Genomic DNA, 72,089 nt, shown 5'->3' with positions numbered 1-72,089 from the left:
TCTGTTGGACCCTAAAAATATATATATTTATATTTGATGTTTTTTAATTCAAAAATTTTTACCCGCGCGAAAAAATTTTATCGCGATTTTAATCAACCTTTAATGACGCACGATTAACACTTAATTGTTTTTTTATAGGATTTATATAAGTAAACAAACTGTATATGTATGCATATGGGTTTTTTTTGTTTCTTAAATCATAGTCTCTGGGCAAGACTAAGTTCTGAGGTGGCAACCCTAGGTAAAATGGATAAAAATTCACATCTTTTTTCTATAGCTTTTTGTCGTAACATTATACATTGCGATTTAGTTGACTTCGTGGAGGTAATTAAAGCCAGAGCTTTCTCGAGAGAATACATATTGTGTTGTACCCAAGGTCGATTATATGCTTTCTTTTCAATCTCGTCGCTGGTTTAGGAGATTGCATAATACATTTTACTACGTTAGCTGCGTCTCTTTTTCCAGATAATCTTGATTTTACCTCGACATCATAAGTAATTTTATTCGAGTTTCGATCATCAATGATTCCTTGAACTTTTCTCATTTTTCCCTCGGCCCAGTTTTCGAAAATCTTTTCTTTTCTGTGAATTCATATTTTCTCGGCAACTTTATTTAATGTAATTATTAATTTTATTGTCGAGCCACCGCTAGAGGACTATATTAATTTTTTTGCATTGTACGGCGGACGAGTAGCCTACAATAAAAGGTTGACTCCGCCGTTGGACTCGTTATTGCCTCAAACAGCGTGTGAAAAGACAAAATGGACTTTGACTCATCTTTGTATGTATAGTCTAAAAAATATATATTGACAAGACTATATCTTGTTTATAAAATCGTACTGCCCGATTTTCTTACCAGCGTAGAGGTATGAAGGAGTACATGTCGAAAGTTGATATTTGGCACAGAGTATCAAATCATTTGCGCGTGAAAAAATTCAGACTCGTAGGTAGTCGGGGGACCGAGAATCGAGTCAAAATAAAATACAAAATGGCGACCCTCTTCTACAAACAGGCAAAACAGCCACCTCACCCCAACGAAGTCGGGTAGGGGAGAGTACCACCCGCGGTCATTGTAAGAAGCGAACTCTGAGCTTAGGACAGAATACGTAGTTTCTTCAATGTTAAATAAAATTTGTAATCTAATTTTGTAAATTTGGGAGCGCTTCAAATATGACGTTAAAACGGTTTTATGTCGTTACGAGTGCTTTTTTTAACATTATCTAGTATAGTAAAATCGTGTAACCGATAAAAATTTGACGTTATATTAGGGTCGTCGTTACATCCGATGACGTTATAATCGGGTTAAATTGTATATTGTTCGTGCAAAATAAAAAATAATTTCGGACGATAAAATAGCCACGATTTTTTTTCAAAAACGGGAAATTTTCCTTACGCATCGACAAAAATTCAACCCGGGCCGACACGCGACGGAAAGAAATTTTGACATAGATTAATTTCGCCGAAAATGCTTGGACGACCTCGTGGTCGTGGCCGGCGAAGTCTGAACGATCGCGCTCGAAACCAGCGATACCGAAGAAGATTGGAGAATGAAAAGGAGACCCGCTTGAACGTCAAAGTGATTCCGTCTCCTAGACATAGTCTTGTCCCAAATATGACTTTGCGCCTCTGTCAGAGGATGGCTTTATAGGAGGGCTAAAATATAAATGGAGAGGATTGCGAGTAAGATAACACAGGGTGTCGGTCGTACTCAAGGATGACACATAATTATATATATATGAATAACATATTTAATTATCTAAAACTATAGAAACGAGTACAAATCGAAAGGCTACAAAAAGGAAATACTTCAAAATATTCTATATCGCGACAAGGAATATACGGTCGTCGATCAGTCGTCTAAGTTCTAGCTCTATAAAACATAATATTCTTTTAAATTCAACGAGCCTAAATTAATCTATAACCGAGAGAGAGAGAGACAAGAAAGAGAGAGAAAGGTCAAAATTTGCCAATATGTTTACCTCTTTGTCCCCGATCTCGTTGGGCGTTGGTAAGAACTGTCCCTGGATCGGCTGACTCTACTCGTAGTCTCCCTTCACCTCGGATCTGGCTCATCGAGAGACGGACGGGGATTATGGCGGGAAGGCAAGGGATACGATGGACGGAGTGGTGGTATAGATCTGGTGTCCCCTAATGTCCGCGGGTGATGATATGAGCTGATGTCCACCTGATACTATCAGCTGTGGACGTCCTCCCGGAGGTGCACGTGCGACCCCTTTTTATTCTCGTCCTGAGGGGGGAAAAGGTTCGGGGAACATTCTGACGCCATTCCATGTAAATTCGCCCGGTTAGGAAAGGTTTCGATTTCTGACAAGAGCTCGAATTCTCACATTTATATTACTTTTATATCGTTTCTTATTGTAATATAAGAGTAAATATAGGTCCTTTCCGTGTCAACATCGAGGGCGAACGAATATAGCCTATGTGGAAATGTTCTCGAATATTTGACTAAATTCAATAAGAGAAGAAATAGTCAAATGTCTTATTTACATTTTATTTTAGAAATCATTCTCTATTGAACACGATAGACATTTTATCTTTATAAACGTCTTTGTATTCATTCGAAAATTTCGAATATATACAAGACATTTAATCAGTTAACGTTTGGATAACTTTAATCCATGAAATGTTGTTTTAATATATTTTGTAAATATTTTTTTTCGGATAAACGTTGTATGGAGTAAAAATCAATTATTCTGAGTAGTGATGAAATGTTCTCGTAATAAGCACAGAGAAATAATGACAGATATAATAATTCTTCTGCCAATTACATTTTTAGCAAAAATTTAATCTACATTAACGTACCCTTATGTTCAGAACAATGATGCATTTTATATTATACTAGCTGCAAGGACCCGCTTCGCTGGGTTTTTATTTGTGGGCAAAAAGTAACGATAGTGAAGATTAAGATAATTACATTATAGCCAATCTTACCCGTTTTCACAGAATGCAAGAATTAGGTCCCCCGTTTCTGATTAGAGATCTGGTCCCGATTCTATTTCTAAACGTCTCCTGTTCACATCCAGTCAAACGAACAAATTTCAACGTTTCTGGAACGTTTACAATCGTTCTATAATCGAACCAATATTCGAATTTTATGTTCGAATTTAATTCGAACAAATTCGAACATAACATTCAAAATAAAAAACCACTTTTAACCACTTTCAGCCTCATATCTCCCGCACCCTTATAGCTATCGAGACGCAACCCCCCTGGTGCACGAATGGAGACTTGGGGCTACTACCCCATACAAACACCATTCACGTGCGATGTGTAGTTTATGCGGAAAAGTGAAATATAGGGACCTACATGTCCATTTATATATATATATAGAATAGATATAGATATAGATATAGATAAATTTATATATAGATGATTAAATGGTAGTTATCTCTACTAATGCGTGAAACGTGTATTTGCTTAACCACACACGTTATTTCTTATATATATATATATATTACGTTCCCTCTTGCTTACATCTGTCGTATGCGTAAACAGTTATTTATATTTCTGCATACGTTATGTCTGAAAGCAACGCTTAATACGTAAATATCGAAGGTATAAACAATATTTAAATCTTTTCGAAATTAAATGTTTAATTCTTTGAATATTCAATTGGTCGTTATTGTTGTTTAGTTGAATTAAATAGAAGTACCATTCCATTTTATAGAACTAATCGTTTCGATTCTGCTTTGACACGCAGTTTCTTCAGTCGATTGTCTCAGTTCCAGAAGAGTGGAGAAGATAGAGTAAAGACTTTCGACTATCTACAAAACATAGTTAACAGTATTATAAAAAATCATAGAGGTATTAATACATTATTTAATTATATCGGAAATAAAACCCTATTATTTTATAAGCATATAATACAGTTAATATATAAACCATATTTTCATCGAATAATCTTTCTTGATAATTGAACTATTAGCGATAAATCAACGATTCGATGGTTAATTTCATCGGCATACACAGACGATAGTCTAATTAAAACGTTAATAATAAATACAATTAAAAAAACGAAATAATTGAGACTTCCATAAGATTAACATATAAAAATTTTTGTATGCTACAAAATTAATTCAAAAAATTAACTGGAATTAATTATTCGAAAGTAAAATTAAGAAACTTATAATTTTGGCTCATAGGTCTCCCCAAAATTTTGAGAATCCCATCAGTAGGATAGTAAGATATAACTAAACATTTTAGGGAATAAATTTCAGTACAAATGTTAATTGATACAGATCGTTATGTTACAGGGAAATTGAGAATCTTCGCAAAATGACAGAATCATCCACCGAAACGTTTTCCAGGTGAGAGTTTACGATTTTTCTATATTTTGAAAAATTTAGCAAAATTTAGTAATACCTATTTTACTTTCCCGGCTGTCATGTATATATAACAAGAGGAAGTGCCAAATTTGTGCCTCGGAGTTTTTCGCAAATCTTCACGTTTTGAGACTTCCTGAACCCCCAAAAAAAGTAAAAAAAGGCATAAAAATTTCGTGTGTGTGTGATGGCGTCTATTTCGCGTAATGTCTCAGGATGGAGTAAAGATTAATTAACGAAATTTGGTGTGGTGGCTTGTATATGAGGGGCATTGGCGCTACTAAATGTTGGTGATTAAAGGTCGAGGGGTGGGAAGATAAAGGGGTCGTGTGTATCGCCTGTAGGGTCAGACTTAAAGACGACTTTACTCGTTATTAACATTTATACTTTTTTTTCTTTTTATAAAACTCATCCGTTTCCTCAAAATTATGTGTTTTACCATTTTATAGTACTGTAATTAAAAATTTTTATAACAAAATCTGATAACAGATAACGTAAAAAATATCATAATAGCCGGGAAAGTTAATCAACCTAGTTGCGGATTTTTTTAAAATGTCGTTACTTACTCTTATTGGAAGATCTGGTTTGACGACAAAAAATTCGCCGACACTAATACCGAGTGACATTCCATTGAATCGCTTCATGAAATCTATAATCTGACAACAGAAGAAATAAGTAATTTAAAAAATAATAACTAAATATAATGCAATACGCGGGATCTAAACGAAATTTAAATGAATATAATAATAATAACCGATAATTACTTTCAGTTTGTACGTTAAGCTAAGATTTGCATCTGAGAATTTTCGGATCGATACAAAGTTGCTGTAAATCTGCAAATTAAAACCATTTGCGTGTCATAACATTTATTTTCTGTATAAATAAATAAATATGAAAGTTTTGTCTATAAACAAAGAGTCGTAGAAGTAAAATAATGCTACAAAAGTTATCAGTTACAAGCCTATATTTATTTTAATACTACTCACCGAAGAAGTTATCTTTGAAATAATTAACGAACCAACAATACAAACTGAAATGTAAAAGGAAAATCCACTATAGTGAAGTATTACTTTAGATAAAGACTTCTTTGTTAAATCGTGAAATATACAAACGTAAAGGTTCAAACAACACAGATGAGTGAGAGAAAAGTAGCAAATGGCGATAAGATCACTCCAAATTTGATTGAATTGTTGAAAAATTTCCCACAGTTCTGTATGGATTTCCATAATTTCATTCAGTTTCTTCTCAAGATTTTGTCCGTTCCTTTGAATCATATTTAAATTCTTCTGCAAAACTACAAACCTCTTATATGTCAACATAATCATTGTGGCCGTAATTGCAATTAAATAACACTTCAAGCCTAACTCGATAGAACACCACGAAAAGAAGAATATGTCGCATGCGAAGGAAGCAAACAAACTCTTACCATTTTTTAGTTGTCTGGGAAAATATTCGAAATTTAAAGTCAAACCAGGAACAAGTATTCCAGTAAAATATTGAATAAGACAAAACAGAGAAGCTAATTGTGTTTGCAGAAAAAGCTTTTCTTCTCCTTCATATCCACTTTTGTCCATTGTCCAAACGAATTTTCTTTTTTTCAAGATACTGAAGATAGAAGCAATAAACACTACAGCGAATAGTCGATTTGCTGTTTGAAAATATTTATCGCTTCCGAATCTTTTGGCTAAAGTCCCGCATAACAAGTCATCATCGAACGATATCACAATACCGTGAATCACCATGGACCATAACAAAAGTTCTATAATATTTGAATGAACCTTAAACCACGAATTTTTCTTTCCGCCATGACAGTTACACGGTAACAACGGTTCAGTTCCACATACTTTTCCTACTGAGATTAAAGGATCGAGATTGCAATGAAGTTGGAATTTCGAAGTATCGATCTGAATGTTACTTTCTGTTTTCATTGTATTGATTCGTTAGGAAAATAGATTTTAGCAATTGCTTTGGTAATATAATTGTTTCAAAGAGTTTTAAGTACTGTACATTCTTTTTCGACGTCAGATATAACTGCGAATTGCTTCTAATACTGGCGTTTTGTCAACCATTATATATATATATTTTTGTCACGTAACTTAGTACGCAGCGTGCCTAATCAAATGATTGTATTTGTATCGATTAAATGCTCTAAGTGTTTGCAATGTCTTGGCTTTTGTTTGCCTGTCTTATATATTTTATACAATTTTATCGGAAGTCACAAATTTTTAGAAGAAATAAACCGCTGCTACAGTAGAAGTAATATATCGAATATTTTTTTTAAATATGTCTTTGTTTGTTCGTGAAAGTAAATACGTTTATAACAACTAAATTTGCCTAGTGGTTAGAATTTCTTGGAAGCATTCAGATATGTCTCAGAAAAATATCGTCTAGTTGTTGTAATTGTGTAATATAATTTATTATCTTGTTGGCTCTATTCTTGGCTTTAAACAGCAACCTAATAATTATACGGCATATTGAAAATATTTTGTTTTCACACCGTGCACTTTAAACGTTTCGTTAGTTTCGATTGACTATTTTCATGCCAATGGCAATGAAAGAGCGTTTTCAATCACACTCATCTCTGTTACACCAGGCTCAAAATACAGGCGACCGAACAGTGAGGTTTGACCTTTTTCAAAATGAGAAACACCATTTATAGAACAAAACAACTTAATTCGTTCATCCGTCTCACTAATCTCAAACTGATGAAAATGTAAAACACCTGAAGATGAAAACGGGAAATGATACAGAAATAAGATGAAAAGAATTTGATTCACTCGATGATTAAATAACTGAATACTTTTGTGCTAATTTATGTCCTATCGGTTGCTATAGTGTATATGATATGCGAGAAACAAGAAATTAGAAAAACTCTGTATATCGTGGCTGTTATTTACGATAGTTACGCTGATCTTATCCAGTAAGTTTCTTGATCGAGTTTCAATTAACCAGAGATTTCGCATCAGCTACAGTAAAAATTAAAGAATGTGGTTAGTTCTGCATTGACTACAGCGCTAATGCATTAATGTTTTCTAATTACGAATTATACAATAACATGTTAACGGTATATTGCAGAATTTCATATGGATTTTACATATTTTTATTTCAGTAAAAGATTGTCCGTAAAATCTCGAAAAATACAGTTTTACACTATATTTACTTTGTTTCTGATTCTTCGTCTAAGTATTTACAATATCGCTTTTTGTATGGCTAATGCCACACACAATGTCGTATAGAACCTTTATCCAGTTTATGAGCCACTGTACCATTTACACTAAATTTACTCTTCGCTCTTACTTTGTCTTCAATATTTACGATACGACTTGCCACTTTTACCTTGAAGCTTTGTGCACTTTTCGAGCCACTATATCTTGGGGTTCTTTTCGGCATATTCGTTTCCTCGAAAAGCCTGAAACCGATTTAAAAAATATATGTGCTTCTGTTAAACCCGATATTGCAGCTCGGAAAGTACAGTACTGTACGTCGTGCTTTAGAATGGATACAAGGTTGTACATATTGTGGCTCATAGTTGAGACAAATTTATTGAAAATTTCATTTGTAATAGATTTTTCGTACACACCTACATAACTTACTCCATGCTTAATTACCATGGTCAGAGTCAGAGAAAATTCGAATCTGTGCAGAAATTAACTTATACACTCAGATTTTACAAATATGTGAGCCGTTCACAGCCCGGCACACGTATTTGTAAAATCTAAGTGACTCGTACAACTTGGAATTCATATAAAACGGAATAATCAACAGTGTTATAGGGGGTCGACTGTATAAAATTATAACTAAGAAGATAATTATGTTGGGTAACGAAAATTTAAATTTAATTTTTTGTATTTATTTTAACTTGACTTTTCTTTTTAATTAATTAAACAGCATAAAACTTTTAAAAATTTAAGATTCTTTCTAAATGTTAAATAATTGTAGAAAGCGTTTTACCTCGCGAAGGATATTTTAAAAGTAAATAACTGAACGAAATAACTTTTGTGTAATCTCCAACGGTTAGCAAAATAAATATTCAATAAATGTGAAATTATTCTGATAATGGCATTTACTAAATAAACTGTATTTTATTCGTACAGAAATATGAAATAAATCGGAATTACTATGTAGAAAAGAATTCTAAATTCCATTCGTGAAATAATACTCTTGCAGGAATTTCAAACGAATGATGACTAAAATGTTTGAACTTAGAAACTGTAAGTACGTCTCAATGTAGAAAATAATTCTCGAAATTATTTCTTTTCTTAACAATTTATATAAATATGTTTACAATTTCTCCAAATTGCAGCCCAATAAAGCAAAAGAAATGAAGATTGAACTTGTAGACGAATAAATAAAATCGTTTCTAAGTGTAAGGAACACCGCAGATGATTTAGTTGTTTCTTATTTTTAGTTAATTCGTTTAAATTAAGGTTTGTTTGGAGAATCATAATCAAGAAATGTTGGTTATTTACGTGATAAAACTCACAATTGAATTCTTTATTGTTGTAATTCTTGTAGTTTTAAATAATGTACAGTACATAACAACACTGAGTAATGTAATGGCAGTAAAGCATTTAGAGAAACGGACTAATTTATTAAGATTTCTGCAGAATATTTGAGTCACAAGCCTTTGGTTTGTTAAAAATTCAAAAAATAAAAAATAAATTACATATTGTCAATGACATATTTTAGAAATGCAAAACTGTGATATATTCTAAGCAATTAAAGGAAGCTTTCCATACTGCGTGATTTTTATTCCTACCGCTGTTCGGGGAGTCCAGAGTGCCTCCGATGTACGACCTTTTATACGACACAAACATATGCATGAATATTGAAAGAACCGTATTGAATGTCGGTGGCTGTTGGCGGCAACTCTGGCAGCAAAATCCTTTATGAAGGACGTATCCACAGATGTTCAATTAGTATCTGCGTATTAAACATTAATAGCAAATCAAAAAATTATAGCGTCAGTCATCTCGACCGTAATCATTATTTACCTTTAATAGGCAAAGAACAACGCAAATGATTTTAGGCGATTTGAGTTAATTGGGAATCGATACTAGCTAGGCAGAGTTAATCTTACGACTTATACAATATTACCTACTTACGTACACCGTACGTAAGTAGGTATTATTGTACCTAAACATATCATGCCACAATCTTGATATAACTGCTTGTAGACTTTCGCCGGATGATAATCTAATCCGGCGAAAGTCTACAAGCAAAACTTTTTTCGAAATAATTCGTCACCAGAGGGATAAGACCAAATCTACATTTAACAGCGCATTTATTAAGTGGATATAAAGGACTGAAATTCCCTAACTGGAAAGGATGCAAGTTTAAGACGTCTCTAAGACCGCCAGTTCCAATTCTTTACTTTTTAATGTTTTAATTGGGTTTTTTTGTGTGTTTTTAAAGGAATGTTTTAGCCAGATGACCTAGTAGCCTACAAAGAAAGGTCCGGTCGTCGATGGTGTTCTGGAACACATAATTAGAAGAAATGGTGGTTTCAAAAAGAAAATTGTGAGCAGACTATGTCTTTTTTGAATAAAAAAAAAAAAAAAAAAAACTTGATATAACTGTTTATGTCATGGCTATTGTCAGTGTACGAGTTGTGACCATTTTATAGCGTTTTAATCATATACTCATAAAATACATTAAACCACTTTATTTATTTGAAACAATTAACTACAATAGAAAAGTTTAGAACAATTCATTAAAAATACTCCAAATAAAACTAATCTAATGCATTTCTTTATTTATCGTAAGAATGACTACATTTACGAGAATTTACGTTGATTTATATAAAAGGTATTTGAAGCGTGATACGATTCTGCTGAAAGCGTCAATTGACCTGTATTAAGTGCTACATTTATGTGATTTACAATTAGGCCTATACGATACGCATTTATAGTATTGTGAAATACAAAACACCATTATATATTATACGTAAGTGTACAGTTATATGTTAAATACAATGAAAGAGAATTAACCATGTCTAATTCATTTATAAATAAACCAGCGACAGTTGCTCAACTTTCTCGGCTACATTTAAAATTCTGACGGCACTATCTGTTATCTTATTTCATTTAAAAACTTTTTACATTTTTAACTATTATAAAATGTCAAAAAGCTTAATTTTGAGAGTAGGGATGAATTTTATAAAAAAAATTGTAAATGCTAATACAAGTAAAATCGTCATTAAGTCCGACACTACCGAAAATGCATTTGGTCCCCATTAACTCCCCACTCCCTGGACCTTTAACTACTAAAATTTAATGGTATCAATCACACTAATAAACAATTCTCCCTGCAAAATTTTAGAAATGTTCGATAAAAATGACAAAAGTTATTAAGCTTCAAACAGAGTGAACAAAACCGTGCTCCACACACGCATACATATACACATACACACCGACATCCATACATACAGAACCCACGAATATTTTTGCAATTCTCGACGTTTCGAGGCTTTCCGAGTCCAAAAATGTAAAAATCTTGGGCGGTCATTTTTTGACCGATCGCCATATTTTTTTCTATGCTGAGAATTAAAAAGATACTAGTTAAAATATTCTAATAATATTTTACAGTTAAAGTGCCATGTATATTACTGTGAATAACATCAGTCGACAAAAGAAGAATTGTGCGGGTAGAGAAATATTAATAAATAAACATTGAAGAAAGTTAAAATTACACAGACAGTTTCGATTCGATATTTAACGTTAATTATGATTTCTATATAATTGCCATTTGCTGACTAAAATAATGTGTTAGTAGTTGCATTTGATTGCGTTTTCATTACGCAATTTGTCTCTTTATTCAGGTTCCCGAGTTCCAGTAAAGCAGAAAACACAGAATATAGCGTCTTTCCCACCTGAAATTAAAGAAACAATAATAAAAATATTTTTATTGTAAATTAAAATTTTAATAAAATGTTTCGCGGCATAAAAAAGTGCAAAAAGTAAAGGCGCTGACTTTAATGGGAAAGTCTTCTTTAATGAAGAAAAATCCTCCGATAGAAATTCCGAGAGGCAATTTTCCGAATCTTTTCATAAAGTTGAGAACCTGAAAAATCGTTCGAGTTGAAAAATACGAGTTAATTAAGTAGAATTAATAAATAAACTACCTTTAGCTTGTCCAGTAAATTTAGATTTGCTGACGAAAATCTTTCTGCCGATATGAAATTGTCGTACATCTATGTAATTGGTTATATAATACACGAAGATTAATTTTAATAAATAACTACAGTAGAGCGTCGTTTATCCGAATCAATTGGGGACTGGGGTCGTTCGGATAACTTATTTTTTGGATAACCCATTATGTACGAACAAATACATTAACCTATCCCGTTTTGAAATTTTTCTCCGTCGCGTGTCGCTTCGCGTTGAATTTTCGTCGATGTTAAGCCTAACGTAAACTTTTTAAAATAATAATCGTGGCTATTGTATCGTTAAAAATTATTTATTTATTTTGTACAAAATAAATATATTGAAAAATATAAAAACAATAAAAAATTATACTTCAGAAGTTAATTTAGTATCAAAAACGTAAAATATTTGAGTAGCCCAAGACATAGCCAAAGATTACAGCGCCACAGCACTGGCAAAAATTTTAATTTGGCGACTGGAATTCTTTCGGATAACCGACGTTTCGGATAAACGACGCTCTACTGTACATCTAACTACATTATCGTATACAGTCGTGTGCTTTAACCAATGTTTTATAATTTCTTAATTTTATCGCGCAACAAAGGTAGTGAATAATACGACAGACACGCGTGTAACTTGGAAAAATCTATAAACTTTTTAAATATAATTAGCGAGTAAAATAGACAAAATGAGTAGACATGATACTTCCATTAAACATTGCACGAGTGTTATATTGTCCGTATTGCGCATATATTATTTGTAACCATCAAAATATTAGCTGTAAAAATTTGTTAAATTACAAGTAAATAGGGAGAATAAAGAAGCGAAGGAATTTATTCACATAAAATTTAATTTTTCTGTAACATTTTATATAAATACTTTCTCAGTTAGGTATTCACTTCTGCACGCAAAAAAATTCGTGGAAGTTTTATCGTGCAGTGTTTTTTCTTTCTTTTTCATCTACCCTTAATACTTATTCTTTACTAAGGAGCCATTTTAATTAAAAAAATGTCGTCGGTTTTCTTATTTTCTTGACAGTAAATTCACCCAATGCAATTCTTTATATTGGGGTTGGTTGAGGAAAATGCATAATTCTTCTTTTATTATTTTTCAAATTCTTCGCATTTACTCTTTTCGTTATTACTATCTTTTAGAAATGAATAACAGAAAAAGAAATGAACAATTAATTTTAAAAAATACATTCTGCTGGTATTTAAAAAAGCTATTCCATTAAAATAAGCGCTTGTTAAATAAACATCAATTTACATTGTTGTTTGTTTAATACGTGCTTATGTTTAACGATGCATTTATTAAACAAACAGCAATTTGTATTTGCTGTTTGCTCAAGCCATTTTTATCTCAAGATTACTTGGAAACACGAATACTTATATAACTACAACAAAACATGTCTTACATATAACATTTATCATTGAATAATTTACATTAAGACAAAATTATTTTCTATTAAAATACAAGTTAAAATATTGTTATAAATGTGGCTAAAGACAAAAAATAACTTGTCATTCATTTACTTACCGAACGTGCTAATTTGGAGACAACAAACGAACCAGCAATGCATATAACGATAAAAATAGCAAAGCTGGTGGCATATACCATCTTTCTGTATGCCGAATTCGAGTGTTTCGAGTCGTCTCCCTCAATAAACACAAACATATATAGATACAAGCAAGTTAAATAGGTCAAAAGAAAGTACACTATGGCAAATAAATCGCTCCAAAGTCGATTAATTTGCTGAAAAATTTCCCATAATTTAGTATGGTTTTGTAAGATGGTATCTAAATTTCTTTTTATATTTGGTGTGCTTTTCTTCATTAAGTCTAATTGTTCTTGCAAATACCGAAAACATTTAAAAATTCTCAAGAAGTATGATGTTACGATGCATATGACGAAATTTGCCGTACCGTAACTGTACACATGCCACAATAAATAAAACAATGTACAAAATAAGCAGACAGCAAAAGATTCAGATTTCTCTTTGATGAATGGATAATATTTCGTATCTAAGAAAAATCTAGATGACAGAGTTGTATAAAAGAAAAGCGCAAAACATGTCAAGTACATCTTCTCCATTTTCAGGGAAATGACTTCTTCACCATAATATTGACAATGAACTTCCGTTAGGTCCAGTTTTCTTCTTCTGCAAGAACTGAAAAGAACAGCGAAGAAAGTCGCCATTGTTAATCTTAAAGCCGATTGAAAATAGAAATTTTTGCCTGGATTTTTCATCATTTCACCACACAAAGCGTCTCTATTAAAAGTAATAATAATACTATGAATTAGCATGATCCATAGCATCAGTTCTACTCCCTTAGAGTATATACGAAACCAACGAGTGGTCTCGCGATGGCGACAACTACACGGGGTTATGGGCTGCGTACCAAAAACCCTTCCAACAGAAATTAAAGGATCGATTAAGCAAACACTGATTCTCGAAAGATCATTTCTCTCGTTGACAAGGGACACGAGTGTTTCTCTTTCCATCGTAATCGATAACTTTTTAATTTCAAAGAAATAACTCCAACTGTATACTATATCGTTGGCTTCACTTATCAGAAGAATTTAATCATCTGTAAACTATACGTAAATAACGTATTATTTAAGTATAGTAGCAAACTTGATATAAGAGAAAATTTAACCTTTAGCTAATTTTGCTGTGAGATCCTCTAGATCTCTCTTTGGAATAGTGTATTTTTACGTGCGGTTTGAGTGCATTAACTTTTAAATTATTGCGTGAGTGTTTACCAATTTAGGTAAAAACTATTCATAAATTCCAATAACACTTTTACAAGAAAGCATTATTGGAATTTATGAAGAATTTTTATTAATTTTTACCTAAATCACTCAATAATTTCAGAAAAATATTTCTGTACTGTACTGTACTGTACATAATATTAAAAGAAAATAATATATTGTTTTTAATATTATGTACAGTATAGTACAGAAATATTTCTCCGAAATTTCTTGCTTCAATTCTATTATTCTATTAAAGACCGCAATATCTTTTCAATACATATTTCACATTCGATACAAAATTTGAGGTATTAAAGCTTTAACAGTTTCAGAATGGTTTAATGAACACTTACATTATAATAAAGAGGTGTGTGATAGAGAGAAACCTCTTGTATGTGCAGGGCAGTGCCGTGCTATGATGCAGAGATGCGGCCGCATCAGGCGGCACTGTGAGGGGGTGGCAAAAAAATCATATAAGGAGCTGCATTTCCAAGACTTGCATCATACTTAGAAAATCTACCGCACGGCCCTGTGTATGTGGCTTTCAGAATTGCGTTTGTCTCATACTTCTAACAGTCGATTTTGATTAAACTTTGCCATTTTTCATTAATCGCTATGACGAATCCTAAAATGTAATAAAAAATGGGGACCCGTGACTTCGTTTTCGAAATACGATGGATCAAAATGACAATATCCGTGTCTATGGAAAGATTGAGCGTGCCCAAGGGAAATAAGAGGGAAAAAATAATATAAAAAACAGCATTGCGCACATCTAACTCTAAATGGGCGCGAAAACGAAGAAAACACAATGAAAAACGATGGGCGCAGATTGCTTTGTTTTTAGATCGCATCTCCATGCCCAGCCAATAAAAGATCTCTGCCGCTGTTGGGCGAGGGAAAGATTCGCTTGTCGGCAACTGTTAGGTGTTTGGATCGTTTTATTAATTGTGAGGTAATTTAATATTGCTGTTATTAATTGTTTTTCTTTTTTTCTAGTCTTCTGTCTTTCGTAACTTGTGTAATCTGCAATATATACAGGTACAGTACTGTACAGTACATACCAAAATAAGGAGTTACTTTTTGACATTCTTTCAACAATAATTTAACGGCGTTTTGTTTCTTAAATTTATTAAAAATTATTTGTTTCACTTTTTAAAGTAATGTTAACGTTTATTTAATTAATGTATCGTAAATTCATACCAGTAGAAAGATTTTAGTTTGCAAATTTAACTTTACGGAACAAACTAAAGGTAACTCCACTTTTATTTATTAATTAATTCATTTGTAGTTTTTATTTTTCTAAGAAAGATTTTTCCAGATTGTCTACTTTATGAAGAGATTTGAAAAATAACCTTTTGGAGTTTCCATCGAAGGATTTTTCTTTATTAATTAAACAAGACTTTCCTATAAAAGTCAGCATATTTAATGTTGTAAATATTTAATTAGTGTCATAATTTATGAAAATATTTTAAAATTAATTCTCTCTGTTTTTGGATAGTAAAATTATCTGCAATCTCGAACAATTCTTTGTCTTAACCGACGTACAACGTTTGTGTAAAAGACATAATTGTGCTCATGGAACAATGCTCCTTCTATTTTCTATCACCATAGATAGAGTGTTGAAATAATACGAATAAAAAGCTGATTAAGCTCGGAGATATTCGTAAACAATTAACAATCACGATATTATTTAGAAGTCTATCGTATGAATAAATTAATATTTAGAAATGCAATAGCACCTATCATATAATTGATTTGTAAATAAGATTATGTTGTGTTTTTTACATCTTAAATCCGTATAGCATTTTTTTTAAAAGTACGCTTACGTATGCATATTTTCCACGTAAATGTATGAAAATACTCCAAATTTTTGTACTTTTTAAATTTTATTATATGTAACAAATAAATGGATGAGTACATTATAAAATACATTGGATACGTTATAAATTCTGAATCGCATTCAAGAGCACTGTTCGGTCTGTAAGCGTTGCGTTCGTAACCGCTCGTTTTAAAACGCTTTAAGTATATTTAAAATGTGTACAGTATTGAAATAAAGTACAGGTAATGTATTTTAATTAACACAATATATTTCAAAGGTGTACAGGGAGGTTTCTTAAACGTAAACGGAATTTCCCATTTATTTTAGATTAGAAATTAAATTATCTACTGCATAATTTTCAATGATTATCTTCATTATTCAAAAAGACTAATCTATTTTATCGTGGCAAATGAGAAAAATATAAATAAAGATAATATTAATAAATATATTTTTAAAAAAATATCAAACAATTTCACTATTTAAAGTCTTTTATTTTTTATAAACCAATATTTATTGTCAAATATTTAAAATTATTTTTAAATTTCGGGTCCAGTTTCCTCGCTTTCTTCTCGTTTGTCTTCACGATTATCCGTTCGTTTACTCGGAGAATCAAAAATAAGTGTTATTTTCAGTTGCAGATCGTTCTGGGATTGTTGTTCGGAATCATCGGAAGAATCGTGACGATGATCGTTACCCCCTTTCCTTTCTCCTAGCGCATTAAACAATATAGAAATTCCAATTGTCATCAATGTACACGAAACAATTTGTCTCTCCACTTCGTAACCTTCGGATATTTCAATGTACGGACTCAATAATGTTTCCACTTTGTAGATTAACCCTACACCTATTATTATAATAAACAATGCTGTTACGATGGACAAGGTTCTCTTCTGACATTTACACGATTCTTTCCTCGTCTTCGAACTCATCTTTTCTAGCTTAATTATCATTATTTTCCCAAATATTTGCACGTTTCTTAATCTAAAAAATAAAAATAATACATGTTATTTACTAATTTCGGAATTATTAAGCATTTTTAGAGTATAAATCTTTAACCATTCGTTGTAACTTATTCTAGTCACGAGGAAGAACAAATAACAGGCGATTTACTGTACTTATGGTTAATATTATACTATAACAATACATGGTTTTATTAATATAACAATCCGTACACATTATAATGATATTTACAGTATATTTTCAGTATACAGTAATATAGTAATGTGCTATATCATCTTCAGACTGATTATAGACCTTCGTGAGTAAATTGAAAGAATACAAAAGGTACAAAGTGTAATGTCTGCAATATGTTGGGGTCTCGTATGTTTCATTAATTCAAATATTTCCGATAATCCGGCACCATTCTACAGTATTTCCGAAAATGCCGGATTAACGAACATCTATTTTAATCTTAATTAAAAAATAAAAAGTTCCAAATTTCAGTAAAAAATGGTAAAGAATGACAGAAAGTAAGTGAAATTCTTTCTGTTGTTATTCTCTTCTACCTCTAACTTAAATTTTACAAATACTTAAATAATATTGTTTCTAGTATTAACTAATCCATATTCTCATTTACATTGAATAGAAAGAATTATAATAAAATAATATATAATATGAAATGTATCTGTAAATACCCATTAATAAAATAAAATTTCACTTTTCGAATTAAATTTAATAATCAAAATCGTATTATTATTATACAAAATATATAAAAATTGATCTTAATTTTACAATTATTTCATACAAAATATTTGTTGTACGTACAGTACTTACAGTAAGTGGCTTACCTCAATGCTTACTGGTAATTCTATGGCAAATATTTTTTTTTTGTTTAGTCACGCGAATCATCATTAAAATGTTAATGCAAAGCAATGATGATTTGGATGAATCATTTATTTACAATTGTATAAAACTGTGGAACTAATGGAATTCGCAGTACGCGTGCTTATCGTTTATTGTAAGTTTAGGCCGAGACTCCACTAGCGTAAAAACGGACGTAAAATCCTCGCCGTTTAATCGCGTGACACGATATTTTACGCCCGAGAGGGTCGTAAAACCGGCGTAAAAGCGAGTCGAGCGGTGTTCGACTTTCGACGCGAATACGGCCGTACAACGGTACCATCCAGTGACATCTAGATGATTGTGACGGTGCAAAAATGGCGGAAAACGAGCTTTTGCATACGTTTCTTCGTTTTTACGCCCGTTTTTACGCTAGTGGAGTCTCGGCCTACTGCCATTTACCACGTGACTCTACCTAGTCACCCCAAGCTGCCCCAGTTTTCAGTCACTGTACTGTGTTTATTTGGGTTTTATTTCACACATTATATAAATATATAAAAAAAGTAATATTTATGAAAATGTGTAATTATTTATATTAAGCTTTAATGCGGGCCTTTCATTATGTTAGATCTGGTTACGCTTCTGACAAGCGGAGGGCCAGACGTTCGGATCTCCGATTCCAACGAAACTTACCGAACACGTAGACCTAAAGTTCCTTGTCCAAACAATGCGATCCATTTCTGTCGTTTCCGAAAAACGGGCCTCAGAAAATTCGGTGTTTAGCTTTTAAGTCTTTGGAGGTTCCATTTCTTTTCTTAACGGCCATAGCCGAGTGAATAAGATGATGAGTCCTACGGTTAACAACAATACAGATTCAATCATTTTGGATTTTATTATTTTTTTTATGCGTAACAAAATTATTTTATTATTTTGCCGTATCATTAGCATTATTAATACTATTGTTATTCCTCACGTTTAAAGCTTATAAAACAACAAATTTTTTAAAAAGTCGCGTCATTTCCTGTTTAGCGAAAACGAAGTGTTTGATGTCTCTTCTGTTTTTAAATAAAATATTTATTTCTTCATATTTATTTTCACTTATTTTCGTTCCTGATTACGTATTATGTCGACACAAGCGAATAAGCTTCATACGTTACGTCTCGTGGACAGAAAAGACGAGGCTGATATGAAAAAGGGCAGCATAGTTGCGGAATTTTTGTTTTATTGTTAATTAATGTTAAGAATCATTTCCTCGTGCGCTCGTGTCTGTTACACTTCGAATATAATAATACCACCAGATCTGAGAATAAAACTTAGGGTTCTAGGACAGGACCTATCGTCTTCTTCACTCGGCTATGGCCGTTAAAAAGATAAATAAAAACTTCCAAAGACTTATAAGCTCAACAATGAATTTTCAGAAACCCGTTTTTCGGAAACGCTCGAGAAGTAGATTCTATTGTTTGGATAAAGCACTACCTGCTAGGGACTACACCAGACATGGTCAACGTACGGCCCGCGATCAATCTTTCAATATTAGCTACTGAAGTCCGAACAGCCCGATGAAAAATTCTGATGCCTAAAAAAAAAGGTCAACAACCCACTGCGCGTTTAGAGTTAACTCTCCATTACAAATCTCGTAAGTACAACGTAGAATGTTGATAAAGAATGTTAATGTGAAAAATGTATCTGTAATCTCTAGTACAATTCAGTCTCTACGGGGTGACCCGCAATGAGATCTCTCACCACCTCAAAATCTTCCTAGGGCAGCCTCTGGCTCGGCCCGTGGAAAAAGTTTTCTTTCCAATTCGGCCCGGGGGCAAAAACTGTTGGCCACCCCTAGGCTACACGCTGGTCAAATCGGAGACCCAAACGTCTCATCTTCTCCTTGCGAGTGATGTACTAAAGGATTCTACCCAGAATTCACCTCCATATTCTAACGTGTTCTGTGTGGCCGAGCAAATGTTTTTCACGTATTCTATATAAATCGACTTAATTACGGTAAGTATATCTACAATGCGAAGTCTGCACGGCCTTCATCGCTTCGTATTCAATCTCATTCGTCTTGTTGAGTTATGAAAAATCAATTTTATAAATATCTTCGGGATCCTAAATATGTCTTCGTAATCATCTTTATTGGAAACAATGCCGAATGTTCTAAAGAGCGGAGTATCGTGTTTAGCCCGCAGATAGCCCGAACACATTTAATCAGTATAATAGAATGGTGACATCAATAACAAAGACGATATCGTTACAACAGAGATGGCGATGGCGAGAGACACATCCACGCCAATTTCATACTTAATTCTCCTTTTGTTAAATGAATACAGTATTCTGGTTTCTACTGTACAAAAACACTGCGCAGTTTATTTTGATTCGCGTTTCTTTTGGAAAACAGCGGCAACAGTAACAATAAATCAAGTATTTTGCCAGACAATACGCTTTGATACATTGAATTTTACAGGATTATTCGTATTCTTCAAGAAATATACATTTTGTATTATTATTGTTGTTATTGTTCCATTATACGAAAATATTTCAAATGAAGCAAACCGAAATTAGTGATTAAATCTGAAAAGTTTCGAGAATTACAAACAATATATTAGGTATATGGAACACATCAAAGTATATTTAACTCGTTAATTCGGATCTTTTGTAAGCAAAAATTAAATAATTTACCTGAATCTCATCACATTTAAATATTTTGTTTTTATGTTGAGTAATATCGCAGACAGACTCGTCTAACTCTCTGTGATATTTGTTGTAAGTAAATAATGTTAGTTAGTTAGCTATTAATTAATAATACACTTTTAAATATTAAAATTGATTTATTTTTTCCTGTAAATAAAATAATTTTTTAAAAAGAAATTTACATTAGAAAGGTAGAATTTAACTAGATTAATTAGTGTAATTCGATACTAATTTTTCTTTCCAAATTAATATAGAATTTGATGATAAATATATGTTTGAATTACACTACTACTTTTAAAAGAGATTTATATACATTTTCCAGATAGCTATACAAATTGTATATTATTAAACGTACAAATGTATCTGTAAAAAATACGGTAAGTACAATAAACAAATACACGAAACTTCTTTTCAATTTATTGTAATTATCATATTTCCAGAAATACAGTAGTAAAGTATAGAAGTATCCACTTCCAACATTGTATAGAGTACAATTTAATGTATTTTTCAATGGACCCCTCTAATGTCAATGACTAAGTGAAGTGAATTCTTTTCACTTTCAATTGATGAATAAGCATCGCTTTTGATTAGAGATGAGGTAATTGCAATTGATTCTGTATTATTTACGGCATCGGTTTTCGTTTTATTGTGATTCGGTGAATGGGCATAATAAATTTTAAATCCAATTGAGGATGCTGATTGGCTATTATTAAAAGCACGAGCCTTTCTTTTATTGAGTTTCAATGGCTGCCTATCATCTTTAAAGGTAAGTACTCTAGTTGCAGTCGATTTTCTATTGTTAGGAGTGTGATAAGAATATATTTTCCGTAGATCTATAATACAAAAAACTATCAAAATTAAGCCTATAATTATGTTTGTTACGGATGATGCTATCGCTTGTAGAATTAGATCATCGCTGTAAAGTGTTATCAAAATGGTAATAATTCTTGCGAATAAAAACAAAAATGCGAAAATCAATGATTTCATCTCTTTCACCTTGCTTATTATTGATTCTAATGCTTGGATTTTTCTTAATCTGAAAGAAAAAAGAACAAATCAAAAGTTATTTTTCTTAATTTACTAATTGGAAAAATAGAATACAGAAACAGATTGTGAGTGAGAGTGTATGAAATTAATCACGAATGTTGAAGAAGCGAGAGGTATGCATAGGCGGAACGGTTGTCAAGTATGGATGGGGTTTAGTAGTCCCACTTTGAAAGAGCGGATGAAAATTCCTGGTGTGCAGCGGCGGATCTACATAGGGACTAATAGGGCTTAAGCCCTAGGCCCCTAAATGTCAAGGGTTCACAAAAATTGAATTATTATCATACATTTTTAATACTTTTCATTAACGACTAGTGCCTACCAGTGGCCAAGCGGTCTTCGTACCCATAACATTTGGATCTCGGTCGTGGGTTCGCGCCGCTCGGACGGGCTGGCCATGTGAAGTTTTTCGGATTTTCTCTACTTCTGTAACGCCTAAATAGGGCCAGTTTCCCTTAAAAAGACCTCAATAAGCCCAGTTTCCCTTAAAAAGATCTCAATAAGCCCTAGGCCCCGAAAAACCTAGATCCGCTCCTGCTGGTATGCTATGCCCTGCCTGTATGATGTTCTTCAGAGGAGTGAAGTTTGCAGTGACGTGCATAGAAAATCTATTTTTTCTTGGCCACCCCTTTAGGGAATGGTGTGACGGTGTAGTAGTAGTAAAAAAGTCGATTAACAGTATTTTGCCTATTTTCGCACGTTTTAGATCGATTAATGTGACTTATCTGCACAGAAATCAGAAATTCCACGATTGGTCAACAGATTCGTTACCGGTATATACTATTTTTTATATTAAAAGAAAAGAAACGAATAAAAATTAACATTATTTTTTATACTTGAAGCTGGATTAATTTTCGCGTGGCATCGTTTATTGTAGGCTTTATAATCGGCCACGCTTACATCCATTGTAGATAGGCCTGACTCTTAGATGGATCGATTTACGTAGTGCTTATTGTGCCATCACGTGTGCAGATAAGTGGTAAAATATGTGTTTATTCATTTATTGAATTTAATCATATATATTTTTGGAATTGGAAGAGAGTGTGAACGAGCCGGGTCTTACTCCCCTTTGTATAACGAGTGAAAGCAGAACGTGTCACCCGAGAACTAAGCTAATTTACAAGTAGAATTTGTAAATACGAAATTGTTTAACCTAATTTTTATTATTTTAAAAAAGAAAAGAAGAAAAATTAATAATAAAAATTCGAAAGCGCAACAGTAATTCTTTCACTATTGTCGTTTCAACAGTTTCTTCTCGTTCTTGTTTTCTAGTAACATAACATATTTATGTACTTTTAAAATTATAAGTTGCGTATAAATAGAATAAAACCCGACTAAAGGGAACCCGAATAAAACGGAAACTTTCCTAAACACAAAAAATTGTTCGGAACGGAGCGATTTCCAATGTTAAGAAAATCTGTCAAGCCACCAAAAAGTATTCTGTACTGTGCAATTCCAGCTTATACAGGTTTCACTGTACACAGAAATAGAAAATAACAATAAAACCCTAATATAGATAATATTTATGTGTTTATTTGAAAAAAAAAAATTAGTATAAGATTACAAGAACAGCACAAATCTAATTAAACTAAGTACCGTTTTTTACATTAAATTCCTTTAAAAAAAAACAGAATATCCAAATAAAAAATCGTAAATTTACCTTAATATTTAGAAATACATCACGAATAACTTATATTGTCTGATTACAATAAAGTCTTTCTGACCAGTCTAACAGAAGAAAAGTCTGTAAAATGACTCGACACAAAGTAAAATCATTTTTAAAAAAATATTACGATGATTCAGAGAAATTGTTTACATTTTTTGTTCGATCAAAGTTCTAAATTAACGAGTTTTTTAGGACACACGAATTTTTATTGTTTATAAGTGTTTATAAGTAAGAACAATACAAAAAGCTTCATATATTTGTTTCATTCACATTAAAATGTAACTTCTGTGTCAGAAAGAAACTGAAATAATAAAATGCTTGATGGTAATTAAATAAAAACTTGTATTTTAATAACAGTAATTCGATTATAAGAAGCAGTAATCTAGATTGTAAAATGAGATGACTGATAAACAGGGCAATACGCAGTCACAAATTACAGCTTAATAAGCCTTAAGGCTTCGCCCTACCGAGGCACAGGCTTCGCTCTTAAATATATTATTATCTGGTAAAAGGAAAGATTTTTTTATGACTTTTTTGTGCAGTTTGTCTTTTTGAAAGGACACACAAATCTAAAGTCAGGCCTCGGTGTTAGGCTTATACAAGAAATTTTTACATTATACAGAAATATTTATACATACGATACGTGTTTATTAACTCTTTTAAAACAGATATATTTTCTTTTACAAAAGACAGAATTAATAATATCGAGTATATTTTGTATATTCCTTAATAAGAATTTAATACACCGACTTCGTCAGCGAGATTGAGTATTTTTCCACCAGATGGCATTAAGTGCATTTAAGGTTATCGGGCACGTAATGCCATCTGGTGAACGGTGCAATTTCCATTCTTACGAATCGAGATTATTACTATAAAATCGTGATTCGTGCACCTGCTTAAATTAATAGCTTTTTTCATTAAATTACTAAGAGTATTCCGGTTTTTAACGTACAGAAATTATATTATACAGAACAAATGATTTCTTTTAGTCATATAAATTACAACTTAATAGATGATGCTGTAATACTGTATTTAATCCGCCATTTTGTTTCTTACGTCAAGATGCGATTTCTTTACTCGTTTTATTTTAATATATTAAAATATCGCTTTTTAAAACATATAGAGGTTTAAAAGACGAAAAGTAAATTGTAAATATTAATAAGTTATTTATTTGGGTTATAGTAAATAAACTCATTAAAACGGTAATTAATTGCTTAAAGATATTGTTTAGATCTTTTCAAACAATATCACGCGAAGGACACCAGTTTGCATATTCTAAAGCTGATGACTTACGAAGGGAAATTTTCAATCCGAAGTCAAGGAAAACTACCCTCCTTATTAACTAACCTAGAATATGTGATAATGTATCAAAAACTTTGTAAGCACTGGATATAGGCCTACTTGTTTACTGTATTTCTAGGAGTGTCTTGGCAATCGAACTTAATACTCTTCACAATATCAGTCATTCCGGTCGACTGTCTGTGCAAACGGGTCGGAATATCGTAAAATTTGAAAAAAAAACAACAGCAGTGACGCATCTAAGTATCATCGACCGGATTTATGGGCAAAAAATTTCTTGCACATACGTCTTTATAGCAAGTTTTTTAGTTGAAAAACGTATGCTCCCTTGTAATTCCCCTCGAATACGTCGGTTATTCGAAGAGCGACATCGGGTATGCTCCTTTGTGAGGAACATACGTAAAATAATTACAGATCTTTTTAAATTAGGTGATTGTTTATATAAAAATTCCCCTTCTTTCGTTTTATTTAGTTTTTTTTTATCTATTTGTTTTCCTTTTTTCGTAGAGAGTCGGGGAATTCTCGGTTAGTCACGTTTATCCGCTTATGAATTGTTTTGAATTTATTCACCAATATTGTTTATCGTGTTAATTTTAAATAAGTTTTCTCTTTATTTACTTATTTTTTTTTTTAAATTGAAATTATAAATTTTTGTAACATAATTAATTCTTCTACTTAACGAATATATTTTTATATATTTTTTCCCTGCATAAAAACAGATAAAGAAAAAGAATTAAACAAATAAAAATAAATTATCTTTTTAAATTTTTTAATAGAAAAAAAAAGTATTTAAATTAATGACACAATAAAAATAATTACAGTTGAAAACTTCAAATATTCAGTCGGGTAGATTACGACGTAACAATTAAGAACACACCTGTTTAATGTTGGAATTTATAAAAAAAATTAAATGAAATTTTAATTTGTTTCGAAGAATTTTGAGTGTAGAAATTACATTTATTTGTGAAAAGTTTGGGAAAAAATCAACACTACAATACAGTCGACCCCCCTATAACACTGTTGATTATTCCGTTTTATATGAATTCCATGTTGTACGAGTCACTTAGATTTTACAAATACGGCACACGTATTTGTAAAATCTAAGTGACTCGTACAACATGGAATTCATATAAAACGGAATTATCAACAATTTTATAGGAGGTTGACTGTATTTAATTTTCCTAAAATGAACTTTCAAACATTTTTTTGGAGAGGGAATTATCAATATAAAACAACACATTCTTAAGAAACCTTGTTTAATCTACTTTATTAAATTAATTTTTTAATTATTATTCCATCAGAATTTTTTTGAAATAAAAAACACGTGATTTATACAAGAATTAGCATTAAAATATATTTATGTATTTTTTCGGAATATCCTGAAGTATTGAGCAATCATTTCGAAGATAAATTGCATACAATTATAGATAAAACTTATTAATTGAAAAAATTTATAAAATATTAATACATTTAAATTATGCTAACGAATTCAGCGTAAAGCCTACATAAATAATGCCAATTATTTATACTTAAAAAGGCGTCACTTAATTGAAAAAATCAAGAACACGAGCCCAATTAGCAATTAAATTTTTTTTCAGAGCTTAATTGTAATTAAGAATTTAAGACAATTAATTTAATTTAACGATTTTCGGTGCTATATTAAACTATTAACAAGTAAATGGTGACTGCCAAATGTATATTTTAATTTATAGTTTAGGTGTTATAAATCGGTTATGACTCCTTTATATAAGCATAGATTTTATTGTTACTATAGTAGTAGACCGCTATCGTTAGGTATTTCTGTTTACTCATTAATATCTACCATCTGTTACACTCGTGACGTACCACCTGTGCGATTTTAGTTATGGGATGTGCATCCCACAAATCAAAATCGGTGAGTTATTTTCCCTTTCTTATGCAGAATTATACTTTTAAATTACCAATACATCTTTCCTGATTATGTTACTATATTAACTTCCCTTTAATTATGGTGTTTACGCGTGTAAGTTAGTAACGTTACGTGTTGGCGTAGATTAGCATAAAGGTAGGCTGTAAAGTTCTCGCTACCAACTTTGGTTACGTTTACGTAAGATCGATCTGCGTAGTTGTAGATAGTTCTTATGTAGAACTGTATTATTTTGTGTTATAAGCTACTGTGTTTTAATTACAGATTATAAAATGTGCTCCCACACGTTTGTCAAAATTGGTTTAACATTCGTGTTAATGGGGGTGGTCATATTCTTGATGTCGTCCCTATGGTTATCGTTTATCGGGAAGATAACGGGATTAGTTCTATTCTGTTCTGGCATATTGTTTATGCTTTTTGGATGCGTAAATCACACTTTAAAAAGTAACGAGGAAGAAGAAAGCCATCAACTTCCACAACGTGCCACGTTTGATAACACAAATGGGATATCGATATGCAAACCGGCCTGGACTATAGAGCAAAATTCCCCTAATTTTACTACAAACGAAGCATCGACATCGTCCATAGTTTTGGCGCCAGAAAGTAACATGTTATATTCGTCCGTGTGGAGTAATACACCATCGACAGCTTACTTAAATCAGCCACCCCCTACGTACGAAGAGGCCACTAACCGAGCTTACATGCCGTGAAATTTGAGTTTTTATGGCTCTATATAAAAAAAAAAAAAACGTCTGTGTGTTTATACGTAGCATTAAATTAAAAGATTTTATTTTATGTATATAGTAGTGTTCCGAAAACGTAACAAAATAAAAGCTTTTTGAGTTGTTTAAACAATTTTTCACACTTTTTTTATATTTATTTATTTGTACATAATTTATTTATATAAAGACGTACACATATACAATAGCAAAACGTATATTCGAACATAAAATCCCTGAGGTGTCTGATCTAATTGGGTCAAACTTTTGAGCAATGACTCGGGTCATTGAAGTTTCACAATGGTCCTGGGGTAGTTGTATGTACAAACCTTTGCATAAAATACACCAGATTAATATTAAAAGAATTTTTGCATATAAAATTTGATCATTTTTATACTTTTTTAAAGAAAAAGGGTCAATACAAAGTAAGGAAATATCGGATGTATAAACAATATTTGATCTAATTCGTGATAACAAAGCAAATTTTAATTGCTTGACCTGATTGTTTTCATTCGAATAAAAGAAAAATTGAGTAATTCGATTTAAAGAATGATGACTATTTAGCACCAGAAACACGTTTTAGTTCCGTTTAATATACAGTCAAACCTGTGAACGACGGCCAACGAGGGGGACACATAAAAAGTAGCCCCTGCTCTGACGTGACCGTTGTTTACAAGTTATTATTATGATTGTTATTGTTATTCTAATAAAAGTGCATACAAAATCACGTAAAAAATGGCCGCTGTTTACAGGTGGACGTTATCGGAGGTTCGACTGTATATAAAAACTGCTAGGAACTTGATTAACAGGCAGATTGAATAGTTTCGTAAAGCATAAAAATAAACCGTACAAAAATTTACAAATTGTTAATTAATTAAACACACTTAAAACTATAATTCGTACATACAAAAAGGTAATTTTGCGTAATAAATATTCCTCGAAACAAACGTTTTACACGAATTAAAGCTAGAAAACGTACAGGACATTGAAAAAGTGTTCGTGACACACAACACGTTCCACTTCAAAACTTTATTGCACCATAAATTAAAGCAGGACGATATTTATCTTAAAATCAAACTATATCAATCCACCTTTATCCAGAATAAAAGAATATAAAATTAATTATATAAAAAATGGTTGACTAATCACGACGAAATTCCAACTGCTTCGTAGTAAGAAGGGGGAGGTTCATCTATAGAAAGTCTGTGTCCATCTTCTGACGTCGATGGCGATGATAAAGCCAGTTTAGATTGCTCGAAGGGCATTTCAATGTTACACTGATTCATACGTGATAAATCTTCGTTAGAGGGAGAATTTGATATATCAACGTTTGCGGGATTGTCGGAGGCAGCAGCTTCTTCGTCCTTCTCTTTACTTTTCTTTCTATCGCTGAATACACTGAATATACAGCCTATAAATATAACTAGAATGCCCAAGATGATAATGATGTATCCCAAAGCTGCCATAGTATTTTCAATATCGCCCATACGGGGCGAAAATATAGCTATTAAAGTCCCAATCAATATCAGAAATAATCCCAGAAACTCGATGATACTGAATGATATTTTGGAACTTTTCTCGTTCTCCTTCACATTTTTTTCGTTCTCCATTCTGTAAAATAAAGAAAAATATATGTAGAAATGCGGCAAATTCTTCTACGATAATAAAATAAGTGTTAAATTGTATACATAATGCTTTAAATCCGTAAATAATCTGATACTTTGTAATGTAATCTTCCTATAGGAAGTATATCATTAGAATGTAACCCAAATATTGCATCATGTGAATGAAATATATTTCAAAAGTGGAAACGTTCTGATTAAATCATAGTTGACCAGCTTCTTAAGTGACACAAAGAGGACAAAAATAAAAATCGCTCAGGAAATATTACAGTAAACATAAAAAATATCTAGCATAACAGATTACTCATCACTCGAAATCAAGAAAAAAGTATTCTCATTAAATGTATGACAATAATAGCAAATTCTTTAAATAGATTTCATAATATTTTTAATATAAAAAAAACCTAATAAAAGTTAGCACCATTCGAAGTAATTATGAGGTTATCCACTTCATCAACATCCGTCCAAAAAAGGTAAAAATGTGGAGAAAATAATCTGGATAGCGATTTTGTAATGGCTTTCTTCTAACCAAGGTCGTGTTTATTCCTTTTTTTATTTTCTTGTAATCTAATTCTTTCGTTCTTGACCCGAACCGCGATATAAATTTTTCAAAAATGTATTCATCTCGGGTTTCTAAAGCACTGATGTACAAATACAAAAGCTTTATAGAAAAGGAAATTGTGTCTGTCTGTTAGAGAATTCCTTTTTCGAACACGAGATAGTTCCTGCCTTTGTTAAGGAACAATAACTCGTAAGCAACCATAAATTTCTTCTCTAGGACTCATCTATTATAGAAGACAGAAGGATCTTAGAGAAAAAAATAGTGACTATTTAATTATGGAGTTTACAGAAAACAGCTTAAGGAGATTCACGGAGAAGAACAGCTAAATTATTTCCATTTATAGAGGAACTAGTTTAACAATTCTCTTTATTTAAATATGTAAGAGCTACTATAATACGCTTCTTGTCTAGCCTTGGTATATACTTTTGAGCGCTATGTTGGCCTCTTTATTCTTAGACTTATTACCCCGTCACTGGACACAAGATCAACCTTAGAAACTCGGGATGATCTTGTGTCTAGTGACGGTGTAATAACTCTATGAATAAAGAGGCCAACAAAGTGCTCAAAAGTATATGTAAGAGCTATAAAGAAATGTTTTATGATTGTAGTCAAGCGTAGAGAATAAAACTCTATACTTACTTGTTAGTTTAAGAACACACTTTAGTAAAACATAGAAAATTTGCCCGCTTAAAGACCGTATATTTACTCGAATAAACACGAATCAAGAAGAAAACTCGCCGTTTCCTTCAGCATCACAGTAACGTACAGGAAGTAATAGAGAAGAAATTAGCGTTAAAACGTAGAAGTTTTTGTTGGAGAATCTCTACATTTTCTGTCTTTGGCTTCCCGAAACTCGTTTCTTTCAGGAAGCCATTATAAGACAGTCACCGAGAACAAGATCCTGCTTCATTCGAGCACTTGAAATGAATCCATTTGCTGTTTTTATACGTAAAACTCGAACAGTAACACGAATTGATTACTGTAACATAATTCCTCGCAATACAATAATCGAAAACTGAGTATAATTTGTTAAATTACTATAGATTCTACAATAACATCAATCGGTATGGAACGACGACCTAGGTCACGGTCATCTTCTTAAACCTTGTACCCTCTTTCATTATATAGGTAAGAGAACAATAATTCTATTCTTCTGAAAATTTTAATGCAAATCGCAGGAAGAAAACGCCGTACAACTTGAAACATCCATCATTTCTGGCCAGCCAAATGAAAAAAAAATGGCTACTCCACACGCAAACGTCTTCTATTTTGGTAAATCTATTGTTATAAAAAGCGCTTAAACAAATCAAAAATATATAAATTATAATAATTCCCTCCTTTATATAACATATATAGACGTGTTTGTCTATATAAATGCCCGTAATAATAGCCGTCTGTACGGTATGTACACTCGTCATTACAATGAGTCAACACGTTTGCATTCTTGAATAACTGATTTAAATAACGAAAAATATAGCTTTAGGCCATATTATTTGTAAACATTTTTTTAAAATTTTAGCAGTCTCATCGTATCCCTTATGAAATTATTTATTGTTTGTCTGTATTACTAGCACAAAAAAACAGTTATGTAAGTGTATTGTTTTCGTACGAGTAATAAATAAACAAAAGTATTATATAAGAATTTTCATAAAGACAACATTTCACGCCATTTTTCATAAAAACACTGCACTTATACGCACGAACAATTCATATAACTAAGGTCCTCACGAAGGATGGAAGATATATATTCTATCGTTACTGTATAATACGCTAATTTACAGTTTTTTTATGGTGAGATTCGTAGCTATTGTTTTATAGAATGGACCGTATTTTTCGATAAAACAATAGCTTTGGTATGTGTAACGTTCTACATAACTTCAAAGGAAAAGTTATAATAGACTATTTCGGGCGGTTTGATATTGTAAAATTGAATTATGTCTTGTCGAGACTGTAAGCAACGCTGCAAGTATGTATATAAAATACTATATTGATTTTCATAAAAATGCATGAAAATTGTTTCATCCCTTTAGTAAAAAAGCTTAATTACTCTTATTACAATTATCAGCTGCAGATACCGCCTTAAAACGTAAATATATTCTATCAGTACAAAGTACACGTACTGTACCTGTGATTCTTTCGTATACACTGTACATATGTTTGATTTACGATTCGTCTATCCTGTTAGATATACATGTCACTTAAACAATAAGGCCGAAATAAATTATAAGACATTCGAAAGCAATTTCAAAAACATACGAAACAAAGTAAATACGTGACGACATACGAGCGTACACAAATATAGAAATTGTCTCAACCGTACTTAAATATTGTTACGTCATTATTATATTATTTTCGTGTAAAATATTAACAAAATGCGCGCGGATCTTTACTTCTTTATTACTTAAACACCTTTATTGGACTACAATTTTCAAATTGCAGACCTACTATCGTCCGTCTGTACGTTCGTCCGTCCTTAATTTCGAGAACGGAGTTGGATAGATAAAAAAAATCGAGACCAGATATGAAAGTGGTTGGAGGCTCCGATTAGCTACGTACGAACTTCCGGTTTAAATCGGAAGTGGCGTGAATTTTAAAATAGAAATATGATTCGAAATTGCAGCCTTGCATTGTGACGCCACAATAAGTAATTACTCGTTTATTACAATTAAATAAAAATAAAAAAATTATTACTTAATTTCATAAGAGTAATGTCGGTTTAATGCGGTTTTATATCACAAAAGTTGTAATTTTTACTATTTTTTTTAGTATTTAGATTACAGTTTATCACATTTGCAATAAGAAACTCAATACTTTTACTGTTTGTATAAAAGAAAAGCTTGCGACAGACACATTTGTGAAAGGTACAGTACTTTGAATGCGAGTCTCTTGTTGAGACTGCCAGCGAGTAAGAAACTTATATTTTATCACCGTGGCTTACGCTAACAATGTATAAGTTTAGTAACATTTTAAACGCATACTGGTCCAAAAGTCAATTAACCGTATCTCGCGTGTTTCTGGGGAAGTTGTAAACACAAATCGTAAGCAGGATTTAGAACACATGTGGAGATAAATCGTAAACAGACAACAAAGTGCCGAATAATCGACTTCACAAAAGTATGTACGTAAACGATAAAAAAATATATTACAGTGGTTAACTGACTTTTTGACCTCCCTGAGCCACAACAAGAAATTTCTAACTTCAACGTAAGCAAAAATAATATTCGTCCATCGAAACTACACATAAAAATAAACTAAACACAGAAGCCGCGAGACTATAGAAATTTATGTGAGAAAATATTGAAATTTATGTTTTAAAAAGTACTAATCAATTGTACTTACAGCAAATTTATCACCCAATGTAGTCGCTGTTAGATACTTGGGAAGCAAATAAGAATTCATCGCAAACTATGACCTATTTTTGTTTTAATTAGGTCTTTAAAATATTAAAGAACGTATAATTAAATACAATTAGAAAAAAAACGAATTAGAAAATGACAGCTGAAACTGACGGTAACTCGTTAACGAACGTTCTATAACGCTTGTGTTAATAACAGATAAATTCTAGAGAAATTCTAGATAAAGTAGAAAAAATCTTATTTGTTATACGTAACAATAGATAAATTACCTTTAATTGTTAAAGCATATCCATGATATTTTGTCAACAAACACGAACACAATGATCTTTCGACGAAACAAAAATAAACGTTTTTCATCCTTCACTCACCTCACAACCATGTGACCGTTTTGTCACGTGATACTTAAAGATCTGGCGCAAGGATATCCACTTATGACGTCACCAGACTATCCTGAGGATAAATTATTATTATAATATATATATATATATATGTATGTATTTTTATCTATAGATGTCAAGTTACTATAATTAAGATCGTTTTATAGCTTATGATTTACAAGACTAAAAAAATAAGGATTTAAATTTTATTGTTTGCAGATAATAAAAGATATAACGTTTTATTTTTTAACTTAATTAACCTTACACGTGAAAACGACAGAAAAGTAACCGTGTTGAGTAATTTTCAATGGCTCATATTTAAAAAAAACGGTGTTTTATAATATGCTAATTAGGAAAAAGTATTTTTTTTCCTTTAATTTTTTAGCAATTTATATGATTGTTAGCAGTAGAATACTTCCAAAGAGTAATTTTTATCATTATTTTAGCATTTATAATGAAAAAAAAACATAAGCCAAGTTACGTACAATTCTATAATAGTTGGGTATTAAAAATAATTTAAATAAATTTTAAAATTTATAAATTATTCGCTTTCATCACTTCCAGCCAATCCAGAAAGAGAAAATGAAAATTTAAAAATCTCGACAACCAATAAAATTCCACCGCTTTTTTTTAAAAGTAATCAATTAATTTAACGGTTATTAAATTTAAAAGCGAACAAAGGCCTTAACCGCTATTTAACAATTGAACGAAGAATTAAATTATAATTTATCTATCCAATCCAAAAACATGTTAAGTATCAATTAAACTACGTCATTATTAAGTATAATAAATTAACGAGACAGTTATGGCCCTAAAATTTTTGTTCATTAATCCCTAAAGATTTGTACGAACAATTTTCGTCCATTCACTAGTCTCAACGAGTAACACGTGAATTATGCACCCCTTTATCCACCTCCATTATCAAGAATTTACCCTTGAAGATCCTCTCATTTTGTCCTTTACATCCTGAAAGGAAAGTTCTTTGAAGGTAAGTTATATAACTGCTTCAAATGAATATAATTATTTTGTTAAAATTATAATAATAATAATTAATTAATTAATTAAAATATATAAAGTTTGATCTTCTAATTAAATTATTTAATTATAATTAGCAACGTTTCCTGCTAATAACATTAGCTATTCTTAGATGCAGCATAGAAGATAATCGATTAATAATAGTAAGAGGTACGTATTGAATGGTAATTCATATGAAACAAATAAAAATTTTATAATCTTCTAAATGAATAAAGATAAAATTTAGGGAAGAAAAGGAAATTTTAGAAGACAAAAAACGTGTTTTATAGAGGATAAGCGGGTATAGTATCTGGTAGATTTATACGGGATTTTTACAGAATTATACATTGTATGCAGGAAATTGTATTAATTTCTCAATTAAGTAATCTGTTTGAGACAGTTTTGGTGCCCAGGGGTGCGAGGTATGAGATGAGGGTACCGTTGAATAAGGGGTGCCCTCATACCTGGCTCCCTTCATTCAATGTTAATTACAAAACAACTCGAAGGACTCATTTTGGAGTCCCAAGGTCAGCGTTCGGTGCACGTGCCCACCCNTTACAGCAAATTTATCACCCAATGTAGTCGCTGTTAGATACTTGGGAAGCAAATAAGAATTCATCGCAAACTATGACCTATTTTTGTTTTAATTAGGTCTTTAAAATATTAAAGAACGTATAATTAAATACAATTAGAAAAAAAACGAATTAGAAAATGACAGCTGAAACTGACGGTAACTCGTTAACGAACGTTCTATAACGCTTGTGTTAATAACAGATAAATTCTAGAGAAATTCTAGATAAAGTAGAAAAAATCTTATTTGTTATACGTAACAATAGATAAATTACCTTTAATTGTTAAAGCATATCCATGATATTTTGTCAACAAACACGAACACAATGATCTTTCGACGAAACAAAAATAAACGTTTTTCATCCTTCACTCACCTCACAACCATGTGACCGTTTTGTCACGTGATACTTAAAGATCTGGCGCAAGGATATCCACTTATGACGTCACCAGACTATCCTGAGGATAAATTATTATTATAATATATATATATATATATATATGTATGTATTTTTATCTATAGATGTCAAGTTACTATAATTAAGATCGTTTTATAGCTTATGATTTACAAGACTAAAAAAATAAGGATTTAAATTTTATTGTTTGCAGATAATAAAAGATATAACGTTTTATTTTTTAACTTAATTAACCTTACACGTGAAAACGACAGAAAAGTAACCGTGTTGAGTAATTTTCAATGGCTCATATTTAAAAAAAACGGTGTTTTATAATATGCTAATTAGGAAAAAGTATTTTTTTTCCTTTAATTTTTTAGCAATTTATATGATTGTTAGCAGTAGAATACTTCCAAAGAGTAATTTTTATCATTATTTTAGCATTTATAATGAAAAAAAAACATAAGCCAAGTTACGTACAATTCTATAATAGTTGGGTATTAAAAATAATTTAAATAAATTTTAAAATTTATAAATTATTCGCTTTCATCACTTCCAGCCAATCCAGAAAGAGAAAATGAAAATTTAAAAATCTCGACAACCAATAAAATTCCACCGCTTTTTTTTAAAAGTAATCAATTAATTTAACGGTTATTAAATTTAAAAGCGAACAAAGGCCTTAACCGCTATTTAACAATTGAACGAAGAATTAAATTATAATTTATCTATCCAATCCAAAAACATGTTAAGTATCAATTAAACTACGTCATTATTAAGTATAATAAATTAACGAGACAGTTATGGCCCTAAAATTTTTGTTCATTAATCCCTAAAGATTTGTACGAACAATTTTCGTCCATTCACTAGTCTCAACGAGTAACACGTGAATTATGCACCCCTTTATCCACCTCCATTATCAAGAATTTACCCTTGAAGATCCTCTCATTTTGTCCTTTACATCCTGAAAGGAAAGTTCTTTGAAGGTAAGTTATATAACTGCTTCAAATGAATATAATTATTTTGTTAAAATTATAATAATAATAATTAATTAATTAATTAAAATATATAAAGTTTGATCTTCTAATTAAATTATTTAATTATAATTAGCAACGTTTCCTGCTAATAACATTAGCTATTCTTAGATGCAGCATAGAAGATAATCGATTAATAATAGTAAGAGGTACGTATTGAATGGTAATTCATATGAAACAAATAAAAATTTTATAATCTTCTAAATGAATAAAGATAAAATTTAGGGAAGAAAAGGAAATTTTAGAAGACAAAAAACGTGTTTTATAGAGGATAAGCGGGTATAGTATCTGGTAGATTTATACGGGATTTTTACAGAATTATACATTGTATGCAGGAAATTGTATTAATTTCTCAATTAAGTAATCTGTTTGAGACAGTTTTGGTGCCCAGGGGTGCGAGGTATGAGATGAGGGTACCGTTGAATAAGGGGTGCCCTCATACCTGGCTCCCTTCATTCAATGTTAATTACAAAACAATTCGAAGGACTCATTTTGGAGTCCCAAGGTCAGCGTCCGGTGCACGTGCCCACCCTCGCCTCTCTTAGTTAAGCCTCTGATTTGAGAAGTTACAATAGGATTTACCAAAATCCTTTGTTGTAACAATGACGTAAGTCACTAAAAGTTGCGAGCCTCTATCTTTAATGAAATTTAACTGCATGCCACGAGCATATTTATTAAATTTAATTAATTTTTTCAGTAAATAATCCACACCTCACTAACATTTTTAGTATTTGATTACAAAGGATAACCTAGAACATCCCTCACATTGATCGTTATTAATTTAACACAATATTATTCGAAGGGCATTTTTCTAATAAATTTACGAAATTCAATACTCTATTGTCAAATTTTTCATATAATTTAATTCTTATAACTGATTCTAATATCTGAAACACTGTTTCAGGGCTTCACAACAGATATGAACGAATACACTACTTCGATACCGAAAACAGGACAGACAATTCTGTCATCGATGTGGAAATCCTTTGTCGTCCTTGGTTTAGGATTAATCCTAGTCCTGCTGGCTATATTAATAGCGGCCATAACACACAAGTGGGAGAAAAACAGAGTTCTAGCCGTCTACGTTATTGGAAGTGTTGGATTGTATATCGTGATATCAGTTGTTGTATACCTGCTAATAAAACTCTGCCAGAGAAGAGAGACTGATAACTCTGTTGTTATTACTCACCGTGGTACAAATAATACCTTCGAAATGACATCACTACCGGTGTCCACCCCGCTTTATGCATCCGGAATTCCTCCAAGACTTCTTAATATACCACCTCCGCCTTATTCTCCAGAAAATTATAATTTTAGTCCCAGGTATTTTACTACCGATGATTTACCGCCGAGGTACTGATAAAATGTGGAAAAACAGAGGAATAATGTAAAATATTGTATATATCAGAACTATAGTTATACGGACTTTGGGCTTATTGTAAATTACGGAATAATTTATCGCTTTTATTAAAATAAATATTGTATAATATGCCTTTACATGCATAATTATGGCGGCTGAACCACTGTATCATAAAACTCTATACTGTAAGTGATGACTATGTAATAAATTGTTAACTTTACCCATTGCTTAATTGTTATTTTAATGAATATATCATCTAAGCTAATGATAAGGGGTGATAATATGCTAATGAAAATTTACAGCTCGTAATGATTTCAAAATTAGGTGCAACATCATGTTTAATTATACAGGTAAAATATAATTACACAGGCTTATAATTAAGTAAATTTTGTTTACCCTAATACACCCATTTAATGCATAAAATGGATGCATTTAAACACAGCGCAACAGATAATTTTAGTATTTTATTTTATTTTTTTAATGCAGGTTTATCCAGTAGATCTACTAATCTACTTTGATATAAGCAATAAATCAAAATTTTCGACATTCTACCGGGATTTTTTATACTGTTTTATAAAGTTTTCATTACGAAATTGTAAAATTTCATCAGAAATTTGAATCCTGCCTGATATATTAGCTAATACAAATGGGTGTTTGGTAAGTTATGAAATTTGCTGCCGTCAGAAACTGTTAAGCACACCAATCCAACAGTAAAATACACAACGGCAGTGAACTCTGTAAAGAACACAAGCAACTTCCACGCGTATTATTAGTAATAAGTATCAGCTTTATGTAAAGAACACATCAAACACTAAAGAGGAACTATCAAATCAAACCCTCACCTTATGAAGTTCTTTGGTATGCCCACTCGTGTAAGGTCACATATAGTCCTTATGTGTTATGTGATCCTGGTAAGTTCGTCATTATGATGACTGTATTGTGTAAACAATTTCTGTGCTACATTGCATCCAATAAAACAGTTTTACCGAACTAAATTAATTGTATTTTACAGCTATCGAGTTGCATTTCTAATTTTTTAAATATCGTTTTCACCGGGCTCGAGTTACATTTCCATTAAAATACATTATAAAAGCATTAATTAAACAGTATAAATATTCATTTTACAAGTAAGAAAATTAATTTATGCATCTCTTTTATCATATTATTTTATAATTTAAACACTAGAACCGGGCGAAATAAGTTTAATTAAGAAATAATAACCGCTACCAATTTCTTTAACTCTCAATTAAGATTGCAAACTTTATTCTGTAATGACAATTAAGAAAGAAAATATTTAAGTGTAAAAATAAATACTTACCAGTTTAATTATTGTGAATTTTATTTTAAAACGCTTCTCTTCGAGCAAAAGCCGTAAAATATTTTTAATAAGTTTGACGTTGTCAAAGTGTATCACTGGCTGCCAAGTATTCGTGTGTGAAACTGATACCTTATAGTGCCCTCTGATGGCCAAATAGGAAACTATGCGATGTCCTATTATCCTAAACGAAGTCCATCAAAAATGAACTATATCAATCATTAATGTGTTAAAGATACCGTAACTTTGTTATATTGAACTGACCTTCGTTCCATATGAATAAGTACTATCAAATTTCATTTCCAGAATAACTTTCGGGTCATTGACCCTTTCAAACCGGTGGTAGCGAGCGAGGTTAAAGGTCAAAAAAAGAATACAATATAGTATTGGATACACTAGATGTATCAGGTAAGATGAATCTTACATCTTTCTCGCCCATTTCTAAACGTAGGTAAATGATCACAAAGATTAAAGCTGGCAGTGATGATTTACATAAAGTTTATCACGTGTGTAATAAATATTTCAAAGGTAAACAATGTAGAATTAACGGAACTGTTTATCTACCCTTGTTCCTTATAAAATGTTTAATTATCGTGTAAAGGTATAGAAAGTAGCGAGGTTTCTAAGTAATTTCAACGTGTAGCCTAGTGTTTTCTACGGTGACGAATATATGGCGAAGTTTAAAAATCCGGCCAAATTTATAGGAAAAATGAAAGTAAGTATTGTTTGTAATCCCTATTTTTTTAAAAATCTTGCTGCCAAATTATTTACTGGTGCGTCACTGTTTAGCGTAACTTTCACGTTAATGTAGTTGTAACGCTGTTGAGAAATTAAGAAAAATTCGTGCTTAAATTGATTTTTAATTATATTCAACTCGTGTTTATAATATCAAGTCGATAAAATAAACATTAAACTTTATCGTGATCAGTAAAATAGTAATGTAACGTTTATTTATTTATAAAATATTACGGTGTGAAAGCACCTGTAGTAGTGTATCTACACGATTGCCCCATAGTGACCTAAACTAGGAAATGTTTTAAGTTACGACTCGCGCACTCGTAAACCCCAAACCAGCACAAAACTTCCGTTATGTGGAATTATCACTTAACAAACACTTAAAAATGTGTAAAATTAGTTTTTCTCGGATTTAAACATCTTTTTATTATCTAAATCATCGAAATTATCGCAAAATTTCTTATCGGATTTAACGTGCTTGAGATTAAATGTAATTCCTGGTGTGATAAATATACGAGGAAAAGTTCAAAATTTTGTGATAAAGATTGAAAAGGTATAAAAAAAAATATATATATACTGTATATTATATCCGGTCTAGTCCAAGGCGGAAGACTTTCATAAAGTGGTGAGTCACAGAGGTGAAAGCTCAAGGCCAAACCAACTTGTTTTTTACTAACGGACGGTTACTTTTTTCCTGTTTTTTTTCGAATTCACTGTCAATTGGAATTTTTTTTTACACAATTAATGCGTAAATAAACTATATTTTCTCTTCCTAATTCAATTGTTTTAATCTTTTAGTAATACGACGGTCTTGATTCATCCTATTTTAATTACTTGTCTATTAACTGACTGAGAATTCCCTTAAACACTGAGTTACTATAGATTTTATCTAATAGTTCGAATTGTGTTTTAATTACTTAATTTTGTTTTTAAATAAGCTAGCATCGTTGCTGCTCGACTTTGTTTTCGTCACTAATAATTGCTACCATTACTTTTCTGATTCTACAGATCGGTACGGGAGCTATTAAAAAGGTGAGGGCCGTATCTCCCGAATCAACGGTACGATTTTTCTGAAAATTTCTAGAAATATTTCTTTCTAACACACAATCCTCTATGCAAAATTTTAGAAATTTTCGACAGAAAGCACAGGAGTTATTAAGTTTCAAACTGAGTGAATAAACTCGTGCCCCCATATACATATCCACGTATACAGAAAGAAACCCAACTTTTATGCATTTCTCGACATTTCAAGTTCTCCCTAGACCAAAAATGTAAAAATTTTGGCCGATTGTCGTACTTTCCCTCTGTACAACAGCCGGAAAAGTAAAATGGAGTATTTGAATCGTTTCTTTCACCTTCAGCTTCACTTTGGTGCAAAGATTTGAATCAGAGGCGCTTTATCCTATGGGGAAATTGCCTTGGATCTCCACCAAAAGGAGCCCAAACCAATTTTTTTTTATAAGAAAACGTTCCCCCAAAACATTCCCCCGAATTAAAATGTCTGAAGTAAATACTGTGCACGAGGTTCACCATTCAAATATTCCTGTGCCATACAAAGCTTTACGCGCCAATGATTTGAATAAAGCTGGAAATAAAATAAAAAATCTGAACAAAAAACATTCCTATATTTACGAGTGTTTGAATTACAAATATATTAATTACACTTTAAATTCATTTTAAAAAATAATAAAATTTTATAAGTAATATTGACTTATAAAGTCGGAATTTAATACTTTATGATGTTTAAGTTTTTTTTTTTTTTTTTATTACCAGTTTAAAAATCCGGTTTGACAAATAAATATATTGTTGCGTAATATAATGCAGGCTGATGCAGTAAATATATTTGACATTCTTTATATTTCTCATTTTTTTTAAATGAGAGGTTTAACAACAGAAAAAGGTAAGATTCTGAACAGTGTCCTTTACCTCTAGTGTTTAATTTGCGTTTAAAACTTTGCGTGTAATTCTGCATCATCAATAGGTTTGCTAGATAAAATTCGCGTTATAGGAGTCTTTTAGGAATGCACTAATAAATTATATTTTAAAATAGTCTTTAGAATATATAATTCTACGGTTCGAAAATCTTGCTATTATAGGAATAATTTTCAATATATTCCTTGTTTGTTTATTATTTTTATATACGATTCATCTACCGGGAGGCTTTCTAAGGAAAACTGGGTGTTACAAACGTAACGAAAACTAGGAAAATTCCACGTAGCCAGTCTGTTGGCGAGGTGTGAACCCGTGACAAACTACTACCGGTGTTAGTTGTTGGCCGTGGGTTCGCACTTCGCACTGGTGGGCTAAAATATTCCTTGTAGTATTGTCTCACAGGGTCGTCGACTGCTCGTGTGGGGGCCCTTTTATTTTCTATGAATCAACGACATTTAAAACTGCGTGTGGAGTTATCTATTAGGATATTTTATTAAAAAGACTTTTATGTAACTAATTACTATAAAATGGCAAAAAAAAACTTAATTTTGAGGAGGAGTGAGTTTTATTAAAAATTTGTTAAGTGCTAATAACGAGTAAAGTCTTCATTAAGTTCAAAATTTGCAAGATTTATTTACATAAACTGTGCATATATTTAAGAAATAGATAAAAATTAAATTAATTTTTGATTTGTTTCGGTTATTTTTAATATTGCTTCGTCAGTCTTATTAAAAGGAAAATTTTACAAAGTCACTTTGAAATGAAAAATTTAATAAGTAAAGTTTATTTTCACAATATAAACATGAGGTGCAAAAATTAAAATTATCAGAACAGAAATGCTTCGCCCCCTACAACTCTGGGTGTTCCGGGATCGAATCCGGGCGAGCAACTCCCCGAAAACTTTTTACCTCCCGAATACGTCGGGCCCCGTTCCTCATCATCCTATTGTGGGCCCCACGGGTATTCTATTCTAATAAAAGACAAGAGGGGCTATCTGCAATTTAGTGCAAACTTTACCCCTTTATCACCCAATGTAGTCGCTGTTAGATACTTGGGAAGCAAATAAGAATTCATCGCAAACTATGACCTATTTTTGTTTTAATTAGGTCTTTAAAATNGTGCAAAAATTAAAATTATCAGAACAGAAATGCTTCGCCCCCTACAACTCTGGGTGTTCCGGGATCGAATCCGGGCGAGCAACTCCCCGAAAACTTTTTACCTCCCGAATACGTCGGGCCCCGTTCCTCATCATCCTATTGTGGGCCCCACGGGTATTGAAAAATGGTCCCTCTTAGTGGCCACAACGCAGAAAGAGTTTTAAAAATGTTTGTTTGCTTTGTTAACTTGGGCGATCTGCCTGGGGGAATGCTTTCCGGTAGGTCTTTTTAAGGGTAATTAGCCCCTATTTAGACGTTAAAGACGTGGAGAAAACCTGGAAAACTCCACGTCCTGACCCACGACGGAACTCTCGGTGTTCGGGGAACGAAACCGCTTGTCCACTGGTGGGTCGTTTTAAAAATGAAAATTGCAAAAATATTGGTGAGGTACGGACATAAGACGAGGGAAATCTATCATAGAGGATGCCTCCCTAGGGAGGCATCCTCTATGATAGATTTCCCTCCCTAGGGAGGAACTACGGAGAACTGATTCCCTATTCAAGCGTTACAAACATGATGACAATCCGAAAATTTGCACGTGACCAACCCGTAGATCAGGGACGAACCCACGACTAGTGTTCGGTAGATTTATTTACTCGATCACTGGTGGAAAAATTGGAAAAAGTCAACCTTACATCAAATGCAAGCATTAAAGAGTTCTTAGAAGTTTTAACAGTGGAAAGTTACAGAAAATAAATCTAGGAATGTAATTAGTCAGGAATTACCCTACTAATAGGGATATTCCCTAAAATTTTGAAACAATTCTTTAGAATTATTTTTGAGTCGTTGGCAATAAGTTATCGTCTTTCCTTTATAATTAAGTTATTTTTATATCGTTAAGATCAATTGACAATAGATAATGGAATCAGATAAAAATTATTTTAATGCTTTCGTGAGATAAAAAATAAAATAATTTTTCATATTTTCTAGAAATGTAAACATGAATCAAGCCACGGATACTAAAGTGTGTTGGAACGGTTTCGAAAAGAAGTGGTGCATTAAAAGATGTTTACTGATAACTGTCGGGATTTTAGCAACTAGTTTGGGATTCTATTTTTATATGATAAACTTCCAAGGTCCCGATAGCGACTTAGCTCAGAGATCATTGTTCTTTTTTATATTTATATGCGGAGTATCGTTATTGGGTGTGGAATCATCACACTGTGCCATTACCATATATCAAAAAATCAGACACAAAGAAGACTCGTGTTCGACTCTTCCTGTAGTCATTCCTCTGCAGCAAACACCTTGGATGCAACCTTCCACTCTGTCATCCATCGTTCCTACTGGTTTCTCCAATCGAGAATGTATGTCAGAATTGACTCTATCACCTCCCACTTACGTTGCTCAACCCGACAGATCGTCGACACCACCTCCCAGTTACGAATCCGTTGTTGCTGCTTCTAGAATTGTAAATAATGTACAAGATGTGAGGACGGACCGGAATTTCGATGGCTGAGTGCGTTATATTTATCGACAACGGAAGGGAATTCGTGTTTAATTTACGTGAAATATATTAAAATACGCCTTACTTTTAAGAAGACACAAATAAAAAGTAATAATTAATTAGAGTTATGTATTTGTGCAGAGCATAAATAACCAAGCACAATTGTCACAATATGGATTTGTTTATTTTATGTGTAGTTTACGTATTAATCGAAAGTAAAATCTGTATTAGGACAGTTGATAGAGACACGCGTTTTATGGTTTATACATTACTTAATCTGTAAATGCGTTATTGCCAGGGGTTGAACGTACGAGTAGTGGAACTTGCATAGACATATACTGAAGTTGAACACATATCATCATCTGATTTTGTGGTGGTATTGTATGTAATTGAATGAAGTATGTGTTCAGTTGAAACCATTGGCTTTATCTTAATTATAATAATTAAATATTCAATCAAGTGTAAAAGTTTTCACAAATGAATGAAAACAATATCTAAAAATCCAGTTGCTTAACTTTCCCGTCAACGACATTTAAAACTGCGTGTGGAGTTATCTATTAGGATATTTTATTAAAAAGACTTTTATGTAACTAATTACTATAAAATGGCAAAAAAAACTTAATTTTGAGGAGGAGTGAGTTTTATTAAAAATTTGTTAAGTGCTAATAACGAGTAAAGTCTTCATTAAGTTCAATCCCATTCCAGATACGATACACGACCTCTCTCTTCCCACCCCTTCGATCTTTAACCATCAAAATTTACTAGCATCAATTCCCTAGTACACAATCCTCCGTGTAAAATTTCAGATAGTTTCGATGAAAGAAACAGGTATTCTTAAGCTTCAAAGTGGGTGAACAAAATCGTGTCACACACACACGCTAACATCCAAACATACAGAAAAAACCCCCGACGTTTCGAGGTCCTTTTAGCCCAAAAATGCAAAAAACCTTGGGGAAGATTCAGTTTTTGACCAATTGCCTTTGTTATATTAAATACAGCAAGGAAAGTAAGAATTACGAAACTGAAATCATTTTTTAAAATTAAATATATATACGGAATGATGTTACAATATTTTCACGAACTCGTAAGGAAGAAAATGCAATATACAAGATATTGATCATATGTGATTATGTTTATGTTACATTATCAATTATTAGAACTTTGAATGTATATATAAAATAAACAGCAATTATTTAAATATACTTCTATCAATTATCAAAGTAAATTCAACAGATATATAGATATATGCGGGCAGTTTGATAAGTGGTAACTTTATGTACTTATATTTGAAAATAAATATAATTTATCTAAATAAGGCGATAATATTAAAGAAAGCGAGATAGATATTTGTTTGCGTGTTGTTATATTTGTAGTTGCGCTCAATGAAGCTTATAAAGCGTAATTAAATTTCTCAATAAAAGTATTTCGTTGAGAAGAGTGGCATCGAGTTATATACGTATAGTAAAACTGTGTAAACGGGAATCGCGCTGTACCCAATATTTCTTTGTTTAAAACAGGTTTTTTAACAGAAGAATTTTTTTTCTGTTTAGACAGGTTTTACTGTAATAGAATGTCTGTCCACCAAATTTATAAAGGCTACTACGAAGCCCGGACACCTCACTCTTCGATTTCGTCTCCTCGAAATTTCGTGATAAACATAACAATGGTGTAATGTTCGTCCTTACTACTTTCCTCCGGGCATATCTGCTAGTTAGAAAACAAAATTTAAATTCAAACGGTCTGCTCTTTGTGGTTATATCTAACACGTTATCTATGCCAGAATTTTTCATTCCTGGGTGCGCAAGAAAAACATCTGCAATGGCTGCCAAATAAAATTATATATCAATAATTCTTTTTAATTTAAAGATTAGTGCCACGGTATTTTAAACTGCAAATTAATAATTAAAATCTGTGATTGTGGAGCAACACCTTTCGACACTCCAATTACTGTATTTCAATTTATGGGCGTTTAGAAGCACGGGCGTCCGCAGAAAATTTTCCAAGAGGAGCAAAGTTGGAGAAAAATAATTACAACAATAAATTTTTATTCAATTATTTCATTTTGGGGGTTTCACAAGTAAATAATAAAATACATAATATATTGAAGTTTAATATGGTCGAGGGTGTAAGGTTATAGTGTAAGGTAAGGTTATCTCGATCACTTCTACGATTATAATTTGTGGAATTTTTTACTCGATCTCATAAAGGGGCAAATGCCCGGTTTTTCTCCAAAGTGGAGAAAGCTAAGAACTGATCTATAATAATATATAATAATAATAATTCAGTGATCATAGTATGACATGAGATTTCTAGGTAAAAAGTAGCTAAGTAAGTAAGTGACACAGTTCTTTTTTTTATAAAACGAACTATATCATTGGCTTGTTACCTATATGCACCCCTAAATTTCATATAATTCGAAAATAAAAATAATCACTATAAATTTACAAGGATCCACTTGGCCGAGGCATCACATTTACAAAGGCCCCAAAATCATTCGTTGCAGAGAATTTATTTCATTGCCTTTCCTGCGTTGTGTTATTATTTTTTAAAAATAATACCATTTTTAACGCCGCTTTGTTTTTACAAATTGGGGCCTTAAAAAAATAAGTGGCCCGCTCTCTCTTGGCTCCTGGGACTCACTTTTTTCATGAGATATTTTACAATTTACTCTCTACTTCATAACGTTTAGCTATTAAATATATTGTGCTATATATATATATTTTTTAAATATTATATTTAAACTTAATTAAAACTAAAAAACAAAGTTTTAGAGTGTCAGATTAACAAAAAATTTGTTCTGAAATTGTATATCAAGGATTTATCTTGTTATAAATACTATAATAATCAATAACAACCTGTAAAAAAGTAATTATTAGTCAGAAATTATATATTTTCTTTAATAAAGGCCACCTTTATAATGCGGCCATTCTTGTGGGAACATTTCTTTTTGAAATGCATTGACAAACCTCCACACAACAGCTATACCTAAGTAACGTCTATTTTTTTATGGCTGGTGCCCGTTGTATCATATAAACTGTATATAAAATTACATTTTAATAAGTAAAATCGTCTTTAAAATGATAGAATTAAGTTAAACGATTTATATGAAGATAGGACGTCCTTTTAGAAATTTAGACGATAAATAGTTTAAAAAGTACTAGGAGCTTAACGTTGATTGGTTAACGATATGGTTGTCTGAATGGTGATTGGACGAGTATTAAAAATAATATATTCACTAATAATATATCTTGTACACAGTACGAAATATTATTTACACGTAAGAGGAGAAAGTTCTAAAAATAAATAACGACTAGCATTACGAGATAAGTACAGTACAGTAAATGAACATCACAGAGAACGACATGCTCTATTTAGTGTTTCTCAACCAGTAGGTCGCAATCCCCCGAAAAACTGGAAATATATTCTTAAAGAATGGAAGATTATAACAATAACAATAACTCATTTTTAATGACATAATGTCTACACTTTTTTCTTGTACGATACAGTTCTTTCACGAGAGACCCAATAGGAACACTACAAAATAAAAAGAAAAAAATGCTATAATCTGCGCAAATAATATACCTGTTATTTGGGAATTTGATTAGCTTTAAATAAGTATTCTTCAAGCGTCTGTCTATCACGCTCTGTTTAAAAGGAACAGAAGGATACACGTAGAGCTTTTATGTAACTAAACTCTTATACACAATCAACCTAAAAATAATCATTGAAACTATTGTTAATGAATTATTTTACTCGATACTAGAAGGATATAGTTTGATGGTGTAAAACTGCTAAAATTATAATTAATTATTTAAAAATTAGCATTGTTTTTTTCTTAATAAAACTAAGTGTTATCCACACTCGACCTATGAATCACGTATTAGTTTTCATTTAGAGTTTGAAATTTTGCAACTAAATGCAATTTCCGTTTGTTATCAAACCAATAGCGTGTAATTGTTTATCACGTTGAGGGAGTCAGACAAGAGGAAGGTCATTTAAACGCTTCAAACAAATCAAGTAAGTGCATATATTATTATATTATAGTACGATCCCATTATAATCTATATAATTTAGGCTTTTACGTAGGATATTCTAATTTTACAATACAATAATCTCTAGTAGCTATTTGTAAAACGAAACTTGGATTGATGCCCATTTGTAGCAGGCTACAACAAACGATTCGCTCTAAAATACATACAAATTTCTTTAAAAAATTAATTCTAAACTTCAAATTCTATCGAAAAATTCACTAGATTTTAAATTAAAATTTAATTTTAAAGCAAAAAAAAAATTTTTTTTAACGTTGCGTAAGTTGCTTGCCTGCAATCTTTGTGCGCTGCATACAATCTTATCGAAGAGGACATAGGTGTTTTTGATATAAAAATGATAAATTAATGTTTTTTATTCTTTAACTCACCAAAATGTATAGATTTATTGTGTAATTACCAGCTGATTTGGCGGAAACTTGACTCGTGATGCCTCTAGTAGGAAGCATTAACATTACAGTTGGAGGTTGCAATGCTTCAAGGACATGCACGTAGACAGCAATGTAAACCATAAATTTACATTAAAAAAATTAATAAAATGCATATGACTGTTTCAAGAAGTGTTTATTTCAAGAATATTTACCAAACTTGCGATATAAAATACGTTAATTCGAAAGGAATTTATCATTTATTACATAAAGAGTAAATTCGACGTAGTCCTTGACCAGAAAAATTCCCTAAAATGATTAACCCCACGTTAATCAATTAACCTATAGATTTGTATGCGTAATCGTTAAGGGAATGGCGTTAAATTCTGACACTAACTTGGTTAAAATTCATTTAGCAAAGAGTCATTTGGAGTAAGAAATATAATAAATTAGTGTAAGATTGATTAATAAGAGGATAATTATTAAATTAACGCTTTAAAATTGTTTTTTTTATCAATATAATGAATCGGGATATCAGTTGGGAAGAAATTAAAGATCTATTTTTTGTTTTAATCGTTAACAAATCGTAATTTTTTTCTGATTTGAAGCTTGTCGACGTGATAACACTTGCTGATAACATGCAGAAATGTCCCAAAATCAGAATAAATGTCTGATTTTATACATCATTAACAGGTAAATTAGCATATTTTGTCAGCAAAGGATTTTATATAAGTGATTTTAATGCCTAAAAATCGCTTAAAATAAATAAATTTGTGCTATAATTAAGATAATTAAGATTATCTTTATTTGTGATTAGAAATTATCATTAAAATAGCTAAATGGCTTAAATTATCAGTTAAAGTACCTAATTTGGTATTCTGTAAATGTGACAGCGAACAAATGTACAAAGTACTATAATTTATATAGTTACCTTGTACCAAAAAACATCAGGGTCTTTAAAATGTAAATGTAAAGACACACGCACAAAGCCTTCAAAGTTAAAATACAATAGATCCTCGCTTTACGACGGCTGGTTTTAGAACCTCTGCTTATACTACTAGCATAATTTGTCTGTTATACATGTTTAAAACGCAATATTTAAGAGTCATATTTACTGTCCAGCTTACTTTGACATTATATAAATCAAACCTTTCGCTTTCTTAAATGTGATCTCAATTTACAACAACAAAATTATGTGAAATATTAGATTCGCTTTACGACGATTTTCCAGAAATCTGTTAAGTCATAGAGTTCTACCATTCATAGTTATGGATTAATTAAGAAATTTAATTAATGTTATGGAAATATTTTACAAATATTGAACCCAATTTATTTAATATCGTTGCATTCTTTCAATATTGACTCATACCAGTCACGAATTTACCTTTAGTTATGTAAAAAAACTTGTATAAAATGCGGGTGTAAAAATGTGTTATACAGGTTTAGCCGTGGATCAAAACGGTATGTACTCTCTAAAATATTTCATTATTTAAATAAATGTGTTTTATACAGTCAAATCTTCAATAACGACCACGTTATCAGTAGCCATCAACTTCATTAGAAATAATGTGCAGTAATTGTTTCTAGACACGACATTACGTGACTGTACCCGAAATTCTGTAAAAAAAATTTTATATAACCGCGATCTTTAACGTTTAAAAGTTTTAAAATTTTCTACTTAAATAAGTAGAACTTTTCGTTTTCAGAAAGCCGTCGTAAAGCGAGCCATTATATTTTCCATAAGGTCAGTGTGATAAATGAAGGTTAGGTTCTTGAAAATATAAATTTAAAAACTAATAGTAATATATAAGGGAAAGATTTTCTCTGTTTATGTATTATAGAAGATTATATTTAGAAAATTTCGCTTGTTGATGGAGTAAACTGCGAGCTGAATCAGAAATTATTGGTTAGATTTCTTCACCGCATCTGGCATTTCCTATAAAACTGTTTATCACAGATTTTCAGATTATAATTTTGCTTCGGAATCATTTAATGATTTAAGAATGTTGCATTCATTCATACTATTTCACACGTGAGTACTTTAATTTCACGCTTTCTCCAGGAATTTCATATTTGCCATCCGATTGTTACTAATAGTCCGGTAAATAAGGTGACTCGGACAATTGACCACGCAACAAACTGACAGATCATAAAGTCCGGCTCTACAATAATTGATGCGCCATTATCCTGAAATATTACTAAAAGACGGTCTGGCGGGTGGTGGTAAGATGTCAGGTGTTAGCTCGTAGACCCCCAGATACCAAGCCCGAATCTGACGTATCGTGACACGACAAAGGGAGTGCATTTCAAAAACTCGATATTACGAGAATAAAAAGTTTCTATTTCGTCGATGTCACTACGAAATATCGCAGGTATATTTGCTCGACTGTTACCGTATTTTGCCGTGTATAATGAGCACCCAAGCTTTCAGCAAAAATTCTTATGTTTTAATTTTTTAATTCAAAGTTTTATTTGTTTATATTTAGGCACTTATTTTTTTGTATAAAAAGGAATTTTAGGTTTTATTTTTTAACATACGATCGAAGAAATTTTATTTACCGATAACAGATTTACGATATAGAAAGCCAAGATTTGTCGTTACTGATTTGTAGATCTACTTTTAACCCACAAGCATATATATAAGAATAAAAACCATTTACATACATACGGAATTGGTACTACCTACCAGTGGCGTGCCGTGAAATTTGACGATAGGGAAGCTGCGTTTCTGGAAGAAGCCGACATCCAGGGGCAATCGGTCAATCGCGCGTCAGCGACGGTCTAGGGTCCATTCGTATTGTTTATTCGATAAGCCAGTAAAAACCGTAGATTTCTCTAAATGCATTTTTAATATCGCAATTACATTTCGAATCGATAGCCACTATATAAGGGCTACAATTAAAAATAAAATAATAAAAACTTACTCGGCGAAATAAAATATGTGGTGGACCTACCGGTACAGAATATTTTTCAATTGTACAAATATACTTTTAAAGAAAATTATAATTAAATATAGCTTTGCGAAGAAACGTACATAAAAATATAAAATATTCTTTACTTTTTACATCTTAAAACAATGCACTTAGACAAATTGCTCCCTACGAGTGGCCAATGGATGAAATCGAAGACGGTTGCGGAGCGCGCATACGCGCCGACTGCCAAATCCCCGGGGTGCCGATACCGGTAAATGTCAAATACCTCTTTCGTCGCATCATTAGTATATGTCAAAAGACGCGAAAGATTTGCGAAAGACGCGTTGTAGATTTTAAACGTTTCTCACCATAGCTGTAAAAATCTAAATACGTTAAACTTAATAGTCATTTGTTTTCTAACTGATTTGTTTTAGGACCGAGTGTCCTCAGAAATTTTCAAAATTTACAACTTTTCGGCCACTCTCGTCGAACTGGAAAAATTTTTGTCTTTATTACATTAATAATACGAAGAAATCAGTCTCCACTGTACTCGGCTAGAGATTGGGTCGGTTAAGCTTTTAAGTAATATTCCGGCTCTTTCAGCAGGGTTTTGTTTACGTCCCCAATTCCTAATCGCTTAATTATTTAACTACTTCTTAAGTAGAAATACAGTAGACCCCCCTATAACGCTTAGATACGTTCCACGCTAACCGAAAATTACGTTGTAGGAATGAGCCAATCGCAGCCCGATAGGTGGGAACTTTACGGACTAAGGCTGTTCGAAAGGTTTTCTTCTATAAAATTAACCGATTCTAGACTAATTCCACTCAACATTTCCAAAATACGTATAATTTTTTGGGAATAATCTGTATAAACTATGCTATAAACAAAAAATTGTAGGATTACTTACACCGTTCGACTACGCCGTTGCTTAAAGCTGGTTTTCATCGCGGAACAGCACGCGAAACGACGGCCGCAATTTCTGATAACGAATTTTTGGCGGAAAAATAACTTGACCTTTGGAGACATCATTAATATAAATAATTTTTATGGACGTTGAATAAGAAGTGTTTCTTTCACAAGAAATGTATAAAATTAGTGCTGTATTAGACTTACGGTACCTAATTTACATACTGTGCAGACGATAATAAACTCAACTTACTAGCCTAAAATCTCCGTAGCGTGTTGCCAGGCGGCAGAAAGCATATATATAATTATAATAAAGTTACAATAAATTAAGTTAATATATAATTATATATACAGTACCTAATTTATATATAATTAATATATAATTATATGTACAGTACCTAATTTATATATAATTTATATATAATACTAAACAGACGATAGCAAACTCAATTTAGCCGCTCCGTAGCGTGGCGCAGGGTCGGAGGAAAGTAGTTCGGCTGCTCATCCACTATTGGTCCAGACTCTATCAATCTTGTCGCGAAACGACGTTATAGGAGGTACGTTATACGAAAGTTGCTACAATTTTTTCGCTACGTTCTAGGAATTGTCGTTATAGGAACGTACGTTATAGGGGGGTCGACTGTACTTTGTACTCGAATATTCGTAGTCTTGGGAAAAAATGGAAAGACAAATTTTTATGACAAACGGACACATAAATCGTAAATTTAAAGAAAATAAATTCTAGAGCTTTTTCTGTACCTGGTGCATCTCTCTCATTCGTTAAAGTTAGTTGTAAATGATGCTACCAAAGTAACAGTTAATTTTTTAACATTATACAAGAATTGTACACGTTTTTTTTTCTACATCCCCTTAAAGACGGAATATACGAAATCGTGATATCACTGGTTTAACATCGAAATCCGCGAGTAATATAAAATCGGAGAGCGGAATAAATATATCAAATATTTTAATGGATTTTTTTAACTCCCGTCAAGTATACAGAACTATCGTAAAAACGTACCGGTAAATTCTTATCGGTTAAGTTATAAATCTACTCGCGATTCGCCTAATCGGGCGAGGGAGGCCAAATAACGGCCCGGAACCGGTCCCGGATAGAATTGGATGCGTTACACGCGTAGCATCCACCCCAGGTCGTAGGCTTCCGCTGGCTAAACCGGGTGAGGTCGTTGCTCCGTAAAGCGCGTGCTCAAATCTGGCTTTTTGGATGCCGACGATACGGCGCTTCCACTCCGCCACTAATATTCGAATATACAATAGCGATCTTTTTTTTTTCCACGTATAGTATAGAAATTTGTAATAAGATACGTAATGCGGTTATAATAAAATACTGCGCGATTATTTTCATATAATTAAAACTAATATGTATGTATTTTTTATAAAATACGAGGGAAGCGGCGCATCCACCGCTTCCAATGACGGCACGCCACTGATGCGCATTTTATTTTCCACGCATACATTTTGGCAAAAAGTGCGCACTATACGCTGCAAAATACGGTAATTTTAATTTATTTCAATATACTAGACATAACTGTATAATCGTTTTAGTACAATACGACCTAAAATAATGCTTAGCTTACATAAATCTTTGTAACGTCGGGTTCTGGCCTGATAATATCTAAGAGTCTATAGTTGGCTATGTCGTGAGGGGATCCTTCTCCGGTCCACCATTACTTACCATGGGTATTATGGGTAACGTTTTCTAAATCTCTCAACCACGCTGTAAATTTTATTGTAAGGACAAAAGGAACACCTATTCCACTTCCAGAAGGTCCAATCTTCACCATTAATTCGTGTTATTCGGAAGCGCACCTGCATGTTGCGTAAGGTTATAAATTCGGCACACAAGAGCAAAAATATATACGAATACATTTAGATAGATGTTTTTGTTGAAACAGAAATAAAAGCAAAAATCTGAAACTTTATATTTTAGCCCTGACTAGAAGTTATAAAAAGTCGCTGGTTCCCATCTTTGCCTATAGTTCGATTGTGCTTCCCATTAATAAATTAATCAATAAGATTAGTATTATAAAGCAAAATGTAAACTTGTGTGGGATTTTCCAGGGTTTGTTAGGCAACATGAATATGAATAAAAAAAAAAGGTGTCGCATACATAATTACTAGGCAAACTGTGATTATTCGTAATATTTATATTTATAAACAAATTTGCATCGTATATTAATTGGCACGAAATAAAACAAATATTTTAACAGTTTGCTTTATAATTCCATCAACAGTTCGAACGAAAGTAGGTGTACGTAACGGAATAAACAACGTAACATTATGCCATAAATTAATTAATAAAATGACTAAGACATATTAATCTTTAATTTGTTACAGGAGGATAATCAATCTTGAAGATCCACAGTAGTGATATTAATGATCGAATTAAATACCAGACGGACAGAACTTTATCAGTATTCTTATCCGAAACGAGTATGCGTCTTAGGCATGCTCTTTATATTCTTGGGATTAGGAATGACGATTTCTGCATATAATCATACACAAAGTAGAAACAATTCTCTTCGATCGGTCGGTCCCATATTACTAACTTTGGGTGCCACAATGACGTTAATTGCCGTCATTTCGTACTTGTGTCTGAAGAGTAAGGAAAACCAACGACACGATTTATCACGCGTTGTCGTGGATCCGAGATCGAGTATTCGCCCTTCCGGTGCATTGCCACCACCTTACACGTCTATTTCTTACAACGATTCGGCTCGAATTCCACAAGATGATCCCCCGCCATCTTACGAATCCGTGTGTCAAACTTACCAATCGAGGAACGATGCACTCGGTCCCAGTGCACCGGCGATAAATTATAATCCTCGGCAAGATAAACGCACCGTTTCTTCTAATAATTATTACTAGAAGGAATGGGATCATCTCGCTGTTCGATCCAGCAAAAATCTACGTGGTGTAACTATTTTGTGATAATTCCTTCAACTGAAATTGTCGAATCGTATTTTTTCTGTAAAAATTATCTTCTTTGTATATAATATAAAATAAGTATATATATATTGCTAGTTAAATTTATGAATATTTTCAGTTTTGTTCCATATTATTACTTTGTGGCATCAATTTAAAATATTCTGTAAATAAAAATATGAGTATGTGAATAAATAAAAAGACATGTATATACGTGCGATGAAAAAAGAAAGTGAAGATTGTTTATGAGCTTAAAAAGATCATCTTGTCCGTAACAAGATACTCAAAAAAATGTTCATTTAGATAAAAATTTTAATAAATATTTTTAAAAAATTGCTGTCTTCTGAAATAATAAGTAAAAAATAAATTTATAAATCGATGTATACACACTTTACAATGCTCTCTTAGTGATGCTCCTATGAAGATCAGTCAATAGACCTCCGTGCCTGACTTACAGGCATCTGTCATTTAACTCGTCACCGAAAACAAGCTGTCCAGTTAATTACACGTATAGAATGAGATGATCATTTAATAGACTTCATCCTTCACGAAATTTTCGATCAGACAAGAGGGAGGTTTTAAGTTATTATTATATGAACTTAACTGATTTATATCGTGAAAAAAGTCTCCTTAAATTAAACTAATTTACACCTTTTTGTGAATGACAAAGTAAAATAAATTATTCGTATTGTCATATAATTATAAGAGTATAATTATGAATTATATAACATAATAATAGAAGCGATAATGTTGATACAAACTTACTTTAAGTAAACTAAAAATATATCCAAATAATTAACACAAAATTGCTAAACATTCAGAATTATTAACAATTTAATTCGATACAAAAATTTAGAAATTATTATGTCAAATATACAATTAATAATAATTTTCTTTATTAAAGTTCAGCACAAAATTCATAAATAAAATTGTAAGTAATTCGAATCGTCGTCATCATCATACATTGTCAATAAATTGATGGATGAAGATTTCTTCTAATCTTTTCCAGTTTTCCCCGTCCAAGACTTTGTTTTTGCAATTTACCTTAATCATTTTCCTCATTTCGTCACTCCATATCGCTCCATCGTACTCGGAATCTTCGCTTTTGCCGTTTGATCCGTCCTGGGTAGATCCACGAATTCTCTGAATAATAATCTCAATAAATTTAATTATATTTTAATACTTCCAACAGAAAGTTATTTTTAACTTTTAAATATATTATTAACGTCCTTTTAACGAGTTGAACTTTAAAACGATGATTATAATAAATAACAATCAACTTATCTATATGATTAATATAATCATACATAAACAATTTATTTGAGTAATTCCATGTTTTGAAGTAGAGTGAATCATTGTAAATATAAATATTACGCTTATACTTTATACTGCGATATCTACCGTAACAAATATAAAAAGTGACATTAATTTCTGCTTATAACAATAAAGACGAACAAATTAAGAACATAATTTGACGAGCTCCTCTTCTTAAAACTCGTGAACTCTCGAACTTGCGGTTATGTTTCTTTAAAAGAGGCATTTAAACACATAAATTAGATTATATTTCTAGATTTTGGCTCCTATTCGAATACATATCATCAATTTCGTCCGTTAATCGGCCCGCTCAAAGAGCTCTGAATGATCCCTCGCAGGAGTTAAATTAATTAGCTCATTCTAAATGACCATATTGTAAGATCTAATGAAATCCTTACAAAATTTACTCTGGCAAAGAGGCAACCTTTTAAAGATTCGGCTCTGGCACGAATATCATTCAAAATGAGAAAGGATTGGGTACGAGATCCGAATCCGAGGGTACACCATAGTGCTACATAATATCCAGAATATAATAGAGACGTATTCGGGAAGGAAGACGTGCCTATTATTTTAGATTTACGTACAAAACGATCTTAGATTTAAACCTAATGTCGGAGACACAACTAAAATTCAATCGAGTAGGCTATAGTTACGGTGACCATATTTTTTGGGGGAAAATAAAGGATATATCGAAGAAAATTAAAAAATCTTATAAAATTCATAAGTTTATAACATTTATTACACATGCGTACACATTGTAAAAATTCAAATAACATTAATTTTGATACTTTTCAGTAGAATTAATTTCTTTAATAGCACTGGTTCACGCTTTAAAAAGTCATAAAATTCTATACAGTTCATTTGAAAGTTGTATTTGACAGAAATAATGTGCTTACTTTTAACTGGGTTTTTTCATTCGTCCACATATTATTCACCAATGAAAATATTCGTTCNGATTGTTTATGAGCTTAAAAAGATCATCTTGTCCGTAACAAGATACTCAAAAAAATGTTCATTTAGATAAAAATTTTAATAAATATTTTTAAGAAATTGCTGTCTTCTGAAATAATAAGTAAAAAATAAATTTATAAATCGATGTTTACACACTTTACAATGCTCTCTTAGTGATGCTCCTATGAAGATCAGTCAATAGACCTCCGTGCCTGACTTACAGGCATCTGTCATTTAACTCGTCACCGAAAACAAGCTGTCCAGTTAATTACACGTATAGAATGAGATGATCATTTAATGGACTTCATCCTTCACGAAATTTTCGATCAGACAAGAGGGAGGTTTTAAGTTATTATTATATGAACTTAACTGATTTATATCGTGAAAAAAGTCTCCTTAAATTAAACTAATTTACACCTTTTTGTGAATGACAAAGTAAAATAAATTATTCGTATTGTCATATAATTATAAGAGTATAATTATGAATTATATAACATAATAATAGAAGCGATAATGTTGATACAAACTTACTTTAAGTAAACTAAAAATATATCCAAATAATTAACACAAAATTGCTAAACATTCAGAATTATTAACAATTTAATTCGGTACAAAAATTTAGAAATTATTATGTCAAATATACAATTAATAATAATTTTCTTTATTAAAGTTCAGCACAAAATTCATAAATAAAATTGTAAGTAATTCGAATCGTCGTCATCATCATACATTGTCAATAAATTGATGGATGAAGATTTCTTCTAATCTTTTCCAGTTTTCCCCGTCCAAGACTTTGTTTTTGCAATTTACCTTAATCATTTTCCTCATTTCGTCACTCCATATCGCTCCATCGTACTCGGAATCTTCGCTTTTGCCGTTTGATCCGTCCTGGGTAGATCCACGAATTCTCTGAATAATAATCTCAATAAATTTAATTATATTTTAATACTTCCAACAGAAAGTTATTTTTAACTTTTAAATATATTATTAACGTCCTTTTAACGAGTTGAACTTTAAAACGATGATTATAATAAATAACAATCAACTTATCTATATGATTAATATAATCATACATAAACAATTTATTTGAGTAATTCCATGTTTTGAAGTAGAGTGAATCATTGTAAATATAAATATTACGCTTATACTTTATACTGCGATATCTACCGTAACAAATATAAAAAGTGACATTAATTTCTGCTTATAACAATAAAGACGAACAAATTAAGAACATAATTTGACGAGCTCCTCTTCTTAAAACTCGTGAACTCTCGAACTTGCGGTTATGTTTCTTTAAAAGAGGCATTTAAACACATAAATTAGATTATATTTCTAGATTTTGGCTCCTATTCGAATACATATCATCAATTTCGTCCGTTAATCGGCCCGCTCAAAGAGCTCTGAATGATCCCTCGCAGGAGTTAAATTAATTAGCTCATTCTAAATGACCATATTGTAAGATCTAATGAAATCCTTACAAAATTTACTCTGGCAAAGAGGCAACCTTTTAAAGATTCGGCTCTGGCACGAATATCATTCAAAATGAGAAAGGATTGGGTACGAGATCCGAATCCGAGGGTACACCATAGTGCTACATAATATCCAGAATATAATAGAGACGTATTCGGGAAGGAAGACGTGCCTATTATTTTAGATTTACGTACAAAACGATCTTAGATTTAAACCTAATGTCGGAGACACAACTAAAATTCAATCGAGTAGGCTATAGTTACGGTGACCATATTTTTTGGGGGAAAATAAAGGATATATCGAAGAAAATTAAAAAATCTTATAAAATTCATAAGTTTATAACATTTATTACACATGCGTACACATTGTAAAAATTCAAATAACATTAATTTTGATACTTTTCAGTAGAATTAATTTCTTTAATAGCACTGGTTCACGCTTTAAAAAGTCATAAAATTCTATACAGTTCATTTGAAAGTTGTATTTGACAGAAATAATGTGCTTACTTTTAACTGGGTTTTTTCATTCGTCCACATATTATTCACCAATGAAAATATTCGTTCGACGATGCATTAGATCCAGGGAGACAAAGAAAATTCTACGATTTTACAAATGTTTTTGAAAGCAATTTTTTGCTGTAAAATGTTCAAAAATCTCAACCCACTTTTGATGGCAGGGCTTGTTATTCTGTCGCCATTCGTCGATCTTTTCGTTTGTGACATATTTTTTTACACACAAAACTTCATCAAATAATTCACTGTCGAGTATATTTACAGACCAATGATTCGAAATAAAAATCTAGCTTTCCTCTACCTTCACCCACAAAGGGATTTTGAGTAATGTGACCCATTCAAACACCTCTATTTCAATAAAACACATGTCCCAATTATTTAGCACATTAACAGTAAATATGTCACATGCTCGGGCCCCCGAAGATTGTCGACAAGTGTCAATCAATCAATCGTTTTTATTAGGTGCTCGAGGCACATACTCAGCACCGTTATGGAGGTACCACAAAACTCCTTGGAGTAAACTTGTCCATAAGGGCCTCCAAGACAACCTTCAAAACTTGTAGAACAAGTTTTGCAGAACAAGTCTTGCAAGACAAAACCGTCGTTTATCGAAATTTTCATTGATTCCATCAGATTTATCAGGTTGGATGATGTGAAGTTCAGAAGAAACAGTAGTAAGCTATTCTCTGGTAGCAGTTGGTGCAATAATAGCATGCTGTTTGACTAGTCTGTAAAATGATTTGAAGATCTCTTTATTCATTAACAGCTCTTCATGCTTACATGGCCAGCATGTCGACAAGTGTCGACGAATGCTCACCAACGCTCCAAGTGTATCATCCACCAACCAGAAAGTTAAAAAACTATCACAAAAATCCCCATAAGAGTGTCCGCCCCTTGGTACTGTCAAAGGGCCGTTCGGTTGGCGACACACTACACTACCGCGCTCTATGAAGCAACGTATGGACATGATGACAACACTGATCGCGATGGCGTACACGAAACTAACTTGTTCAATATATTATTAAAAAAGTTTTTAAACTTTGCATTGAATTTACAAAATAAAGGACAAAATGCCTATTTTATAAAATAAATAAAGTTAGAGGACAGAACAGTGAAATAAAGGACTGTCCTCTTAAATAAAGGACGTATGGTCACCGTAGCTATAGTGCAACGATGAAATAACAATAAACCTGGTAAAGTGATTTTAATGCAGCTAGATGAGCCAGCTAATAACATAGTTTGTTTCAACTAAAACGGGCTGTTATTGGCTCACTTATTCGGCTGTATTAAAGTGGCTTTACCGGGCCATGCTTACAATACAGTAAATATTTCTACCGCCATCTGTCGAAGGAATTTTAAACTTACAATAATGTAATTATCAATTTTTCTTTACGTAATTTATAATCTAAACGTAACGTAACTAAATATTGATTTGTTTTCAAAATATTTAAATTGCTACTTAAATAATTATATAATTTTACAAAAAAGTTTTAAATATGAGAAATGAAAAATAACAGAAAAGAAATACAAGCGTATTAAATAGAATAACTTCAAATTAAGACAATAAAAATTGAAATTTAATACGATGTAAAATATTTTAAAATAAATACTAAATAGCATAATTATCATGAAATGTATGGAGTATTAAATAATTGCTTATCTCATAAATATTGGTAAAAGTGTGGCTAGGTAAACATGATGGCGGCACTTCCGGTCGCCATCTTGTTTGTGAAGGAGACGTCCACAAACAAGATGGCGACAGGCGCAACTACTAACTACACCGGCATTTAAAGAAAAAAAAATACCCATGTCCGTGGGGGTTTGGAGAGAGAAATGGAAAACACGCACGTTCATGGGGGGGTGTTTGGAGATTGAAAAAGTGTAGTCGCGTGATTCGTAATGTTATTTTGGGAGGGCTATATTTCGCAAAGGGTAATCCGTAAAGGTACAGTTCCTTTTACTGCATTTACATTCTCATATATTCGTTTTAAATACTTATTCAGCGTTATAAAATAACACGTCTTCACTGTATTCTGCGAAACGACAATCTAAATCCAAACGCCATTTTGAATCTAACAGTCTCTTATGTTTCCCCTACACAAACAAAATGGCGTAGCTTTAATTTTCAGAATCTTATGAAAGTTTTTTTTTTGGCTTCACCAGTCTAAAGAATGAATTCGTAAGACTTTCGAGTCTCAAGTTTCAATAATATAAAACAACTACAGCTTAGAAACTTTATTTGACGGTCTTTTCTTCACAATAATATTTGCAATTTTTCTATTAAAAATCCAAGCAGCTGACATTGAACAGTTCGGTGGAGCATAGTTTTGCCACGGATAGACTACTTGTGGTATTTATTGTAAATGTGATATATTATAATTATAATGTATTTAAATAATGTATTTTGTGCTAAAATATTGTATTTATTTCGGTGGAATTGCACCTTCTCTAGGAGTTAAAGTTTTTTTTATAGTCATCTATATGGTTAGACAATGTAAAGGCACATAGGCTTCGGACTACCCTAACGTACTTAGGTTTTCTTTTTCCTGATGTCCGAAAGCAAATTGCGAAATATTGCTAGGTTTGCACTGTAAGGGGGTATATATTGGATTCAGGTTAGGTCTACTAAATTTGTGCTTCGAACTACTACTTTACACTCCGGTGCAGCATTTAGTGAAGAGATTTCACGAAAGAAAATGTAACCTTCGCAAATATTTGTACAAAGATTTCACGAATCGATACACGTTTTCCTGTCACGTCTTTTTTGAAAAATCTTCTCTGGAGTTATCGAGACTCGTTCCACTGTTCTTAAGTATGTGGAAAAACGAAGAATACATCAGTCTATCCATATACGTAAAACACCCGCGCTTTCGAGCAAATCTTAGACCATTGGAGCTTCCCTTTTCTATTTGTAGTGTCAAATGCAGTACGATAACACACGAAAATGCCGAGGAGAATCTCTCGACTGTATTTTGCATAATGCCGCGTGTTTCGTGAAAAATTTTGATTAAACCATAAATTCTGAAAGCTTTTCTTTCATTATTGTAAGTCGTTGGCGATTTCGCGAACTGCAAAAATTTTTGAAATGCATATTAACGATAAAATTTCACTAAAAACGTAAAAGGAGTGTAACTAGGAAGTGTTGGGTAAACTCTTGGATAAGAAGTTAACCCTTCTATACGTATAAATGCTGTAATTGTAAATCTTAAGATAGTTTTATTCAGTTGCCGTTTTCATCTCCCAAAAACTGAATAAACTACTGAATCAAATACATTAATTTAAGTATAAAGCCACGTACCGAATACAGAGTAGTCTTTCGTAACGTAACGACGCCCATTTCAGACCATCCAGGATTTGGTGTTCTGTCAATAATAAATTAAATTTAATTAATTTTATTAGCGATTAAATTAAAATATTTAATTTTATTTCGTTGATACTTGGTAAATTAATTTAAATTTAAATTTCTTATTAAGGAAATGCCATCGAGAGGACTTGCCGAGAAGCAGATTTCACTTTGCAAGCTTTGAGATATAGTTTTTTGGATAATTGTGTATCATCTATTCCTGATTGGCTTATTTTTTTATTACATTTACTAATTCGGCTCCAGAAGTCGGTTTAGTTATATGTTATATTGGATGTCTCTCACTATTCGTTTATGCAATAGTAAAATTTTATTGTTTGTGCAAAAATATTCCGCAAGATGCTACGCCAAATACTACAGATTCATCATCCTGGCAATCGGAAGTGTGTGAAAATTCAATGACTACATCCGGGGTTTTTCGTATTAATTTCAGAAACATTTTATGAATCACCTCTTTCGTACGAAAATGTTGAAAGACATTTGACTTCAAGTAATTGTGCATAAACACGACTCGTGAATTGCCGGGGTGGCAAAATTAACAGCCTGAAGGGAACAACCCGAAAGAAGGGACCCTACGGAGCACTTACGGAGAGACCCGAATTCGAGTCTGGATCGGTTCAGAAATTTTCTAACACGAGTAGACGAATGCTTCAAGATAATTTTACCTAAATTGTTTTTAGCTTTATTTTCCCTTTTATAAAATATTTTAAAGGGAAGCGATTTATAGTCAGAAAAATTAAAGATCTGTCATCATTATTTTTCATTACCATCATTAAAAATGTATTTAAAAATGTACTTTACAAATTTCAAAGTTGTTGTCATTTCTTTACAAATCAAGAGGTGATATGATTTTTGCGTAGAAATCGTTCGAAAATCATGAAAAAGTTTAATTGTATGATTATGTGATTTTTGCCTAATAGCGTGCCTCATATCGTCCACTGGTGATATTAGACACGGTGGTTCTATTGTTATAAGTATCCTTACAAATGTGTTGTCTTAGTGTATTTTATAATATTTTATCATTCTACACCGTGAAAAACTTTTCACTGATGCCGATTACCTTGTAAACGACATTTGAGAGAAAGAATCCGATGTACAGTCCAGTCTTTGATAATGCAGATTTCAATGATGCACGTGTCGTTCAACCATCTCGTACACATCCTATAGTGTATATATGACAAAGAATTTTAAAAAAGTATGCCAATAAACTGTCTCGCCATGTCAATCTCTTTGTAGCAAAATACCAAAGTCATTAAATATAATAATCATAATTTAAATTAATATATCTCGATAAATTTGAAATAAAATATTCTTCTGGGATTTAACACGCTTACCGAAAGCCGATATCCGTCATTTCGTAAGAAATATTTAAATAACACCAGATATGACGCGTTACTGCATCAATTTATATCTGTATTTGATCTCGCTTATCCTCATTGAGTATTTCTTGTGTAGACTATTACTGCGAGAATAAATATAATTTCAAGTTTTATGTGCAATTAGGAATGAAATACTAAAGTAGTGTACGAATTAAAAATGTAATACCTGAAATAATTTAATAAAAAAAAATATTCGAAATGAAGAAAATTTTTAAAATATATATTTTCAGTACGGTACTATATTATATAGTAATATACATCAGATGGCGGAGGCGTTTAACCCACTACTCTGGAGGATTAGAGTAACCCTAGGAAATTACTACGAATGTTCTATTCCGGATGTGTCGGGCCCCTTCCCCTCGACACCCTGCCACTCCCATTACAGTCATGGATTTGGAATAGAAACCCTCTTAGTGCCCACCGGGCGAAGACAGCCAAAAATTAAAGCGACTTTGGCACTGCGTGTGAATAAATAGTTTGACCAGCGACTGACCGAGACATTCGGGCTCCAACTTCCGCTCTAGAGATGTGACGTTGAATTATAGTTGGCGTAGAAACTGACTCAAATATATGGAGACCCCCTCTTCGTCTCTTTTGCCGTCATTGCGAGTGCTGCCAAATTCATGGATAAAGAATCTCATTGTATGGGAAAACGTCGTTTTACCCGTAGCCTGAAAAACTAAAAAATTTAAACGACAATTATTTTTCAAAATGTTCTATATATTTTCTTAATAATACAAGAACTAGAGGCGAAAAAAACTGCCATTATCCGAGACTTACTAATACAACTTATATTATTAAAAATAAAAAACACTTTTCATCCGTCTGGACTAATTTTCGAAGAACGTGATTTTTTAATGTTTTCCTGATTTTTATACTTAATAAAACAATCCCGAATATAAAAAATACAAACATTTTTGTCACTTTTTAGTCATTTTCTTTTATAGGTACTTATCAGGTGCACGTGCATAACCATTACATTTCTATGCACATATAAAGAAATTTATATGTGCATAGAAATGTAATGGTTATGCACAATATGTGTCATTTAACTGAATTCTTTCCCCCACTCATGGATAACTTATTGTATCACGTCTGATGTTACGTCCATATATGCATTACCAATGTATTGCTCCGGGTAATCTCTGTTTTGCGTAGAAACTATAAATTACTGTTCCGCATACATTCATTAATTTTTGTTACTAATAAAAGAAAATAAACATCTCACGAAGAAATAATAAAGAGAAACACAATAGTACAAATGTTTATATCACAAAATATCACAAATATTTAGAACTTTAACCAAGAATGTGGGGTAAATTTATCACTTACTCCTACAGTTCACTTTTGCTAACTCCAGCGCACTTTGGAGTTATTTGGAGATAATTGGAGTTAGCACTTAACGCTAACTCCAATTATCTCTTGCATAATTTTCTCTTTACCAACCCAACTATTATCGGCATTATCACATACACATGCACTGTTACGGCGTTCTTCGGCAGCACTCTCGGGTTCACCAATGTTGCAGCATCCACAGTAACAAATACTACTACACCAATCACCGACGTAACGGAAACACGATCCGCGAGACTTATCGACGAGGAAGATTTTTGAAGTCATCTCATCACGAACAACGAAAAAGTTCTTTCGTTTTGTAAATTTTCTGTTTGGCAATATCGAGGCCATAAGCACAGCAATTCCTAGTATAATTCCGACAATACCCGCAACTCTAAGTATCAAATAATATCTCTGCAAATACTTTTCCAGGAAGGAAACTGCCGTTATTGACGAAGAGAAGATTATGATCAATATTCCTAGTATCAGACAGTGTCTGGAATTTTTTCCGGTTTCTCGAATTTCTGACCAATTTGTACTCACCTAAATGAACAAAATAGCAATTATTAATAAATTAAACAATTTTATATTTATTTTAATAAGTAAATTAAACTAAACTTATTTAAATCCGCTTATAACACGAGTATTGCGTGGTGTTATTTGTAAAAGATCAAAGATGGTGAATTGCTGCAGTAATCATAATATTACGTTGAAAGTTTCTGGCGATACATCAGTTACGTGGAAGTATGTTACATTCAAATATACTTTGCCGCCAACTTAAATTCAAGAAAAGCTGACAAAGTTGTTGCTGGACTTTCTTGGCATTTATTTGCTGCGTGTGGAGACACGACTTTTTCACCCACTTTGAAGCTTAATAACTCCTGTGCCCTTTTGTCGTAATTTCTGAAATTTTCAGAGTTTTGTGTATTAGGGGAAATGTTTCTAGAGATTTTCAGGAAAATTGAAGTATTTATTTGGGAGAGATTGAAGAGGTGGTGTCATTTCTTTCAAACGGATGGTCCGATTTTCTTGAAAATTCTTCTATAAATCGAGGATTATGCGTACGAAACCATTGTCCATGCCCCTTTTAATTTTATAAAACAGTATTATACTTTCAATTGATGTCCTACTTATATACTTATTAAGTTTTTATCAGTTTACTATATTTTATTGTTTATTTTATAACTTAAATTTCCGGTTTCGGCTGCTCTGTTGTTTTTTTTTTTTAATTAGAATGCTGCTTTGTAAAATAAACAAAAACTCACGAAGAGCATTTCGCTTTGTATTTTATTTATTTTAAAAAGTGCGATAAATAGCAACCAGTTGCTCAACTTTCCGGGCAACATTTAAAATTTTGGTGGCTCCATCTGTTATGATATTTTATTTTAAAACATTTTATATTTTTAACTATTATAAAACGGCAAAAAGCTTACTTTTGAGGGTACGGACGAACTTTATAAAAATTGTAAATGCTAATAACGAGTAAAATGGAATGGGTTTACGTATAATGAACGTAATTCTGGTTGCAATTTATTGGTATCTCACCTAATCAATCAATCGGTTCCGCAAGTAATTTTCGTAGTTTAAGAGTTAAAAAAACATCGAGTAGTTTCGAAATAAATAAATAATAAATAAAAATATATACATTTTTCAATGTTATATCAATTATCACAAGACATATCACAGGATGAGTCGGATTGCACGCAAGTCGTAGATACTCCAACATCGGATGTGCAATGCGAAGTAGTGTTTGAAGACCAAAAATGTGATGTTGGCTGATCGACAGTGACCGAATTTAGAATGTGATGAGCTTTAGCGCAATCGAATGAATTTCCATCAAACTTGTTAAGTGAATTGGGTGAGTGAGGGTCGGAGCACTCGGACGAATTTCGATCGGAACTAGACAAACGATTTCGAAAATTCTTGCCAACATTTGGGAAAATATTCACGTTGTTTTGACCAACGTAATACCTCTTATAGACGACGTAGGCACGTTTTGCCATACAGCACAATATTATTGCTATAAATATAAATAAAATTGCTATTGCTAAGACGACTGGGCCCGCTACGTTTGTCGAGTTTTTGTCGGTGAAAGAACTGTTGGTAGCTGTTAGTATGGCTCCTACAATTAATAAGAAGAATCCAAAAAACATAAAGCAGAGAGAACAGGCAAATATTGCACGAAATTTGTATGGATTAGCTGATAGAGAAGGTTTTCTCGGATTCGCCGCATCCAGGGGATTAACATAAATGTCCATCTGAATAAAAGAAAAAGAGTTTAATTAATTCGTGTTATAATTAATACGAGTAAAAAATTAATCCACAATATTAACTTAAACATCGATGAAGTAAATGAGATTTTACTTTCCCAGTTGTTACGTATAATGGAAAGAAAGTATGGCCATCGGTCAAAAAATGACTCCCCATAAAATTTTTACATTTCTGGACTCGGGACACCTTTTTACCGTATGACTTTTGTTTTGGCATTTGTATTACAATTAATTAATTAAAAATGGTTGCCTAATGACTGTAACGTTACCGAACGTTAAGAAGAACATGCAGACTGTAGAGTGCATTGTTTGTTTCTATTGCTGGTAAAACTGTGTAACAAAAATTTGTCCAATAATATATTGCAATGTTCTATTAAAATTTCTTTTACTGTACATATTTACAGTTATACATAGAAATTAAGCATATGTCCGAATAGATAAGAAAAAGTCATATTTTATACAATAGCTCAAAAGTTAGGTGTACAGTAATCACAATAGGTATAATGTATGTATACTGTAGTAGATAATAGATCACTTAATGCGATTCGAAATTATCGTATATAATATTATGGCGTTTATACTAGAATCTTACGTTCTACTTATGCAAAACCGCAGATAATTTGATAAATTTAAGTCTATTATAATATAAATTTATTTATTTGCGTTATATACGTTTATAAAAAAAACTATCATTAACTATGTTGTTCAGATCAGCGGTTACCAACTTTTTTGACTTGTGTGCCCCTACATAACCCATTTTCATAACTTTCATTGGTGTGTTCGTCAAACAGTGGCGCTTGGTCAATTATATAGCTCTGTACAATTGCATGTAATAAATTTTTTGAACTGCAATTTGAAAAATTGTACACTTATAAATTCCCACTGTCGTCCGTCTCATATATATAACGAGCCTCATATAATAACTCTGAGTAAATTGTCTCTGCTCCACCAAATGGCACTACAGAGTACAAAGAAACTATGTTTTAATCATAGGCCTGTCTGGCACCCAGTGATCACTGAAGTGTTTTGACTTATACAGCAGATTGCAGAGACAGAGTTTACATTAAACGACGATTATCAACAGAATGGCTGTTGATAAACGTCGTATGGACTCTTATAAAGCCCGTCATATCTACACATTAAATANTGCTGCTTTGTAAAATAAACAAAAACTCACGAAGAGCATTTCGCTTTGTATTTTATTTATTTTAAAAAGTGCGATAAATAGCAACCAGTTGCTCAACTTTCCGGGCAACATTTAAAATTTTGGTGGCTCCATCTGTTATGATATTTTATTTTAAAACATTTTATATTTTTAACTATTATAAAACGGCAAAAAGCTTACTTTTGAGGGTACGGACGAACTTTATAAAAATTGTAAATGCTAATAACGAGTAAAATCGTCATTAAGTTCGACCCTACTGGAGAGACACGCGACCCCTATTATCTCTTCACCCCATCGATCTTTAACCACCAAACTCTAATAGCGTCGATCTCCTAATACATAAACTCCTGCAAAATTGCAGAAATTATCGACAGAAAGCGCAGGAAGAATTAAACTTTAAACAGGGTAAACAAAGTCGTACCCCCCCCACATATAGGCTACTATACATCTACACATACAGAAATTATCCCGAATTTTTTTTACATTTCTCGACGTTTCAAGGTGCCCTAAGTCCAAAAATGTTAATTTTTATGGGGTCATTTCTTGCCGAATCGCCATACTTTTCCTCTGTTATAACAGCCGGGTAACTAAAAGGCATTATACCTATATATGTGTGCGCATACTTACTACATATTAAATAACGCAACTCTTCTCAAGTGTTTTACTTGGTTTTGTAACTCGTTACCTGAATTGCATTATACAGGGTATAACCAAACACTACTGGCATTCAAATATAAATGCTGTTGCAAAATGTACCATAATATTACCCATTTAATTTATATTTATTGCTATTTACGATAATCTTAAACGTGGTATTTTTAATTGTTGGCACTTACGTCTTTCGAGTGCGACGTCATTTTAATCTGTTATTTCTTTCTCCTTTAATTATTGATATTGATTACGACTGCATCATAAGAACAAAAAGTATACAGACTTCACTCTGAGCATTTTTCAGTTAACTGCAATTTTTTCCCTGTAAGGAAAATAATTACTATCATATTTTATACTAACAACTCTTACATACCATTTTAAAAATGTATACAATGACAGTTTTTTAAAGTATCGACAAAGATGGAGTAATAATACAATATTAACGCTCGTATATTCAAACATCAAGCATAATTTCACGCATTTATTACGCGTTCAAACGCCCAGAAAATGTTCAAACATTGAGCACGTGTTCATTCGGAATCTGGCGTATTCGAGTGTCCGCTATTTGCTCAAACAAATTGCAATTAAAGACAACTTTGCGAGTATTAAACGAGTTACGTAACGTCTTCTAAGTGAATTTTCAATATACTTTTAAGTACACGTAAACATTTTTATAATACGTACAGTACGTATAACAATAAATTAGGTATTTAACAGAAATAAATTTAAAATACTTTATTCGAATCAATACTTTTACTTAAATATTTTAAAATCAAACGCGTGACGTTCTAAGAAGAACTAGTCGAATTCTTACGCAACACGTCAAATATAAACAATATAAATAACGAACTAAACGCATTGCACCATTGATAAAACAATATAAAATTCTAAAAGGAGGGTCTCGTTTGTCACGCAGTCATTCATAAAAATCAAGTATTTCGTCCGACAAATTGCGTCATACGAACAACGCTAACGTCATACGAACAAACCATGATTATGAATTCAATAACATTTATCCAATCGTTATTAAACCCACTTAAAAATAAACAGATTTATTTTATAGATAATTAAATTTTATACCTAATTTGAATCCATTGACAAATCTTGACGTCGGAGAACAATTAAATGACACTACTGGCTTTCGTATACTCACTCGGCTATGTTTAGTCTCGGTCGACACTGCGCACTCGGGACTAAAATAACTTTCTTCTTACGTGTGAAGTATTCTGCCGTTTCTAATCCAGTTTCGTAGTTTAATTACTGCAGTTCAATGTCGAACGTCGAACTATTTGCAATACGTCGCCATTTTTTTTAAAGTAAGAATGTAAGTTATTTGTAAGAAGACTATAAATAGGTCTAAAAATACTTGGTATGTGGCGTGCTCTTTTAATTATGTACAGCAGTATACTTTCTTTTGTCATATGAATCATTTTGTAGTTTGTGTATCGATCGTAAGCTCGTGTTGTACAATATGTTGTACGTACATGTAGGTGTTGATTTGCATTAAATAGGATAAACTGGAGAAGTTTTAGGCTGTAAAATTTATTAATAATTTATTATTTTGTTGTAATTTTATATATGTTGTATTAAATTATGTAAATTCTGAAAATCAAACGGTTGGTTTAAAATATTAGCATAAAAGTGTCTTGGTAGCGCGATTAAAAATATATAGGCCTGTAGTTGAAATCGAAGACTATTGTAGTTTTCGCGCAACGTCACAATAACAATATACTAGGAAAGGTTTTATTACACAACTTGACAATTGCTAAGAAACAACTTTTGGCGTAATTAGTCAGAACAACTACGTACCATATTCTGTGTAAATATTTGGTATTTTTGATATTTTATTGGCACGAAATGACAGGCATTTCTCGCCGTGGAAAGGAGCTGAACGACAAAAACAAGAAAATATATCAGTGAAATTTTAGTTTACCGTCTTCGAATCTTTGCCACGTGTTATTTCTACACACGTGAATTTTACTCGCTGAGAATGATTGCCGACGAACAACCTTTCCTGTAAATAGTAGCAATTACAGTACACAACTTCTGAAATTCATTAATTTATAACGGTTGTGTTTTATTAAAAAAAAAGCAGCAGCGCACAGAATTTCTAAATTATGTCGTTCTACATCATTTGACAATAATAATAACGATTAAAAAATTCGTAAACTTAGCGAAAATTTGAAGTTTGAATTTATTTTTCTTACGTTGTTTCTAAGCACGAACAATTGGTAAATATATAGAGTTCGAATAAATAAACACATATATGCGTGTCTTTCAATCACAATACATACCGCAGGATGAGCAGAATATTCACGCGTGTAGATGAATCGCGCGTGTAATGCCGAGTGTAGTCAGAAGATGGAGCATAATCGGAAGACCAAAAATGTCACTTAGGTGGTTCGATGTCAACTGAATGGCAAATGTAACGATCTTTACTGGAATCGGGTGAATTTCGACCAGATTTGTTAA

General features: G+C 32.0%; 3 protein-coding genes and 2 long non-coding RNA genes across 11 annotated transcripts; 3 read left to right on the top strand and 2 right to left on the bottom strand.

Annotated features, from left to right (window-relative positions):
- The first annotated feature begins 26,357 nt into the window (after window positions 1-26,357).
- LOC111622401 lies at window positions 26,358-27,263 on the top strand. Its single transcript, XM_023364777.1, has 2 exons — window positions 26,358-26,427; window positions 26,704-27,263. Exons 1-2 carry the CDS (start codon window positions 26,403-26,405, stop codon window positions 27,147-27,149), a joined length of 471 nt encoding a protein of 156 aa, XP_023220545.1. The 5' UTR covers window positions 26,358-26,402; the 3' UTR covers window positions 27,150-27,263.
- A 2-nt stretch (window positions 27,264-27,265) lies between these two features.
- Window positions 27,266-38,896, bottom strand: LOC111622399. 7 transcript variants are annotated; one of them, XM_023364775.1, is made up of 2 exons: window positions 38,761-38,874; window positions 27,266-28,769 (listed from the first exon to the last, which is right to left on the bottom strand). In XM_023364775.1, the coding sequence occupies exon 2, from the start codon at window positions 28,766-28,768 to the stop codon at window positions 28,304-28,306; it is 465 nt and encodes a 154-aa protein (XP_023220543.1). In that variant the 5' UTR covers window position 28,769; window positions 38,761-38,874; the 3' UTR covers window positions 27,266-28,303. The 7 variants fall into 7 exon arrangements, 5 of the variants coding, with proteins under 5 accessions (XP_023220543.1, XP_023220541.1, XP_023220540.1 ...); XM_023364773.1 differs by lacking the exon at window positions 38,761-38,874 and adding an exon at window positions 32,968-33,151; XM_023364772.1 differs by lacking the exon at window positions 38,761-38,874 and adding an exon at window positions 33,067-33,148.
- On the top strand, window positions 35,765-38,234 carry LOC111622402. Its single transcript, XR_002756266.1, has 3 exons — window positions 35,765-36,034; window positions 36,194-36,231; window positions 36,987-38,234. It is a non-coding gene; the product is annotated as an uncharacterized LOC111622402 (long non-coding RNA).
- Window positions 38,897-47,951: 9,055 nt separating the features above from the next.
- Window positions 47,952-55,542, top strand: LOC111622365. Its single transcript, XR_002756257.1, has 2 exons — window positions 47,952-48,045; window positions 54,622-55,542. It is a non-coding gene; the product is annotated as an uncharacterized LOC111622365 (long non-coding RNA).
- A 9,042-nt stretch (window positions 55,543-64,584) lies between these two features.
- On the bottom strand, window positions 64,585-71,082 carry LOC111622398. The gene is made up of 4 exons (XM_023364771.1): window positions 70,698-71,082; window positions 69,803-69,939; window positions 65,629-66,074; window positions 64,585-65,584 (listed from the first exon to the last, which is right to left on the bottom strand). Exons 2-4 carry the CDS (start codon window positions 69,821-69,823, stop codon window positions 65,569-65,571), a joined length of 483 nt encoding a protein of 160 aa, XP_023220539.1. The 5' UTR covers window positions 69,824-69,939; window positions 70,698-71,082; the 3' UTR covers window positions 64,585-65,568.
- Window positions 71,083-72,089: the final 1,007 nt, after the last annotated feature.

The sequence above is a fragment of the Centruroides sculpturatus genome, unplaced genomic scaffold (assembly GCF_000671375.1).
Source record: "Centruroides sculpturatus isolate CEXI.00-Female unplaced genomic scaffold, Cexi_2.0 scaffold7, whole genome shotgun sequence".
NCBI lineage: Eukaryota > Metazoa > Arthropoda > Arachnida > Scorpiones > Buthidae > Centruroides > Centruroides sculpturatus.
The sequence above is the reverse complement of the archived record's forward strand: the minus strand, read 5'-3'. Positions and strand labels throughout refer to the sequence as shown.

Bases quoted from the DNA above. Each gene is read 5' to 3' on its own strand.
- LOC111622398 (XM_023364771.1), bottom strand. From the start codon at position 69,823: ATGACGTCGCACTCGAAAGAC. The intron at 66,075-69,802 runs GTAAGTGCCAAC...TTGTTCATTTAG, and splicing joins TGACGTCGCACTCGAAAGAC to GTGAGTACAAATTGGTCAGA.
- LOC111622401 (XM_023364777.1), top strand. From the start codon at position 26,403: ATGTGCATCCCACAAATCAAAATCG. The intron at 26,428-26,703 runs GTGAGTTATTTT...TTTTAATTACAG, and splicing joins CATCCCACAAATCAAAATCG to ATTATAAAATGTGCTCCCAC.